Source organism: Loxodonta africana, chromosome 6 (genome assembly GCF_030014295.1).
Source record: "Loxodonta africana isolate mLoxAfr1 chromosome 6, mLoxAfr1.hap2, whole genome shotgun sequence".
Lineage (NCBI taxonomy): Eukaryota > Metazoa > Chordata > Mammalia > Proboscidea > Elephantidae > Loxodonta > Loxodonta africana.
Window position 1 is genome coordinate 83,439,510 of NC_087347.1, and position 72,089 is coordinate 83,511,598.

Consider the following 72,089-nt stretch of genomic DNA (forward strand, 5'->3'; position numbering starts at 1 on the left):
GTGACCCTGCTGGTATCTGAATACTGGTGGCATAGCTTCCAGCATCATGGCAACACGCAAGCCCCCACAGTATGACAAACTGACAGACATGTGGGGGATCATAGCACTAGGTATTATACATAATAGGTGTGCAGTATACATTTGTTTAAAGGAAATTTAAAGACTGGCAATTTTGCTTTAAGCTAATAAGGTTGATTTCTACTGACAATTTAGAGTAATTTTTACAACTTTTCCAGTGACCCCCTCATCAAACAATAACCGCAAACTTCCAAAATAGCTTCTTACCTTTTCATATGCTTTCATTGAAGATCTACACAGCCTCCTCAACTGTACCATCATTGATCTCAATTTTTCAAAGACAAAGTTACTAGATTCACTCTTCTGATTCCTTCATGGTCGCTGAGACTTTGTTTCTACACCTTAATGCGTCGGTGTGTAGATATGTCAGTCTTGGCAAAGACTGTCAGAAATGGTAATATTCAAGTCCTAAGAGATTAAGAAGTGTGATTTAGTGGCAGATCCCTGTCTCAAACATCTTGGAATCTTAGTAATTACAGTGTTTCTCAAGAACAAACAAAAAGTAGGAACTGGCCCCCTAAATTAAATAATAATATAAGAATCTACAGGTTATGTGTATTTTATGAAATTTTTGAAATAGTAGACATTTAAGAAAATCATTTGTCAGATTAAGCAGTCATAGTTTAAGCCTCTGTAGCAGTAGACCCTTAGGGGGCAGATGCCAAATGAAAGAAAATATTTTTACTCGATACAATATTCATTAGAAAATACCTCTGTAGGACAATTAGTATCTATACCTACATATATATAGTGTTAAACTGTTTAGTGTAAATTGATAACAAATAGTCTTATATGATATGTTTTGCTATATTCATCTAGTAGCATTAACACAGAATTGTGGAGTCCCTTGGTTGAGAATAAAAGTTGCTGCACAAGGTTATAGATTCTTTCCCACTGAGTTTTAAATGTATACACGTTGGAGAAATAAAATATGGATCATAGGCAACTTTATTCTTCTATATTTAGAAGCCAGGAAAGGAAATCTAAACATATTTCAAGTCTTGATCATCACAATTTCTGGAGATTGTGTTTCATTTGTAAGGATACATTAAAAATGCATGTTTAAAATATTTTTCTACAGTATTCAGATAAGTTTTTACCAATATGGTCAAAGGAATTCTCCTCCATAGCAGGTATTAATATTTTGGTTGTGAAATCTCCTTTATTAAGAGCTGTTATCACTATGGCAGAGTTAGTAAGACAGACAGAAAATGCAACAACATCTGTTCATAGGTAGTCAAGTGGCAAAGCAACCCAAAGAATGTTATTGGCTTCTATCAGTATAACTGTCATGTTTTTCACATGCTGTAAATAATTAGCTAAGACGTATGGCTTCTTTATACTTATAATTTATTATATCTATAATTCATTACACATAAATGACTATGATATTATGGAGATATTGTAAATGAGTCATAATTCTATTCTTCTCAATACTTTTTATCATTTTTAAAGTGAATTTAATGCTCGTGAGTAGGTGCTGAGCAGAGAGAACTGGAAACAATGGTTTATGTTAAGGTTACTAGCAGCCAGTCTTGATTCCATAAAACTTTTTTAAATCACTGATATTGTTGATATTATGCAAAGGTTATGCTTTCCAACGTAATTTCACTCAGGTCAGCAAAGCTGTTCGCATGTGAGTTACAGGTGTACAAAACGTCCTAAAAAAGAATACTAAAAACAAACAGGCGAAGTTATTAAGAGTCAGAAAGTCCATTTACAAGTAGAACAGAGAATAGTTAAAAATAGCCCAGGAGAGAAATGAAATTCTATAGGAGTGTGTTGAGATAGCTGCTGATAATTTGAAAAATATTAACAGGTACTATGAAAAAAAAAAAAAAAAGAATGCACAAAGTAGGTAAATTGCAGGAGATTTAGAATATTAGTACAGCCCATCAGCTCCAGCATTGCCAGGAAAGTTCTGGAAAGGCAAGTCTAACAACTCCTGGAATGCCAAGAATTGAAAAGAGCAGAGAGTAAAAGGACAAAATTTATTATCAATTTTCTGAGGAGAGTGAAGAAAGGGTTAATTCAGAGGTTTTTTTTTTTTTTTTTCCAGGTAAGGGGCACCAGGCTAGTAACCCTGATTTTATTATCAAATAGATCCAGTGTAAGAATGATAGAATAGGCTTCAACCCTAGAGACCTACTCTAGGAGTGGCACGATAGCTCTTTAGAGTGAAGGGAATAGCTGATGGGATGCAAATTATGATGGCTTTTTTGTGATATAAAAACTATCCTGGGATCACCAAATGGGATTTAAATCGAGCCAGTGCTTCTTAGAGTTCTTACTTTAATTTTTATTTTTTTTTTAAGATGTGAGGTATATGTTCCCTTTGATATATAAAGAAAAACATGTAAAATATATAAAAATGTTCAAAAAATAAATACCATGTATTTCTAGCCAATATGTTACAGGAGAACAATTTTGTTCTTAACTATTAAAGGACTGTGATCAAGCAATCTAAAATAGGTCTTTTTTCCCAATTCCTGAATTTGGCTTTTGTAACTTTTTTTCTCATGTTAACAAATGCATTTCATCCTGGCTGCTTTTATTCCTTTCTAAATAAAATATCTGTTTATATTAATGCTGACTAAATTACATCTTGTGAGAGAAACAATTTTACGTAACAAATAGTCTTTAGAAAGTCATTATATAAAGTTTAAGTTGATAATGCCTGGCAAAAAAGCATGACACAAGAACAACGATTGTCATTTTCACTTGTATTTCTGAGAAAGTATAAAGTCATTTAATATATTCTTAGGTATCAAATGACTCTTCTGTAAAAATCTCGTTTAAGAAGACAGCCTGAATGAGAACCAGGCTCTCATTTCTGTCCCATCCAGAAGAGCTGCTTCTTTATGTAGTCAACAGGTCTTTGTGTACCAGTGGCTAAGAGGAAGATGAATACTTGACTCACAGCTAACATGATCTTTTAACTAAGTAACAGAAACTGTAACGTCATTTTGACATTGGATGGCCAATGGCAAACATATTCACAATTTAATTCACAATGAAATAGTTATTAGGTCATTTATTAATGGCTTGCTATATCACTTCATCTTCACACTCTACAAAGCCTTCCATAGCACCATGAACAGATAGTTGTTAAATGATTTTTTGATGATGCGAATGATCTGTGCCCAACTGGCTTTTTACTTATTTATTATGTAACAGAATGGGCCTTGCATTAGATGTTTCCTCTTTCAGGTACACTCCATCCCCAGATATTCACATGGCTGACTCCTTTGCATCATTCAGGTTTCCATTCAAAACTTGCCTTCCTTCACCATCAATCTTAGTAGTCTCCCAGTTATTCTTTTATTTTCATCTTCGCACCTAGGAATACATCAAATTATATTTATATATATTTACTTGTTTACTATATTTCATTCCTCATTAAAACGTTGGCTCCATAAAAGACCTCAATTGTATTGTTCATTTCTGTGTTCCCAGAACTTAGATCATAGTCTGGGACATGGTAGGTACTCAGTATATATTTATTTAATGAACAAGCATATAAATGAATGAATGATAAAAGCATTCGATAATTGAATCCTTAAAACTTAGACTATTAGTACAGTATCAATAGATACTATACTAATAGTCTAAGTTTGAGATTCAAGAGTCATGAAAAGAAAACTTTTTTTTTTTTAATCTTAAGAATGCCCAGGAGATGTTATTTTCTGCACATAGCCAAGACGTTTAACTTTTAATGAAAAGATATCCTATGTTTACTGACTATATCTCAGTATAGAAAGCAATGCGAAACCTATGTCCTACCTTCTAGATAGATAATATGGGCAATATCTCAGGCTGCTCAAAAGGAAGGTTTGGGAAGGCTGGGGCAAAAAAAAAAAAAAAAAAAGGAGAATTTTTTTTTTTTACTAATACTGATTACTACCTCCATGGATTAAGAAAACTAATTCATGACTGTGATAAAAAAAAAAAAAAAATTTGTGATAGACACTACAAATTGCTTCCAAATATCTATTTTCTCAATCTTTTTTTATTAACTGGATCTCATGTTTTAGGTGAGTATACTGGTTGCCAACCTAAATGAATTTCCTAGCCTCATTTGCAGCTGTGTGGCCATTTGACTTAGCTCTTGCCAGCGAGATATGAGGAAACGTTTAATGATACTTCAGGTGGGTCTTAAAAAAGGAGGTGGGTTCAGCCATATTTCTTTTCTTTTTTCATCCTCTCCCCTGGAGCACGTTTGTGAAAAGGTAGATTCTAACAGCTACCTTGGACCATAAGAGTCAGGATGACATTCTAGGGATGGTGAAGTATTGAGTTGGTAGGAAGAAGTCTGTATCATTTATGACTTCATGGAGCTGTTAGAGCAGTGCTAGACTGTCTTAATCTTGAATTAATAAATGTGGGAGAGAAATAAACTTCTTTAAACTACTGTTATTTCTTGGCTTTCTGTTATTTTCACTAAAACAATAACCAGCAGCCTTTTCTATAATATTCATTAAAAGGCTGTATAATTTGCAACAGAGTAGCGTCTGGGGTCTTTGCTTGCCTTGGCTTGCCTGTAGGTGTTTACTTAAGGTCATCCCTTTAATGATTCCACTACAGTGTAGACCTTGCTAGCATTCCCAGGTATATCACACTATACAAAACTGCTTTAGTGTATCCTTAAAGGATTCAATTTTTCTTTATCCTTGAGGGTCCATTTATGCACTCCCACTGCATCATGAATTAGTCCTTATAGTATTACTTACAACAATGTATTATAATTGGTTGTTTACTGCTTTGCCTTCCTCATTTTACCATACACTTGAAGACTGGAATCTTGTTCACTGTTGTATCCCTAGCACTTTATGATTTCCTGGCCAACTATTAAAAGCTCATTTAATAACTAAATAGGCTTGGTGATGCTTTATCCATCTATTTATCTTTTTTCCTTACATATTTACCCCAGAGAGGTGGATTCAAGGCAAGTTTGTTACATTAGACTAACTGAACCAGACCCTGCTCATGCTGCAGTAGTATGATTTAATCTTTTTACTGAATTTGCAGTGCGCTAGCAGTGGTTCTCAAAGTGTAGTCTAATACCAACATCACAGCATCACAGCTCTAATGAGACTGCTTAAGATATAGATACAACGAGAAACAATGCTACCCCATCATGGAAAGGCAGGATGGCATGGTATTTAAGAATACAAGCTTTGAAAGGAGAAAGACCGGAGATCAAATACCAGCTTTACTCCTCATTACTTGTGTGAGCTAATAATTCTTGGTAGAGGTGTTACTAGGATTGAATGATTTAATAATTAAATCATAAATAAATGCATTATATTTTAGGAGTGTCATGTTCTTAATACAACATATGACACATAGCAAATGCTCAAATAATTATTAGCCATATTGAGTATAGTTAGTCACTAGGAATTTGGCATAGAACTTAATGTCAAATTTATTTCACCCTACTGTCTAGTGGAAACCCTGGTGGTGTAGTGGTTAAGTGCTATGGCTGCTAACCAAGAGGTCGGCAGTTCGAATCCACCGGGTGCTCCTTGGAAACTCTATGGGGCTGTTCTACCCTGTCCTATAGGGCCACTGTGAGTCGGTATTGACTCGATGGCAGTGTGTTTGGTTTTTCTGGTATTGTCTAGGAAACCTGCTGGCTTTCTTGATTTGTTCCTTTATCAAGCAGTTCATTACATGATGTACTGATTTAAATTTCAATGGTGAAATTTGGTGGCAGCCTAGACGTCTGAATTACTAGTGAAAATGAATGACTGATTGTAGGGTTTCAAATGAAAATGAATGACTGATTGTAGAAAACTACATTGACTTTGTAAAGTAAAATATGTTTGTTTTCAACTTCTATTCGCACAGAAAGGTACATGACAGGGAGGAAAAAAATTATGTTTCAGACTTATATTTTGGATGCACACTTATGTCCTAAAGCATATTTTGTATTTTTTTCTAAAAAGACTATTTTTCTGGAAATTATGCATTTATTTTCACTGTGAAAATGTAAATCATTCTTAATACATTCAAGTCTACTAAAGAATTTTCTCTTTCTATTCTTCAAAATCAAAGCTAAATACTGCCCCCCCCCCCAAAAAAAACCATTGCCATCAAGTGGATTCTGACTCATAGTGAACCTACAGTAGCATGATAAATCTCATCTCAAACATTGTAGTGGGTGGGTATCAGTCATTTAGTACTTACTTAATCTTTTTAATATAGTGCTCTCACTGAGACCAAAAATGGGGAACTAGACGAAAACTTCTAGGTTTATCATGGCATGTGAATAAATATGTTATATCTAATTTGACATTGCTTTTGAACATTCATCTTATACTATAATCCTGTATTTTGGGAATCCAATCACTGTAATGAAACAGCCAAAATTCATTTGAATGACTTTTCACTAATATTAGTAAACAGAAAGCAAAATAAAATGCTTTTTTCCCCCAAATTGTCATCATAATTACATGAGAATTAAATGTGTTAAAAAAAAGTAGATTGAACTTTTTTCTAATTGGTTTACATTTAAAGATTCTTTGATTTGCAATAACAGCAATATATATTAACATGTTGCATTTTAAAGTGACACTGCCTTTCATTAATCAAGTGTCTGTATGGTTGATTAATTTGTACAAGGTTTAAATTGCTATGAAAATTTATCATTCATAGCCATGATCTCCATTTACATATATGTTAATTATGGTAAATGTAATCTTTTTCTGAATCCTCTGGGCTGCATACTAAAAAGACAAAGTGATCAGTGCGACTACTTTTTCTATCACGAAGTGAACTCTTATTTTTATTCAGTAAAGTCTGATGTAGTTGTCAAAGCTAGGCTGAAAACATTATACTATTTTCTGCTTAAGTTCAAATTCTAAAGATAGCATTTTCTTTGCAATTGATTTCTTTATTCAGCAGCTACAAAGTTTACACAAACAGAATTACTTTGTCCATTTACCATAGTATTAGGTACTGTCTGAATGCTCCCGATTTTTCTCTTGCTTTCAAGCATTCTCTTGTATTAGCTCTGTTATTAATAAGCATAAGTTTTCAACATATCTGTACAGCAGAATGACTCAAAGAAGTTAGTTGGAAAAGTCTTTGTAACACAAATAAAATTAGTTCCTAGAAAGAGACACCTTTGAGGTTACAGCACTTTGAGACTACTTACAAAGATTCTGTACAAAGGCGGCAATACAGGAAAGTCACTGTAAGGCTAAGAGATTAGACTGATATTTGGCTTTTGCAGGAAAATGCTTAGTACTTGAGGCAACTGATTTGTTGATAGTTTGTTTTCATCATTTTTTATCTAAGTATTTTTTACAGTTAAACAGACAACATAAATGAAACGATACTATCTATGACACTAAATTCTTACCTCACTTTTTTTTTTTTTTTTTAATGGGGTTGATTCAAGAGTATTGTGTGAAGCTGGTTATGGAAACATATTTAGAAAGCATGGGTATGGTCTTACATAACCCCACTATTTTGGTCTTTTCCCTAAGAACCTTCTATATAGGCTTTTTCTAAATTCAGAGCATGCTAACCAAGAATTATTTTAAGTTTATTTATTTACTTATTTTTTGGAAATGTTTTTATTTATTCTCCAACAGTGATCTTCTCTCTTACCAATTACCTGATTTAGGAAAAATTCTAATATGAGTAAAAATGATATGGTGGCTAATGTTTTGGAGTGAACGTGATAGGCCTTGCTAGGTAACTGTTGGAAAATTTAATTATTCTTATTAAATGTCTATAATTTCACGCTTAAATTGTTAATATTTACATAATATATTCACTTCAAGATAAGCCTCATTTCTTAGTCACAACTTAATAGAATTAAAATATCCATCTTTGAAACCTTTGCAAGCATAGCACCTCTGACTACCTGACGAGGCTATTTTTAAAGGCACTTATTTGGTAATTTTCTTACAGTCAGCCTAATCACAGGAGAAACAAACTAATATGGCGCTTTTCATCCCCTGATCCCAGACCTTGCAAGACATTTTTCAAAGAAGCATCACTTTTCTCACCACAGAAATGCATCCACCTCTAAGCTAGAAACAGCAAACGTGTAGGGCAGAAGATGGAGAATATATTATCCAGCTAAAATTACAGGGAAATTTTAAGTAGGCAGAATATAATTGCCCAATTTGGAAATTAGCCAGGACACAGGGTTTAACATCATCTTTACTCTTTTGAAAAGTGCCATGGGATTTTTAATAACTGCTGGTGGTCAGGACCTTGGTTTTACCCTCATCCATTAGACGACACCTCCAGCAGTGCTGTGCCCCCTCATACCATGCTGGGGCATCAGTTCAGCACTGACTCAGTGAAAATTGTGCCACCTACTGAATCATCCACAGCTCATCCCAGAGTGCCCTGGCTTTTAGGTTTTCTCTGGAGAGTTGTTATAAAATATGGGACCAGGCTCAATGAAGCTTAATTTATGAGATCTCAAGGCTTTAAATGGTTAAGATCGCAGATTTCAGTTTTATTTTCAATTTTAACTAACAGGTTCTTCAGGATTTTTCCGTTCTTATAGTCCGTAATGATGATCTTGATGACTAACCTGTACGTTATATGCATCTTTCCTGGAGATGAGGGGATAAAGACAATAGACAGATACCTACACAGACACATGTTTATATACACTGAAGCAGTCAATGAAAAGCAGAGTCCCTCATTTGTAATATATTTGATTCTTTTAAAATGGAAAAAGTACCACCTTCTACACAAATAAATTCTTGTAAACTATATTCCACAAGGATTTTATTTTTATCTCCACGTTTTCAAGAGCCTAGGAACAAATACTTTAAAACAAATGCAAATCTCAGAAGGGGGTGGACTCTGTCAGCTAAATAAATAAAAGGATTTTTTTTTTCTCAAAGAAAACCTTCATCCCTGCTTTCCTAGAAACAACCTTGCTACGTACAAAAATAATCTCTAAACAGCTTGACTGTCCCAAGAATGACTGAAAGGGAGCCAAGATTTTTAGACAAAAATACAGGTGCATTCAAAGGTAAATGGTCAGATTAAATCACGGATGCTCCCTTTTATTAATTTTGTTTTTTCCATGTCAATGTGTATACACTGTATACAATTTTTTTTTTTTTAAACTGGTCCCTTGGATTTCAGAAATCATGATCTTTGAAATGGTTTTCAGAAATTATTTTTTGGCTGCTGAAAGTATTAAAAAAAAAAAACCAAGTTTATTAGTATCCTGGAATTGAGAAACTGTTTTTTTGAAAACGTTGCCTTCTTGAAGTGTTATTTCTGGAAATGACATTGGGTAAATACTGTTGGTGATGTGTGAGAGAGAGAGAGAGAGTTGGAATGGTTATTAAAGAATAGACTGAGACAACACAGCTAAAGCTGCAAAATAGATTCCAATACATCCCTGATTTTTCACTCACTCCTGTGGGTCCTAAACATTCTCAAGTCAACACACACATGTACACATGCTCTTCTATTTTCTATTTTTCTCTTCTGACCCATCAGTTTCCAACTTACTCTATCATCTATTTTTCCTTTTAGGAATAATCTATAATGTTCAATCCTTGCTAAATAAAAAGTCTCTCTTAACTCAAACAACCTATTGCCCGGAATTTCCTTGTTTTTCTGCTGTGACTTGATCATTCCTTGCTAGCAAATTAGTAACTCAAATATTAGAGGGCTGGAGATCAAGGAAGGGGAAATTAATCCAGGCAACTTAAGTCCAATTTGGTGAATTGCTACTGCTGTGCTCTAGCTAATATGCCTTCCTAAGTGCGTGGTTTGCTACCAGATGGGAAAAATCAACCACCTTGTTTCATTATCAATAGGAAGAACACAAGTGACAGACACTTGTCCATTGTTACAACCGAAAAACACAGAAACTCTCTGACTAGGTCAAATAGCTCTTAACTAATCCATGAAAAGTTTGTGTAAATTGTGGACTGCAATGGCTTTGATATGATGTTTAATGCTGGGATGACCATAATTTCCTTCAGGGTTGAGTTAGAAATCAAAAAAAAAAATTGTCCTTTAATATCCAATCAAATAAAAATGCATTATATTGCTTTTTTTTCCATTTAAATATTACTTTAGACACAGCTTTTTTTTTTTTCATATCTAATAGAGCTGTTTTGAATTCCGTTACATTTTTGTTTCCAATGTTAGGTTCTTTCTCTCTAATTAATCATTCATTAAACCACTGTTTTTCTCCTTGATCTTTTTTTTTCCCCTTCCTTATTCTAACTCCCAAATTCCAAGTATACTTCCTTTTTTCCTAAAGAGGATCATTTGGCTAAATGTGATCCCCCCCTCCTCAAAAAAAAAAAAAAAAAAAAAATGAGAGAGAGAGAAATGTAATCATCCTTGGAAGCCATCAACTCAGTCATAATCTGCCAAAATTTCAACTAAAAAATACTAGGCTCTATTTCTATCAATGATTACTGTACATGTATGTGATATAGATAGTTTTTTTTTTTTTTTTTTTTGCTTTTCTATTCTTTTATACATAGGGCCACTTCCTAGGTATAACCCAAAAACCCACTGCTGTCAAGTCAATTCTGACTCATAGCAACCCTATAGGACAGAGTAAAACTGCCCCATGAGTTTTCAAGGAGTGCCTGGTAGATTTGAACTGCCTACCTTTTGGTACCTTTTGGTTAGCAGCCATAGCTCTAGGTATAGGGAATAAAAATATACATGAAAGAGAGTCTTGGATGCTCAATTTGCTACATTTCCCCAATTATTGTTATCTGAAATTTGTACTCTTCCCTAGTGTGTTTTCCCCTATTAAAACATTAATTCATTGTTAGTGTACTTCAAACAAATGATTGTAACATGATATGGTTGATTTTGATAGACATTACCTCAGCTTCCTCTTACATTATGAAAATGAGCCTTTGTTACAGAGAAAAGGACATATATTTTCTTATATTCAATGTGAGCCAATATTTCCCTCAGTGAAATATCTTCTAATCCTGGAATCGGATTATCAGAATTTAATAGCAATTCCCAATCATAACGACTGACAGATTAAACATACTTTTAAAATTAAATGTTGAATATACACACCAGTTATTTAAGCTGCATTACAGGCATCACAAATGATTTGGTTTTGAAAACAAAAAAAATTGATAGCAAAACCATAAACATAAAAGCTATAAAATATCAGGTGTGAAAAACAATTTTGTATAATAGGTTAAGTGATGGCTCCAGAAAAATATGTCTATGTCAAATCCCTGGAACCTGTGTTTGTTACTTTATTTGGAAAAAGGGTCTTTCTACGTGTAATTAAGTTAAGGATTTTGAGATGAGGAGATCATCTCAGATTATCTGGGTGGGCTCAAAATCCAATGACAAGTATCCTTATAGGAGACACGGAGAGGGGAGACACACAGACAAAAAAGCAGGAGGCAATGTAAAGATAGAGGCAGAGATTGGAATGAAGTGTCTACAAGCTGAGTAAGGGAGGCGTGGAACAGGCTGTTCCACACAGCCTATGGGGGAGAGTTGCCAACACCTTGATTTCAGGCTTCTGGCCTCCAGAATAAATTTCTGTGTTTTAAGCCACCCAGTTTATGATAATTTGTAACAGCAGCCTCAGGAAAGTAAAACATTATACAATGTGTGTTGAGGTATAAAACTGTGTGGTAATGATGATAGCAGCCTAGGAAGAAAACCCAACAAATCCACTAAAAAAATTAAACATTAAGAGTAAAGTAGTCAACAGTTTTCTTCATGAATGCTTTTTGCAATGTTATTTGAGTCCAGTGGATTAAGTGATCTGTATCTCCCACTAGAAATAACATCCAACCACATATTCTAGTAACTTCTAATTTTCTCAAAGTATGGGAGTGAACCATACAATAAAACTTAACTTGGACCACAATTATTCCAAAGGCCCTGAGATGAAGAAGAAATGACATGTTCCAGCAACCGAAAGCAAATAAAAGAGGGGAATAGAGTGGCTAGAAAAGAGGCTATAGAAATGGACGGAAACCAAGCCATGATGGTCTAGGCATGTCATGACAAAATGTCTAAAATTTATTCTTAGCGCAAAGTGTATTGAAGGACCTACATTGTAAGATGATCACTTCAGCTATCTTGCTGAGAATCTCTTTGATGGGGACCAGAGTAGAAAATGCTGTAACAATCCAGAGAGAAATAACAGTGGCCAGTGTAAACAGTTTGTGCTTGACTACTGTTAAAACAAAAAATCATATTAAGCCAATAACAGAAACTGATTGAATTTTATTTAATATACAATTTGCAAATGGGCATTACATTTTGACTGGGGTGTAAAAATTTTTCCAAAGATGAAAGAACTTCCGAAAATTCTTATACCCCATCTTACTGACATGTTGTCATTGTCACGTGCTGTCGAGTCGATTCCGACTCAGAGCAACCCTATAGAGCAGAATAGAACTGCCCCATAGGGTTTCCAAGGAGCACTTGGTGGATCTAACTGCTGACTTTTGGTTAGTGGCCGTAGCTCTTAACCACTGAGCCGTCAGGGCCATGGAAAAAGGGCTGGAAAAGTTCACATAGTAACAATTTACTCTAAAACACAACTTGTACTCTGATCTTGGAGTTTCTATTTCTTGAAATTGATTGCACATAGATAATTCTTCAAAACAGCCCAATGCCTAAGGCAAAATAGCCTTAACTGAGCTACTTACTAAGCTATTGTTTGACTTAAAGGTGACTTTAGGAAACCAGTTTTCTTAAGGCCTAAGGTTCAAAAGATCTACAGCAATGGCCCGGGTGAGTCACCCCAACTCCATGTTCTCTAGAAACCCAGATTTCAGGAGAATTAACACTGTTTCTCACTACTAAAATAAAGGTTGGTGGTTTGAACCCACCCAATGGCACTGTGCAAGAAAGGCCTGGCGATCTGCTTCCATAAGGGTTACAGCCAAGAAAACCCTATGGAGCAGTTCTTTATAACGTATGGGATCGCCATGAGTCAGAAACAATTTGACAGCAATGTTTTTTTCTTCTTTTACTTATTTTGTTGTTGTTGAGAATACACACAGCAAAACATATACCACTTCAACAGTATCTATACGTACCATTCAGTGACACTGATCACATTCTTTGAGTTGTGCAACCATTCTCATCTTCCTTTCGGAGTTGTTCCTGAGTTGTTAACAACATAAACTCACTGCTCCCTAAGGTTCCTATTTAATCTTTCAAGTTGCTGTTGTTAATCTAATACCATAATGACAGTTCTTAAAAGAGCATAATGCTCAAGGCAAACCTTTTTTTATTAGTTAAGCAAAACTACTGTTCAGTTTTAAGGTGACTTCAGAGGATGTTTTTGGTTTAAGGTTTAAAGATAACCTCAGGGCAATAGTTTCAGGGGTTCATTCACCCTCTATGGTTCCAGAAAGTCTAGTCTATGAGGATTTGAAATCTGTTCTACATTTTTCCCCTTTTGATCAGGATTCACAGTTTTGTTTTTTTTTTTTTTAATACAAAGGTAGTGATGTAGATTGTGAACTGCCTTGGGACACAATCCTTATCTTATTGATTTTTATATTGGTGTTGGTTCTTTCCACTATATGGTAAGCTACTTAAGATTCTTTTACCATTGTATCTTAAAAACCAAACCCATTGCCATTGAGTTAATTCCAACTCAAAGCAACCCTATAGGATAGAGTAGAAATGCCCCATAGCATTTCCAAGGAGTGATTGGTGGATTTGAACTGCCTACCTTCTGGTTAGCAGCCAAGCTTTTAACCACTGCATCACAAGGGCGCTGAAAATGTTCAAAAAAGGATGTTAAACTAACAAATGAAAACACTCAATTATTTTTCAATGGAATATTAAGTGCTTCTTTTGTAGTAGGAGGAGCCCTGGTGGCACACTGGTTGAAATGCTCAGCTGCTAACCGAAAGGTTGGTGGTTTGATTGACCCGACCAGCTACTCTGTGGGAGAAGGTTGTGGCAGTCTGGTTCCATAAAGATTTATAACTTTGGAAACCCTATGGGGACAGCTCTACTCTGTCCTATAGGGTTGCTATGAGTCAGAATCGACTCAACAGCATTGGGTTTGGTTCTTAGCTTTCTTAGGTAGTAACTAAGTTGGGATCATGACCAAATGAGAGTGAGTGTTGAAATGTCTGAATTAACTGAAAAAAAAAAAAAATTTTTTTTTTTTAATATCACTGGGGGAGCCCTGGTGGCACAGTGGTTAAGAGCTCAACTGTTAACCAAAGACGTCGGCAGTTTGAATCTACCAGCTGCTCCCTGGAAACACTATGGGGTAGTTCTACTCTGTCCTATAGGGTCACTATGAATTGGAATCTACTCCATGGCAATGGGTTTGGTATATCACTACTGGTGCAGTGGTTAGATGCTCGGCTGCTAACCATAAGGTTGGTGGTTTAAACCCACCACCTGCTCCCTGGGAGAAAGATGTGGCAGCCCGCTTCCATAAAGATTACATCCTTAGAAACCATGTGGGGCAGGTCTACTTTGTCCTATAGGGTCGCTATGAGTCAGAATTGACTTGACGGCAATGGGTTTGGTTTTGTTTTTGGTGTATTGTATGGAACTGGAATAGTTAGTATTGGCCTCATTGATACAGCCTGCACGTCAACTATATCAAGTTCTTTATAAAGTGTCTATTGGTTATAAGGGCAGATTTTTCCTTGATCTGCTTCGCTTACCAAGCCTCATATTATATTTCCACCAAGTTTAGTGTATCTACTACCTCAATTCCCAGTTATGACACTAAAATTTCTTATAACTGAAAAACCAATTACTATTATAAACACTCCCTCAAGACATTTATTAGTCTAAATCTGGGAATTTGTTAGTTTAAATGGAGATTAATGAAAAAAAAATTTAATGTAGTATTTTATTTAGATTTTTTTTTTACCAATTAAAACTGTCTTTCAATTTCTTAAATATTTTATAATAATGCCATTATTACATGGAGATCAGAATTTCTAGAGCATAACCAGAATCTCTCCTTTTCTCTGTGAAAGAAATTCAGTTACTTACAATTATAATAGTTACAGAATTCAGAGAAAGAATTCTTATATCTGAAATTCAGTAATATTCAGACAACAAAATAATTTTTCATATTTGTATAAGTTGTTGGGGGCATTTCAATTGCAAACTGTTTCAGGCTTTTAAATTATAATCTCATTAGTTTAAAAATTAAAAAAAAGAAAAACATTATGTATAGAAAGAGATATGTCAATGTTTACGCAGACAAATGTATGTCTTAAATAGTTACAATACTATAGAACTTCAGTTTCTCAACATTATAGCATACAACAATCTTTTCCCAATCCCGAGAAAATTCTATTCTTTTGGGGACAAAAATATTTATTAGAATTAAAACTGTTCATAGAAGAATACAAGGTATTTATCTCTGTATGTCTCAAGAGTTATGCTCGAGTTTATTCCCAGTTTTTAAGGTAACAATAGCATAGGCTGTGGAGTGGAACAAAAGGAGGAAAAAACAAACAAAGTTCTAAGAGGTAGTTAGGAAAAAAAAAAAGAAAGAAGACAGAATAAAAGAAGGAAAGAATGAAGACTCAAGGATGGGTAAATCTCCTCTTAGCTTTCTCAAAAGGTTTGTGATAACCAGCTTTTGTGTAAAAGGATTTGATGGCTCTGGGCTGAAGGTGACTGACAGCTGAATCTAGACCCCCTGGGGAGTGTCACCCTGGGGACTGCCATTGTTGCAGAACTGTTTCTTCAGACTGACCCAGAAGAATTAGTATTTCAAGGAGACTTTAACAACAGCCACCTCCAAGTAGCCTGGGAGCTAAATGTAAGCAACTTAGTTTCTCTCTTTAGCAGTAATTACAGCAATAAAGCCAAGTGAGTTGAGCTTAAGACTCTCTCCAACTCCCAATTAAAAAAAAAGTTTTCAAGTATCCAAAGATTTTTTTTCCAAGCAAAAATGTCAGAGAGCCCCCTCAACCCTTGTTAGTTGGAAAATAAACAGACCTCTGGGTCCTCCTCAGGAAGTGCTTAACTGAAGAGGATATTGTAGGTAAAAGCTTCAGAGTCTTTCTTTTATATAGTAAAGTTAATGTGTTTACTTTGGGACTAATTCAGCCAAGTCCATTTACTACTAGAAGACATCTAAAATCTGGGCATATTGCTTTAATACCATATAAAACAAGTCCCTCCCTTACTGTACCCTCAAACTGACCAGTTAACAAAACATTTTACCCCTCTAGTCACAACAGTGTTCAGCCCCAGACCCTGGTTTTGTCATTTTCCAGGAATCTACCCTGTGGGCCTGACTCAGGCACCATCGTGAGGGGTGTGAAAGACAAGTGACTTCTCTTCCTCTAAAACGCCAAAACCACTGAACTACTACCTCAGGGTAGTAAAGATGTCACTATAACCAGGCTGTGCCTCTTGTTATCTGCTGGTGTTCATTCCGACTCATGGTGACCCCATGTGTGCAGAGCGCAATTGCTCCACAGGGTTTTCCAGGCTGTAACCTTCCAGAACTGGATCGCCAGACTAGTCTTCCCAGAGGCTTCTGGGCAACCACCAACCTTTCTGCTAGTAGTGGAGTGCTTAGCTCTCTGAGCCATCCAGGGACTCCACAACCAAATACTTATTTTTAAGAAGCCGGTAATCCTTTAAGAGGTTATAACTGCAATGCGGTCACTTTTAATCCCCGTACCTCACAAGCTCCCAACTGCAACCGTATTCGGTTTCACCTCTTCCGGCAGGGGACGGGACTTCCTGTCCAGAGTCTAAAACAGAGATCGGAAAGGAAGCCGCAGGATGTTTTCTAAAGACAGTTCTTGGGATTGTTTCTGTTCCCTGAATAGTGTTCTAATTAGATAAGACAGATAAAACAATGATTTTTGAAAATATCTTAATATACATTAATGGAAATGGGCAAGTTTTTAGTTGCCATGACTTAGAATAATTTGGAAAACCACTGTAAAACATAACATGCCAGAGCTTTCTTTGACTTACTCGGCTCCGCTTTTTCTACTGTGCATACTTGTGCAGGCATATGTGTTTAACTTTCCCCTGCTTTTTCTTTTTATTGCTCATATGTCTATTTTTCTACATCAAAATATCCTATAAAATAAGTTTCACAGGGCCAGAGTCTTAGCATAATGCCTGACATAGTAAGGGAGCAACATATATTTGCTAAAATTTGATTTGAAATGAATCGTTCTTAATTTCCTTGTTTCCATTTTTTTCTAGCAAAGTATTTATAAGATATTTAGTTTTAATTTTTTATTGTTTATGATTTTTATTGCTTTTTAAAAAATGTTTTTATTTACTTTTTTATTGTGCTTTAGGTGAAAGTTTATAGCTCAAGTTAATTTCTCATGTAAAAATTTATACACATATTGTTTTGTGACATTAGTTGCAATCCCCGCAATGTGACAGCACAGCACCGCTTTCCACCCTGGATTCTCTGTGCCCGTTCAACCAGTTCCTATTCTTTCCTGCCTTGGGACAGGAGCTGCCCATGTGGTCTTGTGTATCTGATTGAACTAAGAAGCACACTCCCCATTTGTATTATTTTTTGTTTTATATTCCTGTCTAATCATTGTCTGAAGAGCAGGCTTTAGGAACGGTTTCAGTTCTGGGCTAACAGTGCATCTGGGGCCTAGAGTTTTAGGGGTTCCTCCAGTCTCTGTCAGCCCGTTAAGTCTGGTTTTTATGTGAATTTGAATTCTGCTCCACACTTTTATCCTGCTTTGGCTGGGACTCTCTGCTGTGTTCCCTGTCAGGGTGGTCATTGGTGGTAGTGGGCACCATCTAGTTCTTCTGGTCTCAGGCTAGTGGAGTCCCTGGTTTATGTGGTTCCTTAGTCTCCACTTTTTTTTTTTTTGTTGTAAATTGCTCTTAGATTGCCTTGGGATGTCTTGGCCTTTGTAGGTTTTTCTTGTATGTGGCTGGTGGCAGAAATATATATATATATTTTTTAATTTTGGTAGTTGGAATTACTGAGGCAAGGTAGTGAAAGAGAAAAAGTTTTGGTCTGGGGACCAGAATCTGGACGTCACATTCTAACCTGGCAAGTTTCTTGTATCTAAACTTAAGTAGACTCACATATAATCATTTCTTCACAGGGTGGTTTGTAAGAATTTAAAGAGATAACATGAGATGGAGCCAAGATGGCGGAACAGACAGATGCATCCGTCAAGCCCTCTTTACAACAAATAAATATAAATTTATTTGAAAGGCCCCAAAAAACAAGTGAAACGAGTATATTTGTGACAAGCTGGGAGCCCTGAGCATCAAAGGCAAGCTTAGACAATGAACTGAGGAGTAGGTGAAGGAAGAGACTGTTTAGAAGTGGAGAGGAGTTACCGGACCTGAATCACGGGAAGCCCTCAGACACCATTCCTGGAGTGGCGGTGGCAGCAGCGGCGGGCTGGTGTTAGCGTTCGGCCACAGTTTCCTTAGGGAGAAGCAGCCAGCCACACAGCCCACTCACACCTCCAGAACCTGAGGAGAAGGGCGCTTTCAGCAAAAACTAAGTACTTGCGTATATTTTACTGCGCCCCCCTCCCCCACCCCCAAGCCAGCTTCAGTGGCTGAATCCCTGAGCCTGAGATAGACCCTGTTGAGCACCTGGAGCTGTCCTCCTGGCCTTGGGGAAGGAAAAATAGGACCTGTGTGGGCCTATTTCGGGAGAATAGGCTCTCATTGGCAAACTCCAACCATTTCAGCGGTGTGGTGGAGAGGTGGGTGTTTGATGTTTGACTGCTTTGCGTATTAAATAAGGTCCTCACCTACCCACAATGGGGACCTAAGGACTGGTGGCTCCACTTGGGTCGCTCAGCCACCTGCGACAGGGGTCCAGGGATAACTGGCACCTCCCAGTCCTTACAACAAAAACTTTGGGTACCCATGGTCCCTCTGCAGAGCCCACCCACCAGCACGCTCTAGGGAACAGAGACGCATTTTCCTCAGAGACACTTGGGGGTCGGTTCTCAGCCCCCTGCCTTGTTCAGAGCGTGACCCCCTGCTGCAGGCAGATACGGGTATATATGCCAATCACCCCTGCTTCTCTAAGACTGTAGGACAGAGCCTGTACCACACACTTGATATCAGCTACCTGGAAACCTGAGCTGACTTCATATAAGAAAACTGAATGGACTCCTAGACTGATATACCTGATAACAGCCCTAGCCAGCTGGGGACAGGACACCAGAGCTCCAAAGGCGAAAATAATCAAGCTAGTTCACTGAAGCAACCCATAGGGGTATACCAAAACAAAACGAAGCAAACAGCTACTACACAGTAAGCAAGCATAAATTAATACAATAACTTATAGATAGCTCAGAGACAACAGTCAATATCAAGTCACATAAAGAAACATGCCATGATCACCTCAACAGGCTCTCAAAACAAAGAATCCAGGGATCTTTTAGATGAAAGTGCATTCCTGGAATTACCAGATGCAGAATACAAAAGTTTAATATACAGAACCCTTCAAGACATGAGGAAGGAAAAGAGGCAATACGCAGAACAAGCCAAGGAACACACAGTTAAAGCAACTGAAGAAATCAGAAAGATTATTGAGAAACATAATGAAAAGTTTAATAAGCTGGAAAAATCCATAGACAGCAGCCAGAAATTCAGAAGATAAACAATAAAATTACAGAATTAGATAACTCGAGAAAGTTAGAGGAGCAGAACTGAGCAAGTAGAAGCTAGAATTTCTGAACTCGAAAATAAATCACTTGGCACTAATATATTCGAAGAGAAATCAGATAAAAGAATTAAAAAAAATGAAGAAACCTTAAGAATCATATGGGACTCTTTCAAGAGAAATAACCTATGAGTGATTGGAGTACCAGAACACGGAGGAATAACAGAAAATACAGAGAAAATTGTTGAAGATTTCTTGGCAGAAAACTTCCCTGATATTGTGAAAGATGAGAAGATACCTATCTAAGATGCTCATCGAACTCCGCATAAGGTAGATCTTAAAAGAAACTCACCAAGACATATTATAATCAAGCTTGCCAAAACCATAGATAAAGCGACAATTATAAGAGCAGCGAGGGGTAAAAAAAAAGTCACCTACAAGGCAGAGCCAAGAAGAATAAGCTCGGACTACTCGGCAGAAACCATGCAGGTGAGAAGGCAATGGGATGACGTATTTAAAAAATTGAAGGAAAAAAATTGCCTGCCAAGAATCATATATTCATCTAAACTGTCTCTTAAATGTGAAGGTGAAATTAAGACATTTCCAGATAAACACAAGTTGAGGGAATTCATAAAAACCAAACCAAAACCACAAGAAATACTAAGGGGAGTTCTTTGGTTAGAAAATCAATAATATCAGGTATTGACCCAAGAGTGGAACACTGGGCAGAGCAACCAGAAGTCAACTCAGACAGGGAAATCTAAAAAAAAAAAAAGAAAGATTGAAAAAAAAAGCCCAACACAGGGTAATGGCAATGTTATTTAATAAAAGAAGACATTAAAATAATAAAGAGGGACTAAGAAATGTAATCATACACCTCCCATATGGAGAGGAAGATATGGCGATACAAAGAAATAAAAGTTAGTTACAAATTTAGAGAAATAGGGGTAAATAATAAGGTAACCACAAAGGAAACAAACTATCCCACTCATCAAAATAAAACACAAGGGAAAGATACAGACTCAGCAGAAACAAAATAAACAACAACAAATATGAGGAAAAGACAATATATAAAGAAAGTCTACTCAGCACGTAAAATCAAGTGGGAAAAAGAAGCTGCCAATACACAAAAAAAGACATCAAAATGATAGCACCAAATTCATGCCTATCCATAATTACCCTGAATGTAAATGGACTAAATGCACCAATAAAGAGACAGAGAGTGGCAGAATGGATTAAAAAACACAATCCATCTATATGCTGCCTGCAAGAGACACACCTTAGACTTAAAGACACAAACTAAAACTCAAAGGATGGAAAAAAATAAGCAAACAACAATGAAAAACAGGAGTGTCAATATTAATTTCTGACAAAATAGCCTTTAAAGTTAAATCCATCAGAAAGGATAAGGAAGGACACTATAAAATGATTAAAGGGACAATACACCAAGAAGATATAACCATATTAAATATTTATGCACCCAATGACAGGGCTGCAAGATATATAAAACAAACTCTATCAGCATTGAAAACTGAAATAGACAGCTCCACAATAATAGTAGGAGACTGTTATTGTGAAGGACAGGACATCCAGAAAGAAACTCAATAAGGACACGGAAGATGTAAATGCCACAATCAACCAACTTGACCTCATAGATATATACAGAACACTCCACCCAACAGCAACCAACTATACTTTCTTTTCTAGTGCACATGGAACATTCTCTAGAATAGACCACAATTAGGACATAAAGGAAGCCTTAGCAGAATCCGAAATATTGAAATATTACAAAGCATCTTCTCTGACCATAAGGCCATTAAAGTGGAAATCAATGATGGAAAAAGAAATCAAACACTTGGAAACTGAATAATACTCTGCTCAAAAGGACTGGATTATAGAAGACATTAAGGATGGAATAAAGAAATTCATAGAATCCAATGAGAAAGAAAACACTTCCTATCAGAACCTTTGGGACACATCAAAAGCGGTGCTCAGATGCCAATTTATATCAATAAATGCACACATCCAAAAAGAAGAAAGGGCCAAAATCAACGAACTGTCCCTACAACTTGAACAAATAGAGAGCAACAGAAGAAACCCACAGGCACCAGAAGAAAAAAATAATAAAAATTAGAGCTGAACTAAATGAAATAGAAAACAGAAAAACAATTGAAAGAATTAACAAGACCAAAAGCTGGTTTTTTGAAAAACTCAACAAAATTGATAAATCATTGGCCAAACTGACAAAAGACAAACAGGAGAGGAAGCAAATAACCTGAAGAAGAAATGAGATGGGCGATATTACAACAGACCCAACTGAAATTAAAAGAATCATACCAGATTACTATGAAAAACTATACTCAAACAAATTTGAAAACCTAGAAGAAATGGATGAATTCCTAGAAAAACACTACCTACCTAAACTAACACAAACAGAGGTAGAACAACTAAATAGACCCATAACAAAAGAAGAGATTGAAAAGGTAATCAAAAAACTCCCAACAAAAAAAAGCCCAGGTCCGGACGGCTTCACTGCAGAGTTCTACCAAACTTTCCAAGCAGAGTTAACACCACTACTACTAAAGGTATTTCAGAGCATAGAAAAGGATGGACTATTACTAGCTCATTCTATGAAGCCACCGTATACATGATACCAAAACCAGGTAAAGACACCACAAGAAAAGAAAATTATAGACCTATATCCCTCATGAATGTAGATGCAAAAATCCTCAACAAAATTTTAGCCAATAGAATTCAACAACATATCCAAAAAATAATTCACCATGACCAAGTGGGATTCATACCAGGTATGCAGGGATGGTTCAACATTAGAAAAACAATTAATGTAATCCACCACATAAATAAAACAAAAGACAAGAATCACATGATTTTATCAATTGAGGCAGAAAAGGCATTTGACAAAGTCCAACACTCATTCATGATAAAAACTCTCAGCAAAATAGGAATAGAAGGAAAATCTCTCAATAAAGGGCATTTTATACAAAGCCAAGAGCCAACATCACCCTAAATGGAGAGAGATTGGGAACCTGGCAAGGATACCCTTTATCACCACTCTTATTCAACATTGTGCTGAAAGTCCTAGCCAGACCAATTAGGCTAGATAAAGAAATAAAGGGCATCCAGATTGGCAAGGAAGAAGTAAAAGTATCTCTATTTGCAGATGACATGATCTTATACACAGAAAACCCTAAGGAATCCCCCAGAAAACTACTGAAATTAATAGAAGAGTTCAGCAGAGTACCCGGATACAAGATAAACATACAAAAATCAGTTGGATTCCTCTACACCAGGAAAAAGAACATCGAAGAGGAAATCACCAAATCAATGCAATTTACAATAGCCCCCAAGAAGATAAAATACTCTTAGGAATAAATCTTACCAGAGATGTAAAAGACTTATACAAAGAAAACGACAGTACACTTCTACAAGAAACCAAAAGAGACTTACGTAAGTGGAAGAACATACCTTGCTCATGGATAGGAAGACTTAACATTATAAAAATGTCTGTTCTACTAAAAGCAATCTGTACATTTAATGCAATTCCGGTCCAAATCTCAAGGACATTCTTTAATGAGATGGAGAAACAAATCACCAATTTCATGTGGAAGAGAAAGAGGCCCGGATAAATAAGGCATTACTGAAAAAGAAGAACAAAGTGGGAGGCCTTACTTTACCTGATTTTAGAACCTATTATTCCGCCACAGTAGTCAAAACAGCCTCGTACTGGTACAACAACAGATACATAGACCAATGGAACAGTATTGAAAACCCAGACATAAATCCATCCACATATGAGCAGTTGATATTTGACAAAGGCCCCAAAACAGTTAAATGGGGAAAAGACAGTCTTTTGAACAGCTGGTGCTGGCATAACTGGATATCCATCTGCAAAAAAATGAGACCCATACCTCACTCCATGCACAAAAACTAATTCAAAATGGGTCAAAGACCTAAATATAAAATCTAAAACGATAAAGATCATGGAAGAAAAAATAGGGACAATGTTAGGAGCCCTAATACATGGCATAAACAGTATAGAAAACATTATAAAGAACGTAGAAGAAAAACTAGATAACTGGGAGCTCCTAAAAATCAAACACTTATGCTCATGCAAAGACTTCACCAAAAGAGTAAAAAGACTACCTACAGACTGGGAAAAAGTTTTTAGCTATGACATTTCTGATCAGCGCCTGGTCTCTAAAATCTACATAATACAGCAAAAACTCAACTGCAAAAAGAGAAATAACCCAATTAAAAAATGGGCAAAACATATGAATAGACACTTCACTAAAAAAGACATTCAGGTAGCTAACAGATATATGAGGAAATGTTCACGATCATTAGCCATTAGAGAAATGCAGATCAAAACTACAATGAGATTTCATCTCACTCCAACAAGGCTGGCATTAATCCAAAAAACACAAAAGAATAAATGTTGGAGAGGCTGTGAAGAGATTGGAACACTTCTACACTGCTGGTGGGAATGTCAAATGGTACAACCAATTTAGAAATCGATTTGACGCTTCCTTAAAAAGTTAGAAATAGAACTACTATATGATCCAGCAATTCCACTCCTTGGAGTATATCCTAGAGAAATAAGAGACTTTACATGAACAGATATGTGCACACCCATGTTTATTGCAGCACCGTTTACAACAGCAAAAAGATGGAAGCAACCAAGGCGCCCATCAATGGATGAGTGGATAAATGAATTATGGTATATTCACAGAATGGAATACTACACATTGATAAAGAACAGTGAGGAATCTGTGAAACATTTCATAACATGGAGGAACCTGGAAGGCATTATGCTGAGTGAAATTAGTCAGTTGCAAAAGAACAAATATTGTATAAGAGCACTATTATAAGAACTTGAGAAATAGTTTAAACTGAGAAGAAAACATTCTTTTGTGGTCATGGCAGGGGAGGGAGGGAGGGTGCGAGAGGGACATTCACTAATTAGGTAGTAGATAAGAACTACTTTTGGTGAAGGGAAAGACAGCACACAGTACAGGGGAGGTCAGCACAATTGGACTAAACCAAAAGCAAAGAAGTTTCCTGAATAAACTGAATGCTTTGAAGGCCAGCGTAGCAGGGGCAGGGGTCTGGGAAACATGGTTTCAGGGAACATCTAAGTCAATTGGCATAATAAAATCTATTAACAGAACATTCTGCATCCCACTTTGAAGAGTGGCATCTGGGGTCTTAAACGCTAGCAAGCAGCCATCTAAGATGCATCCATTGGCCTTAACCCACCTGGGTGAAAGGAGAATGAAGAACAGCAAGGACACAAGGTGATTATGAGCCCAAGAGACAGAAAGGGCCACATGAACCAGGGACTACATCATCCTGAGACCAGAAGAAGTAGATGGTGCCCAGCTACGATTGATGACTGCCCTGACAGGGAACACAACAGAGAACCCCTGAGGGAGCAGGACAGCAGTGGGATGCAGACCCCTAATTTTCATAAGACCAGACTTAATGGTCTGAGACAAGAAGGACGCCGGTGGTCATGGCCCCCAGACCTTCTGTTGCCCCAGGACAGGAACCATTCCCGAAGCCAACTCTTCAGACATGGATTGGACTGGAGAGGGTTGCTGGTGAGGAGTGAGCTTCTTGGATCAGGTGGACACTTGAGACTATGTTGGCACCTCCTGCCTGGAGGGGAGGTGAGAGGGTGGAGGGAGTTAGAAGCTGGCGAAAAGGACACGAAAAGAGAGAATGGAGGGAGAGAGCAGAGTGTCTCATTAGGGGGAGAGTAATTGGGAGTGTGCGTAGCAAGGTGTATATGGATTTTTGTGTGAGAGACTGACTTGATTTTTAAACGTTCACTTAAAGCACAATAAAAATTATTAAAAGAAAAAAAAAAGATGTGAAAGTCCCTGGCACATAGTAGGTACTAAGTAAGCAATGTCTTGAGCAAAAGAAAACATTTGTGGTAGTAAAATAATTTTCAGGTAACAAAGAAGCTTAAGAACCTAAGTGGAAAACAAAAATTCTCTGCTGCTCCAGTTTTAGCAGTACCAGTGATGTGGATATTCCAGGAATGTTACTTAACTACTATGTCTATGATCATTGTTTGTAAAATGGAATAAAAATTTTACCCACCTTGCGTGGGTCCTGTGTACATTAGATAAATATTGTAAAACACCGTGATGATAAAGACTATCGTGTCAACTATTATTATTCTGTTCTGCGTAATAGTATACTGTTTAAGAAACAGTAAAAGGAGTTGGTATATAAAACGTTATTGTGTTAATTAAACACTAAAAAAAAAAAAAAATGCCTTGCCATAGAGTGAATTCTGACTCCGAGCTACCCTATAGGACAGAGTAGAACTGCCCCATAGGGTTTCCAAGGAGCGTCTGGTGGATTCAAAATGACGACCTTTTGGTTAGCAGCCATAGCTCTTAAGTACTACACCACCAGGGTTTCCAATTTATGTTCAATCATTAGGTTAATTTTTCCTGAACATTCTGTAGTCCTGGTGCAATGGTTAAGAGCTTGGCAGCTAACCAGAAGGTCGGCAATTAGAATCCACTAGCAGTCTTTGGAAACCCTGAGCGACGGTTCTGCTCTGTGCTATAGGGTCGCTGTGAGTTGGAATTGACTCCACAGCAACGGTTTTGGTTTGAGGATAAGTAACACAGCTTGACAAATGCTTCCACCATTACTCCATTTGTGTATAGTGCTATTTTTGGTGAAGAGAAATTATTAGAAATACAGTGGTTAATAGAAATGGTATAGAGGAGCCAAAGTTCCAGTTTTTAACATAGTTCTTAGATAGGTCAGATTTGCTTGTGAATGTTTCACTGGAGCCTGAAAATAATGACTACTTTCAGGCCTTGATAAAGCAAAAAAATCTTGGCCAGGCAACCCCAAGAAGGTTGCAAATTCCAACCCAGTGGGACATTGACCTATTCTGCAGAAAAATAATACTTCTGTCGAAGTTCTGTTCCCCCACCAAATAATACACGTAACTAAACTGCAGATAACAGTTGAGGTATCAGTGTTGGAGGCTGAAAAGAAAGGAATAATTTATGGAAAAGGAAGACCATCTATTAACAATTCCCTACTGAAGAAATATAGTGTAGTGATTAAAATCAAATGTACTATAGATTGGCTATCATTGTTTAGCTGTTTTCTTGTCCTTGTGACCTAGAAAGCTATCCAACCCTGTTGCCTTTATTTACTTACCTGAGATAAGTATGATAAGAATACTTAAGCAAAAAATATTTATTTAAAAACTTATTTATTTAAATAAGACTTCATATGTGTAATATATAAAGAATTTAAATTCTTGACACCTCTGTCTTTCAGCTTACAATGTGTTCACCAAAGGAATGATAGAATGGGTTTGGGCAAAAAGGAGAAGAAAATTTAAGCAGAAATCACTGTCATCTTGAGATATTTTCTTTCCTGACTGATTCCTCCTCTCTTAGTCTCCCTCTCTCATTTTAATGTCTATCTATCTGCTTATTTGTTTCTATTGGGAGAGACAGTGTTAACAGAAAACTGATGAACCCTGTCTTCACTAAGGCACTTGCAAGGTAATATTTTAGAAGAGAATTCTTGAGGATAAATCAGAATGAGTAAAGGGGGCTCTTCTCTCTTGTCTTCATTCCTAGGGAAGAAGACAGCTAAGTATATAATTATAATTAGGTTTAAGTTCATGAGCAGTTTAAAATGGCGGATAGAGATAGGGACAGAGTGGTGTAGAGTAAAGGCCTCCGGATTTGGAATTAGCAGGCCTTGCTATTAGATTTGACCATATCACTTTACTAGCGTGTGACCCTCAGGCAATTCATTTCACATCTTCAAGCCCTTCAATTTCTTTATCTTTGTTGTTGTTGTTAGCTGCTCTGGAGTCAACCCCCACTCGTGGTGATTCCATGTGTAATGGAATGAAACTACTGCCCTATCCTGTGCCATTCCCAGGATTGGGCCATTGTAATTATAAGGTTTTCATTGGATGATTTTTGGAAGTAGATCATCAGGCCTTTCTTCCTACTTCATCTTAGTCTGAAAGCTTCTTTGAAACCTATTCAGCATCATAGCACCACATAGGCCTCCACTGATGGATGGGTGCATTGGCCAGGAATTGAACCCAGGTCTCGGGCATGGAAGGCAAGAATTCTATCACGGAACCCACAATGCCTTTTATCCTTATTGTGCAATAGTATCTCTTTCTTATACCGCACAAAGGTTTTTTTTAATAAAATAAGATCATATGTTTAGAAAAATATACACACATGCATACACACCACAAGATATATATGGAAAAACATAATATGGTCGTTTTCATAATGTCTCAATACAAGTCAAGGGGATCTCTGTAGGAGTCTCAGGAAGTCAACCCACAGTCAGATCTGTGTTTCCTCCTCCCTGTCCAGAGGAGCTCCATTTCTATCTCTTTTATATGTTGTTGATACATAAGATTCTATGTATTGATTTTAAAAGTTCTTCTAAGGACAGAGTTTGAAACATACAACAGATATGTTCACTCATTAATCACAATAATATCAACTGCAGTGTGCTTAACACTTTGCAGAAGGCTTTGCAAAAACCAAAGACATGGGTAAGGATAGTTTTGTGAGGTTGGGCAAGTGACCATATTTTAATACCTTTCAAAGTTTTTGGTCTCAGGACTTGTTTATACTGTTAAAGGTTATTAAAGAGCTTACCTAGAAAATTTCTGAAAACACAAGAATGTACAAGTGCACATTCCCTTAGCCTCCGGAGTGATGGTGTCATCACATGTCGTGTAGCCTCTTGAAAGTCCACTGAAAGCTCATGAGAGAATGAAAGTGAAAAAACAAAACAACTATGTTTTAATATTATGAAAATAAATTTGACCTTGTGAAGCCCCTGAGTCTTAGGTTTCCCAGGGGAACTGAGACCACACTTTGGGAACCACTGAGCTATTATTTTGATGGAAACAGAAAGGTACTGAATTGTACATTAATTCAGGTGTGTATTTTTTTTTTTTTCCATCTCTGCTTCAGGTTCAAAGGAAATTGGAATGATGTATGAGATTTCCTTCAAGGAGAATTCGTAAAATGCTTCTGGTAATATCTTCACTCTTTAAACCTGTATTTTAAAATACTCAAAACTGTTAAGTTGGGTTTCTTTCATTGAAGCATAGCGGACATCTTTCCTCCTGTGAAGCAAAATCGTCAACCACCAATTTCAATTACAATGGAATTTGGTCCTCTCATTTATCCATTGACAATTTTTTTTTTTTATGTTTGCTTTTTTTTTTTTTTTACTTTTTTTAAGTTGGGTCTGTTCTGGAAAATGAGTCTTCTTTCAGTCAATAAAGGGGCATTTCAGAGTGTTAGAGGCATGGGGTAGCACATGGATGTATATACCTTCTTCCTTTAACAAAGTGTTTCCATTTTAAATAATTCTATGAGCAAAGCATTGTAGTACATCATTTCTTTAAACAACTCATTGTAGTACATATTTAACATTCCAGTAGTAAATTTTAAATGGTCACAATTGGCTTCTTTTGTCTTTTTAAATTTTTAAGTTATCTGCCTGTTTTTAAGCAAAGTCAAAAGCTTGTCAGTTCCCAAATGTACTTTCTCTGCTTCTCTTTGAGGACATCTGTAGCCTGAATAGTTTTTAGTCCCTTCCAACAGGTCTCCTCTCAGCTGCTCTGTGTTTTTACATCTCTCAAGAGGGGTTAATTCTTTACAGCTGTATCCTGCCTTCCAAGAATCTCACATGTGCAAATTATTAATCTTTTTCTATTGCTACAGTAACTCCCCAGGCCATAAACACCCCCTACCCAAAACTGGCCCTTTTCCAAGAAAAACTTTGGTATTCTTTCCCTGAAAAGATAATTTGGTCTCCTTCAGTTTATATTGTTTTTTAGAACAATTGTTAAGCTAAAGAAACTTACTTCCATACAATTATTTAGAAATAAAAATTTAACCTGCAAATTTAAATCTCTATGCTCTGCTGTATAACGAGTCTAAATTTTACATTTCCTTTATTTAAAAAATCTGGCTGCTTATACTATTCAAGAGTATACAATAGTTTTTATTTTAGTAAATGCCATGTAAATTATATCAAATAGGATTTTTTTTTTAAGTAGAAGAAGCCTTTCCTTCAGTATAAGAAAATTTAATTTTTACAAATGTGATCTGCATACATTCATATACCCAATATATATTATGTATGTTTTTTTTTTATGTTTGGGTGTAAAACACATTAATATTCATTTGTAAGGAAGAAAACAAACTTAGAATATTATAAGGCCATTTACATGTATTGGCCAGTCATAGTCCAGCCTCTCAATTTTAATATAAAGTATATTCTAGGTGTTTATATCCTCCAGGACTCATTGAAAGATGGCCACTGCTTGACCATTTCTCTTTCCTTCCATTATCTACAATTCATTTCTTCTGTATTTTTTAACAATTTGGTTGCCTACTTTTATGATACCTCCAACCTTTAAAAAAAATCATTTATTTTAAAAGTTAGATATGTCATAATAAAGCATTAAGGAATTCCAGGAATTGCCCTTTTCAGTAACTATATGCCTCTAGTGGTGTTCGGCAGCACTGGGTTTTTTGGGTTTACCCAGTACCCAGTGCCGTCGAGTCGATTCCGACTCATAGCGACCCCATAGGACAGAGTTTAGTGCTGTTCAAAAGAGCCCTGGTGGCTCAGTGGCTAAGTACTTGGTTGCTAACCAAAAGGCTGGTGCCTCAAACCCACCAGCCGCATCTCGGGAGAAGGATATGGCAGTCTGCTTCTTAATGATTGACAGCTTTGGAAACCTTATGGTGCAGTTCTGTTCTATCCTATAGGGTCTCTATGAGGTGGAATTGACTCAATGACAATGGGTTTGGTTTTAGTTTTAATGGTGTTCAGAGGCACAAAGCAGAGGGGCCAGTGATTTTTACCACCTGACAAGTACAGTAATCCCCAAGAACTGCAAAGCCTGTATTGTATTTGTATTATGAAACTAAATTTATAAGTAAAAGTAAGGAAAACAGCCAGAGCCATGTGCTTCCTGGGCTTCACTGACAAATTGATATGACAGCCAATCAGAAATTTCTGTTTATGCTAAGATTTCCAAACCAATAATTTTAGCAATAAAGCCTACCTTAAGAAATACTAAAATATTTTGTTCCTAATATGTATTTAAACACAAAGGAAGTTTAAAGGTAGGTTCGTTATAATTCAGACATACAATGATCTTAATATATACAGAAAACCTCCCTGTAGACCAATTAAAAGGAGCTTCCAAACAATACTGACTCTTAATCCACATCATTTTATAACCCAAGCAAGTTACATTTCAACATTTTTAGAGAAGCTATATAAGATTAGAGAGAAAAAAAAAACAAGAATTAGGACAATAGTGAGATTTGAAATGCATTTTGTGTTATTTCAACTGCATTTTAACAGGCTTTATGACTGAAAAAGGGAATAAGAATACAGAAGGGACAAACTTGTGTAGATTATTTTTTCATTATATGCATTATTCCAGTTTAAAAATGTCAGTCGCTTGTCATGTTATCTAGAATGCATTCACTATTGTACATATCTAAAGCTGGAGTTAAACTGAGAATTTTGCAAAGGACAGATACACAGAAGTGATTTTTACTTTTCTCTGTATATAAAAATAGACCTTTCAGAAATGCCATGGCTGACACATTTAGCTGCTGGACATTGAAAATCCTCTTTCCGACTCACAACCTGTGACTGGAACTCTGTCAGTAATCAAGAGATGTTATACTGTAGAGCACAAACGGTAGGGGAGACTTTGGTATTTGGCCTTGTTTTTAAAGTAAAAGAGATTTAAATTTGGATCATAACATAAATAAAATGTTTCTCATACTCATCTTTAGATTGCAGAAGAAGAATTAATTGTGTAATGTATTTATGCAACTGATTATCTAATTTAATCAGTATTTTATGAGCATGTGGCCTACTGAAACAATTATTTTTTTCTGAGATTGTATTACAATTAGTGATGACTATGACAAAAGTGAATGGAATAGGTTGTTGTTGGGTGCCATTGAATTGATTCCAACTCATGGCAATTCTACCTGACCGAGTAAAACTGTCCCATAGGGTTTTCTTGGCTGTAATCTTTACTGAAGCAGATTGATGGGTTTTTGTCCTGCAGAGTGCTGATGAGTGGATTTGAACTGCCAACCTTTTAGTTAGCAGCTGAACGCTTAACTGTTGCGCCATCAGAGATCATGAATGTAATATAGTGAAACTTTAAAAAACACAGCCACACTTCAGTAATTAAAAGACAATTCTTAGATAACATTTGTCCCCCCTTTTTTTTTTAATAATTTTTATTGTGCTTTAAGTGAAAGTTTACAAATCAAGTCAGTCTCTCACACAAAAACCCATATACACCTTGCTACACATTCCCAATTACTCTCCCCTAATGAGACAGCCCACTCTCTCCCTCCACTCTCTCTTTTCGTGTCCATTTCTCCAGCTTCTAACCCCCTCCACCCTCTCATCTCCCCTCCAGCCAGGAGATGCCAACATAGTCTCAAGTGTCCACCTGATCCAAGAAGCTCACTCCTCACCAGCACCCCTCTCCAATCCATTGTCCAGTCCAATCCATGTCTGAAGAGTTGGCTTCGGGAATGGTTCCTGTCCTGGGGCAACAGAAGGTCTGGGGGCCATGACCACCGGCGTCCTTCTTGTCTCAGACCATTAAGTCTGGTCTTATGAGAATTTGGGGTCTGCATCCCACTGCTGTCCTGCTCCCTCAGGGGTTCTCTGTTGTGTTCCCTGTCAGGGCAGTCATCAGTTGTAGCCAGGCACCATCTAGTTCTTCTGGTCTTAGGATGATGTAGTCCCTGATTCATGTGGCCCTTTCTGTCTATTGGGCTCATAATCACCTTGTGTCCTTGCTGTTCTTCATTCTCCTTTGATCCAGGTGGGTTGAGACCAATTGATGCATCTTAGATGGCTGCTTGCTAGCGTTTAAGACCCCAGACACCACTCTTCAAAGTGGGATTCAGAATATTTTGTTAATAGATTTTATTATGCCAATTGACATTTGTCCCCTTTTGATCTCATATGTAATTAAAAAAAAAAAAAAAAAAACCTGTTGCCGTAGAGTCGATTCCAGAGTAGAACTGCCCATAGAGTTTTCAGGGAGCTCCTGGTGGATTGGAAGTGCCAACCTTTTGTTTAGCAGCCTTTGCTCTTAACCACTACCCCACCAGGGTTTCCCATGTGTAATTAGAGCTTCTCTTTTTTTCAAGCAAGCTAAGGGGAATCATGGTACACGTTATGTCTTCCAGTTCTCCACAAGAGTTCACAAAAGCTGAGTATTTAAGATTTTATTGTACGTGTGTGAGCATCTCAACCAGAAAAATTTTGCCATTATTGTCAATTTTATGAAAACAGAATTTGACTGTATGAACATTAACATGAACATCTATGTATAGGTGAAATCAGACTAGGTAAGTATTCACACAATTCTTCCTAGTATATTAAAATTACATAAGGTGTAGCTTCTTGAACATCTAAAAATGTCAAGGTGAATGAATGACTAAGGTATTTAGACCCATCAACAATTACTCTAAAGCAAAGATGAGAAGATAAGGGGACAGGAAAACTAGAGTACTGGAAATGGAACAACCAGAACACAAAGAATATTGACACATTGTGAAAAATGTAGCTAACGTTGCTGAGGAATTTATGTAGAAGCTGTCAAATGGGAACCTAATTTTCTATGTAAACTTTTACCAAAAACACATTAAAATATTAAAAAAAAAGATGTTTAGGCCCATTGATGTAAATAATTACAAGTATACTACTATACCTTATGGAAAGACATTTCAATTTCCCATTGGTAATTGATTTGGGGTCCAAATTTTGTATGTTTACACTTTTCAGAAAAGGCATCTCTTACAAACTAGCCATATTCACGCAGATACGTTCACATCTCTCAAGTCTAATTGACTATAGCCCAAACTGGAAAGCAAAAGTTTGTTTATTGATGTGGTTGGAAGAACCAGGGCTTTAGAGCTGGGTTCTAATTCTGCCTTGACTGTTACATATAACCTTGGACAAGTTACTCTTCCTGAGTTTAAATTTTCTCATCCTCATAATGAGAAAATACCTAGCAACTCAAACTGTGAGGGTTAACAGATCAAACAATGATGTGAAGAGGCTTGCACAGTGCCTGTTGTGAAATAGACACTTGGTGAAACTACTCTTTCCTTCTCCACCATTTAAAAATTTATCTTTTGCCCTTCCTTGTCCAGATTGTAAGTGTCTTATTTTATCTACGTTGAAATTTTCCAGGAATCTTATGCTTTATACTGTTAGTCCAAGATCACCCAAATGAGAAATACTCTACTATGCAATCTTCCCTAAATGTCCACTGCAGTATAACTGTTCTCTTATTCCTTCTCTCTGGTTTTAATCTCTTAAATACCAGTTTCCCGTTATAGGAACTAACAGATTAGTGCATTATTATACACTTAAAGAATCACAGAATTGTAGAACTTGAAGAGACCTATTAAATTAGAGCTCTCGAACCCAAATGCCTACAGGGACTAGATAGATAAAGCAAATGGGTGAGATGGGCTGGATGAGAGTATGTGTGCATATATTTTAAGAACAGAACTAAGACAAGCTGGGGAAGCTTGCATCTGTAGAGGGCAATCACTATGCAGCTGAGGCTGAGTGTTACCATGTGGAAGCTTTGGCCCTGTGTTAAGCCAGATTTGTGAGGTTTTCAAGAGAAAAAAAGAAATTCAGATTTTATATACTTCAGTTACTTTTTGTTTGTTTTAAAACAGTGGTCCAAACACAATATGTCTGCTGATCAGATCCAGACAACAGATTTCCATTTTAGAACCTCTGTTAGATCATTTGATACAAATAACCTCATGTTCAGATGACAGCAGTGAAGCCCAGAGAGTGAAGTGACTTTCCCAAGGTTAATTAGTGACCAAGAAGGAGTAGAACCCGGGGCTCCAGACTCACAGTTTAAGAATGCCTCTTCTGGTCACTTTTGCTGATTCATTACTCTTAACATACATATGATGTGATGGAAGGTTTTTTTTTTTTTTTCTTTAGATTACAGGTGTGATGTATAATTAACTAAAAATCATCTAATTCTCTAAGCATTTAACTCACCCAAGTGAAGTATGTATATAGAGGATTTGATCAAGAAATTATTACCATAATATTAAAAAAATATTAAAAAAAATATAGCTTCTTAAAATATATAAACTCATCTTTCTGCCAACCTTTACCACACTCTAGAGTTACTTGCAAGGAAACCCTGGTGGTGTAGTGGTCAGCAGTTCAAATCCACCAGGCGCTCTTTGGAAAGTGTATAGGGCGGTTCTAACCTATCCTATAGGGTTGCTGTGAGTCAGAATCGACTTGACAGCAATGGGTTTAGAGTTACTTGCACTCTGGAGACACTTGCTTTGAGTTTATTATTATGTTTCTAATGACATTAAAACACATTAGGACAATTTACCTTAATAATATTTGACAGTACTAAAGTCCACAGTTAACTTTCTTAAAGATTAACTTGAAATGTTTCAAGCTACCTTATGTATAATTCATTTAGTGAAGTTTAGTCTTTTTCAGAAATCAAAAATTAATATGTATGGACATACATCTTTGGGGGACATTACCCACTGCCATCGAGTCTATTTTGGGGGGCATTAGCATGTCATTTTTGTGTTCTAAAAAATGAAAATGAATACCTTTGTTGATTTGCTCATGGAGGTCTCTATATTCAGGGAATCCCTAGACTGTAAAATCTAAAAGCTGATTAGCAGTTTGTGAACAAAGTTGAGATTTTTTTTTGGCATTTTTACCTTAGAGTAAATCACAACCCACGTTAAAAATTCTAGTGGGCAGAGTTCTCTATATTATTATATATAGCTCAGCATCAGTCCTTAAAGCCGAATCTTCTTGAGCTTTCCTGCTTGAATATTTGAATTTTAATCTGGTACACCTACATTTTCAACAATAAATTCAGTCCACTCTGGGCACGTAATAATTGAACAGAACTGTCCATTCCAATTGTGGGTACTGGGGATTAGGGTGCTTACAAATGAAGTCCATCGATTAGGTCACATGGTATCATTTTAGGGCTGTGAAAAATTCTTACCTCTGGTTTTGACCTTCCCTTAGGGTGCTTACTCTTCTCTGTGACCCCAACTTCAAGATTTTTAAATTTGCTGGTAACTAAGGTGGATGCATTTCCTGACCTTACTGGTGGGAATAGAAGTCTCTCAAGTGCTGTAGGAACTAATTAATATGCATGTTATTTCAGGAAAGAATCATTATTTATGGATATCGCTGTGAGAGGGTATGGCTGCCACAATGGTTAATTGCTATTTTTTTTTTTTTTTGGACATACTTATCTTTAATAGAAAGATATGATTATTTAGATATGATGTTTTAGTTTTAAAACTTAAAATTTTTCTCATAAATTTGTGAATGTGTAAGTGTGAATATGTGAAGGTTTTATACCACTCTTAAATTGTCTTACTGTGTAGATTCTTGATAAGTAGTACATAAAAAATGAGCTTAAAAATTACAGAACTTTCTCAAGTCTTTTGGGAATTAAAAAATTTATATGGGATTAAGATGATAATTAAGGGAAGCAATTGTAGTCATTTTATTTATTTAATGCAACAAACACTTGTTACAGGCAAAGCAAGAAATACTGTGATAAATAAGGCATGGCTTCTACCTGGAACCTCCTACCTCTACTAGATCTTATGCACAAAAATTGGGAGCTCCGTTGCTGATTCCAAACCAGAAACTGATAGACATAACAGGGTAAACCCATTATCAGAAGAGGGTATTGATAACCAGTAGGTGGTTGTCCAGGCGAAACAGCTAGTGTCAGAGTGAACTAGGGTTCAATGTAAGATCAAATGTTCAGTTCAAGAACAGGATGGGGCCCAATCATGTAGCAGTATTTTGAGACAGGGAAACTGGTCTAAAGGAACAAGAATTAGATCGAGTTACTAGACCCGGGATGTAGAGTGGAAATCTCAACCAGAGATAAGACAAACGGTTGGTCCCTTGACTTGAAAACTGCCTCAGATTTGCTCCTCAGCATTTGCACAGGGTGGAAGCCTTCTTGGCTCAAAACATTTGTGCCAACTTCTGAGCAATCATCAGTAATGCTGATGACTACTAAGCTTACAGACACACACAGGGGTGACACATTGAAAACCAGGTTAAAAATTAAAATTAAATAAAAAATAAGTATAGACGCCAACAGCCACACACTGTAGGGGAAATAGATTCCACAGATTAATTCCAGGCAAGACACTAAAACAAAATAAAGAGAAACAGCCCTTAAGAAAAAAAAAAAAAATCATAATCTAGAATTGCTACACTATATGATCTAAAATATCTACTTTTCAGCAAAAATTTAAGAGCTATACAAAGTAACAGAAAAATGTTACCCACACTTAGGAACAAAAGGAAGTCAGTAGAAGCTATCTTTAGGGGGGCCCAGATCTTTGATTTACCAAAGACTTCAGAGCAGCAATTTAAAGTATTTCACGTAATTAAGGAAAATCATGTTTAAAAAATTGAAGAAAAATATGATGCCAGTGATTCATGATACAGGAAATCTCAACAAAGAAATAGAAACTGTTAAAAAAAGAACCAAATGGAAGTTTAAGACTTAAAAAGCACAATAACTGAAGTTAAAAATTCACTAGATTAAATCAATAGCAGACATGAGATAAGCAGATACAAGATAGCAGAATAATCAAGGAGCTTGAAGATAAAAAAAAAAATTTTTTTTTGAAGGTAGATCAATACAAATAATCCAATCTGAAGAAAAGATAGAAAAAGGACTAAAGAAAAATGAATGCAGTATCAGAGACTTGTGGGACAACACTAAGTGTACCAACATGTATAATGAGAGTCCTAGAAGGATAGGAAAGAAAGGGTTAGAAAGCTTATTTGAAAAGTAATGGCCAAGACCTTTGCAAATTTGGTATAAAGCTTTAATATATAGATCCGTGAAGCTCAATGAATTCCAAGTTAGATAAAGGCACAGATTCATGCCCAAACACATCATAGTCAAATATGAAAGCCAGAGGCAAAGCAAAAATCTTGAAAGCATCAAGAGAAAAATAACTCATTCATACAAGAGAATAACAGTAGGACTAATGACTGACTTCTCAGATAAAATGGAATCCAAAAGCAGTGTAATAATATAATCAAAATGTTGAAAGGAAAAAAAAGAAAAGTGAATTTGTTGCCAGCAAACCTGCCTTACAAGAAATACTAAAGGAAATTCTTTCAACTGTAAGGAATTGACACCAGACAGCAACTAGAATCCACAGGAAGAAATAAAGTATGTTGGAAAACATATGGGTAAATATAAAAGAGTATGTAAATATATATTTTCTCTTTACTCATTTTAATTTTTCTAAAAGATATAATTCTATAAAGCAATGATTATAACACTGTATTGTTTGGTTTATAACATAATTACCAAAACCTGTTGCCTTTGAGTTGCTTCTGACTCACAGCAACTCTAAAGGACTGAGTAGAACTACCGCATAGGGCTTCCAAGGAGCAGCTGGTGGATTTGAATTGCTGACCCTTTGGTTAGCAATCAAGCTCTTAACCACTATGCCACCAGTGTTTCCTAACATATATAAGTGTAATATAAAATATATATATATATAACAATAATAACCCAAAAGAGGTAAGAGGAAATGGAGCTAATTGGAATAAAGTTGCTTTGTTTAGCTGAAATTAAATCAGTGTTAGTCTAATATAGATTCTGATAATTGTATGCTCTAAAGCAACTACCAAGAAAATACCTTATTTAAAGTTAAAATGTCAACAGAGGAATTAAAATACTAAAATACATTTATTCAACACAAAGCAAAACCTGTTGCCATCTAGTCAATTTCGACTTATAGTGACCTTACAGGACAGAGTGGAACTGCCCCATAGGGTCTTCAAGGAACAGCTGGTGGATTCGAACTGCCGCCCCTTTGGTTAGCAGCTGTAGCTCTTAACCATTATGTCACCAGGGCTCCATTTACTGCAAAAGAAGGCAATAAATGAGGAAGAGATGAATAAAATGACATGACACATATAAAAATATTTCACATAGTAAAGTGACAAACATCAGTCTAATACAAGTAATTATACTAAATGAGCATGAATTAACTATTACAGTCAAAGCAAGAGATTGTCAAGCTGGATAATAATGCAAGATTCAACTGCATGTACTTTGTAAGAGACTCCGTTTAAATTTGAAGACATAAGTAGGTTGAAAGTAAAAGGACGAAAAAGATACAACATACAAACCATAATCATAAAAGAGTTGGAGTGGCTAAATTAATGTCAGACAGAATAGACTTTAAGTTAAGAAATATTATGAGAAACTAAGAAGTGCATTTTGTAATAATTAAAAGGTCAGTACATCAGGAAAATAAAACAATCATAAACATCAGTACACCTAACAAAGACCCAAAATACATTAAGAAAAAGCTGACAAAATTGAAGGAGAAATAGAAAATTTAAAAGTTTCAACTGGGTATTAATTTCTCTGACCACTCTCTATAAATAATAGAATAACTACACAGAAAATCAGCGAGGATAAGAAGACTCAAACATTCCATCCAGCAAACTGATCTAGCTGATAGTATTAGAACATTTCATCTAACAAGAGCAGGATACATATTCCTTGCATGTTGAATATTTTACAAGGTAGAATATATGCTGGGCTGTAAAAGAAATCTCAGTACATTTAAAAAGATAGGTTTCATTTGAATTGTGTTTTCTGATTACAATGGAATTGAACTAGAAATCAACAACAAAAAATTAGGAAATCCCAAAATGTTTTGATGTTAAACAACACATTTTTAAGTACACTGTGGATCAAAGAAGAAATCAGAAGGAAAATTAGAAAACTGAACCCATAGCAGTCAGAAGAAAGGAAATAATAAAAATCTAAGCGGAAAACAATGAAATAGAAAATAGAAAAACAATAGAGTATCAGTGAAAGCAAAAGTTGATTCTTTGAAAAGATAACAAAATTGGTAAATCATTAGACTGATACCCCCCAAAAGAGAGAAGGCAGAAATTAGCTGAATCAAGAAAGAAAGAGTGGATATAACTACCAAACATATAGATATCAAAAAGATTATAAGGTAATATCTTGAACAACTTTATGCCAGCTGACATTTTTTAGAAATTGACAGGACAATCCTAAAATTTATGAGGAAATGCAAAAGACCTACACAGTCAAAACAATTTTGAGGAAGAAGAACAAAGTTGGAAGCCTTACATTAACTGATTTCAAACTTTATTATAAAGCTATAGTAATCAAGACAGCATGATATGGTGTAAAATCAGTAAAACAATGAAACTGAATGAAGAGTTGAGAAATAAACCTTTGTACTGATTTTCAACAACTTGACAAGGCAATTCACCTTGATCCACAGTGTACTTGTTGTTTCAACAGTTGGTTCTAGGACAATTGTATATCTACATGCAAAATAAGTAAACACTAAAAAATTGCTTCATACTCTACATAAAAAAGACTCAAAATAGATCATAGGACTAAATGTAATAACAAAAACTGTAAGACTTCTAGAGTAACTCAGTGGAGAAAATCCCTGTGAGATTTGAGTAAAAATATTCTAGATAAGACACCAAAAGCAAGATCCATTAAAAAATAAAGTGGACTTCATCAAAATTTAAAACTATTACTCTTCAAACGACCATTAAGAAAATGTCAAGATGAGTCCAGACTAGGAAAAAAATATTACCAGTCACATACCTAATAAAGGTTTTATATTATGAATATATAAAAAATGTTTATAACTCAACAATAAGAAAAACAACCCAATTAAAATAGAGGGATGGTAGCTAACCTCCAAATGGCTTCTAATGATCCCTTTTGATAGTTCTTTGTGTGGTGCCTTCCCAGATTATATCACTATTAGACTGTGTGACCAAACGAATTTAGTAGAAGTGCTGGTATGTCACTTCTAAATCATTGTGGTTTGTGCCTTGCTCAGCCTTATGGATGAGCCATTTTGGAAATGAATGCTTCAGCTCCAGTCAAGCCTTCAGATGACTGATGTCTTAACCGCAGTCTCATGAGAGACCCTGAGCCAGAAAGACCCAGCTAAGCTGCTACTGAATTCCCGACTCTCAGAAATTGTGGTAATAAGTATTTTTTAAATTGCTAAGTTTGGAGTAATTTGTTATGAAGCAGTTAATAACTAAGACAGTGAACAAAAGATTTGAATAGACATTTCACCAAAAAAGGTCTTTGAATAAGTACATGAAAAGATCTTCAATATCATTAGTTGTTGTTGTTAGGTGCCATTGAGTTGGTTGAGTCATGATGACCCTGTGTACAACAGAATAAAACACTGCCAGGTCCTGCGCCATTGTCACAAATGTTGTAATGCTTGAGCCCATTGTTGCAGACACTGTGTCAATCCATCTCGTTGAAGGTCTTCCTCTTTTTTGCTGACCCTCTACTTTACCAAGCATAATGTCCTTCTCCAGGGTCTGTTCCCTCCTGATAACATGGTCAGAGTATGTCAGATATAGTCTCACCATCCTTGCTTCTAAGGAGCGTAGTGGCTATACTTCTTCCAAGACAGATTTGTTCATTCTTTTGGTAGTCCGTAGTATGATCAGTATTCTTTACCAATGCTGCAGTTGAAAGGTATCAATTCTTCTTCGGTCTTCCTTATACATTTTCCAGCTTTTGCATGCATATAAGGTGATTGAAAATACCATGGCTTGGGTGAGGTGTATCTTAGTTCTTTAAGTGACATCTATGCTTTTCAGCACTTTAAAGAGGGAAATGTAAATTATAAGTGAAATGGGATACCAGTACATTGGCTATAACAAAAATTACTGATATTACCACGTATTGGCAAAATTAGAACCCTCAAATATTGCTGGTGGGAATGTAAAACGTTCAAAATATTTTGGCCATTCCTTAAAAAAATTAATCATAAACTTACCGTACAGTGCAGCAATTTCATTCCTAGGTGTCTCTCCAGGATGAATGAAAACATATGCCCATACAAATACATGTGATTCTTTAAGCAGTGTTATTCATAATACCCTCAAACTGGAAACAATCCAAATTGTCTGTTGTCTGGAGAATGGATAAACAAAATTTGGTGTATTGATAAACAAAATATGGTATATCCATACAATAAAATTTTTCAGCAATAAAAAGAAACAAACTACTGGTACATGCTGCAACACGGATGAGTGAAAGAAGGTAAGTAAAAAAAACACGTATGACCTCATTTATATAAAATTTCCAGAAAATTCAAATCTGTAGAGACAGCAAATCAGCAGTTGCTTGGGGCTGGGTGTGGGAGTGGGAATTGGCTGCAACTGGACATGAAGGAAGTTTTTGGGGTGAAGGAAATGTTCAAAGACCTAAACGTGCTGTATTGAGAGCTCAGAATAGATCTGAGCTCTGTGGAAAAGATTGCCACATTGATTATTTATGTCTGGCGTGGTTATAGGAATATAATGAGACTGCGTGTGATCAGAGAATTTCCCAAACCTGTCATTGGCCCTTGTCTCGTTCAACAAATGTATGAATCACTTGGAGACATTAAGGCATGCTTTCCGCAGTTGTAGGTGAAGCAAAACTGGGAAGAATAACAAATTTGTTGGGCAACAATCACATCAGAATACATTACTCATTTTTTATTTATTCATTTATTTCTCTAACAAAAATAAATATAACTGGAATAATTGTAGACTCGTATACTTAGTTCAAAAAAATTTATTGTACAATTCCAGGATGTCAGAGATGTTGCTTTACACAATCCTGAAAAATACTTAAGAATTAGATTTGACAATAAACTGAATAGTAGCATGATGAGGCAATCAAACCCTCTAATTTAAAATTAGGATCATAAATAGAAACAGTGTCCTGACTAAGGGAGGTAATGGGTTCACTCTGGGTTGATGTGACCACACTGGGTTTTTTTGTTTTTGTTTTAATTTTGGCATTCACTTTAGAAGGAACTTTGACAGAAACATGAAACCATATTTTATGGGAAAAGTTGTATGAACTTGAGTGAAAAATGGGAGATTATCAAGTGGAAGATGGATTTGATTTACCCTAGATCTGAATTCTAGAACAACACTGCCACATGGATAGGAAAAACTGAAGGAGACTGAGATTTAATTCTAAGGATTAGGGGAGTCTGCAAATAGGATGGGCTGCTTTGAAATAATGCATCATTGGAGGTGCTAATTACAGACTAGAGAGATGCTTGCCAGGAATCCATTATATCCCTGTTTTCTCTCCAGAACTAGTACCACTGTCTGTATCTAGTTCTGGCTGATTGAGTTTTTTATGTGTACAATTATAGACCATTATTAAGATCAGATGCTGGAGACCTAGGCCTAATTTTGCCACTAACAGTGGCAAAATCTCAACAGTAGTGAGAGCGATCCTTTTAAATCTGTTTGATTATGTCATTTCTCTGCTTAAAACCCTCCAGTGACATACCATTTCATTTAGAGAAAAATCCAAACCCTTTTAATGTCTACAAGGCAGTGTACATTCTGGGCTCCATTATCTCCCTGATCTCATCTTCTACTTCTCCCTATGCCTCTTCCTCCTCCTCTCACATGGAACAGCCATGCTGATTTCTGGTCTATTCCTCATATATGCCAGACACTTTATCACAGAGCTGTGTTTAAACATATTTTATTGATAACATTTCAGGATGCAGAGATTTTTCTTAAAATTTCAGATTTATGGCTTCTATTGAAATACTAGATTTGTCAACAGTAGACTCAGATTTCTATGTAGTACCATCAGCCAAAGCTGAGCAGCAGCTTCTTCTTTTAAATGTTATCTGAGCTTCCCAGTTTACCACAGGTCCTAGCCAGGCTGAGTCACTCATTTATTACTGGTCTTTCCCCTGTAAGGAAACTCTATGGTGGCATAGTAGTTGAGAAGTCTGGCTGCTAACCAGAAAGTTGGCAGGTTGAATCCACCAGGTGTTTGTTCCTTGCAGACTCTATGGGGCACTTCTATTCTGTTCTATAGGGTTGCTACAAGTCAGAAGTGACTCAATGGCAATGGTTTTTTTCCTATAAGCATTTGCACTTGAGATCCTTATGTTATACACGGTACTGGTGCATAAACCAGGAACCCTGGTGGCTTAGTGGTTAAGAGCTATGGCTGCTAAGCAAAAGGTTGGCAGTTTGAATTTACCAGGTGCTCCTTGGAAGCTCTCTGGGGCAGTTCTACAGTGTCACTTAGGGTCGCTATGAGTTAGAATGGACTCGATGGCGACTTTTTTTTTTTTTAGTGCGTCAACAGTGCTTTGCAAATTTTAGCGTGCATGAGAATTATTTGGAGAACTTGTCAGAATCCAGATTTCCTGTTCAACTCCAGATATTCTGGTTAAGTAGGTTTTGATTGAGGCCCAAAAATTTGCATGTTGATGCTGTGGTCTGAGGACCAAATTTGTGGTGGCACTATATTACATTTTTATTTGTAGTAGTCTTGTCTTTATGGAAATATTTAAAATTGATCATCAGAAACTTGTATTTTCTTTTTTTTAATAAAATTAAATCCTGGACATTATTGAACCTTTTTATATATAAATCGTAGTAATTAAGGTGCTTAGCCCCCTTACACCTCCTGACCAAGATTTTTTGTCCCTCCCTCTCTTGCCCAGGGTGTTTCAGCTGCCTTCTGAATTTAACCTGAGTTACAGTGTTATGAATTGGTCCTCCAGAGTGAACTAAGCAGTCATTAGCATTTCAATAGCAATTTCCATCCAAGTTATTTTGGAAAATGCCATCTGGCACCAGATATTAATAATGTCATAGTAACAGAAAAACCAAGACTCATGGCTGGGAGGTGACGATGATCATCAAATAGTACTTACCCAGCACATGAGGCCCATCTTTTAGACAAAGCTGGAACTAGCCTCAAGCCTTTGTATAAACAAGAAGCAGAGCTGATGACACAACTATGCTGCAGAGGGGGTTGGATAACTTGACCAAGATCACACAGCTGCCGGACATCTGATTACTTTTCCAGCAATCCTACCCTGCTTTCCACTGAAAACCATTAATCATTTAATTAAAAAAAAAAAAAAAAAAAGTCTAAGAAGTGGATTAGAGGTAAAAAAAACTACCTCTAATTCAGTGCAAATGGAATAGTTTCTTCTATTACAGGTTTTGTACCACTTGCAATGGGGCCTGACCCACAGCAGGGAAGCCTCTGGGGTTGTTCACTGCCTCTGGGATCCTCATAGGCAGCTGTGGAGAATCTAGTAGAGATGCTGGGGAGGCAAGCATCTTCAGGAGCCATGTACTAAAATGGTGATAGCTGCTTCTCTGAGTGAACCTGAAGTGAGTGAAAGGTCTAAGCAGTTCCCCATATCTGTAGGACTGTTGAGTGTAATCTCTTAGATTTTACCCACAGATTTCGGGATTCGGGGAATTAACAGAGCATTCAGGAACAGTGGCCGCTGCTCTAGGCAGCAATCCTAGGAACTCATTAGAAATCTGTAGTGGAACTGGATATGGCTAAAAAATTAAGGCTATTTCTTCTGGGAAGAACTCTTTCTCCATCAAATAGTGACAAGGTATAACTCTATCAAACTCTTTACGAATAACTCATCGAATTGACTCTCAGGGGCTAGTACTTCTTAGGAATTATTATTGATATTAAGCAATCACTGACTGTTACTCCATTTGCTCTAGTTGTAAGAGACAGCTCTCACCTTTGATCCTTGTGGAGGGACTCAAAGTACACATTCTTTACTTGAAGTAAGGGGAGGTAACACTTTGTTTGGCCTGGGATTCCTTCTTCAACAATTTCTCTGAATTGGAGTTTGATGTCTTTATTTTTCTGGAATCCGTCAAAGAGTCAGTAAACAATTATCTGCTGAATGCCTGCCACGTTCATGTGTCAAGCATTGTTCTAGGCACAGGAGATTCAGCAGTGAACAACATAGTCAAGACCTTGCTAACATGAAATATGCATTTTAATAGAAAAGATGGGGAAGATAGACAATAAACATGTAAATGAATAATTAAGCTAAATACATTAAACTAAATGAATAATTTGCAATTTAGCTCCAGAATTCCACAATAGTAGCAGTAAGTGCTTTAAAATAAATAGAATAATCTGGTGGGGAGTGACAAGTGGGGTGTGCTTTACCTAGGGTAGTCAGGGAAGATTTCTTTCAGGAGGGCAAATACTTCAAGTGAAAAAATAGCTTGTGAAAGCCCCTGAATGGAATAAGTTTGTAGTTTTTAAGAGAAAGAGAAGGTGGAAACTGTAGGCAGATCAGGTAAGAGAAGTATGTGGTGTCTAGATCATTTGGGACCTCGTAAACAGTGTGCTAGGCTTTCATTTTATTGTATGCAATGGGAGGTTGTTGGAGGGTTTTAAGCAAGGGGGTAGCATAATCTGATTTTTATTTTAGAAAGTACTGTGTGGGGAATGAATTATACTGGACAAAGGTTGGGCTAGAGAGACCCATTAGGAACTGTTCCTATAGTTCAGGCAAGTGATAATGTTGGCTAGGAACTGAACCCTAGGAGTATAAGTATAAAAAAAAAAAAATGACAGGTACCACATAACACATTGATGGATTTGATACGAGATGTTTAAGGAAAGAGAAATCAAGAATGACTTCTAGATTTTTGACTTGAGCAACTGGGTTGAGAGTACTACCATTCATTAAGCCAGGGAAGGGCTGGAAAGGGCTAGAAAATGGATTTGGATAGGGGCTTGGTATGAAATCAGGAGTTCTATTTTGGCCGTATTATGTTGAGATGCCTAGTGCATGTCCAAGTGGAGATACTGTGGAGGAAGTTGATACACAAATCTGGAACTCCAGGGAAAGGTCTGGAAGTTGAAAGAGACATTTGGGAGTTATCAGCATATAGACGCCATTTGAAGGGACACAAGTGTAATTTGTAATTTCATCACTGGATGAAAGAACCCTGATGAAAATAAGATAAATTTAGAGAGACCCAGGATTCAGAAGCTAAGGTGAAGGAACAGATACTGCATAACTGATTCCTAAAATTCCAGGAAACTAGGGGATTGCTTTTTTTTTTTTTTTAAGGCATTTGGATTACTGGTCATGCCTATGCAGTCTGAAGTGATGAACTTTCTTTGACAAAAAAGTGGTGCATGTGTGGATGTACGGAAAGAGTTAAATTTTCTTGGGCAACTCTACTAAAAATGATGTAGAGTAAGTCCATAGAAATATTAGACTCACCCTAAATGGGGCAAATCTCTGCTACTGTTAAACTTCTAGACTTCCACAGATTTTGAAATAAAGATGGTATTGTAATACACTTAGGGCTTGCTGCAGTGGTGAAAACCTAGCAAAAGAGACTGAGAGACTCAGGTTCAAATTCCCATTTTCCCACTTGCTAGCTAGGGCAAGTAATTTAGCCAGTTTTCTCATTTTGTTTCTGGTAAGATTAAAAATAAAGTATATTAACTGGTACTTAGAAGCCTCCCAATAACTACCTTACTGATAGTTTTTATTTTTTTGAATGGGATGTGGACATTAGAGCTTGATACTCATTTATCGGAATGGTGGATCTTATTTTAGAGAGACTGCTTGGATTAACCAATAACTGACATAATACATGAACTTTTTTCTTTTTTCTATTTTTTAGCTGATTCTCTGATATCTGTCATCTACTACTCAATACCTATTTTGCAGCCTGAATCAGACAACCAAAGAAATGAGCACAGGTAATATAGCCAGAAAAACTCACATATAGCAGAGTCAATTATGTGTCCTTGGCCCAGTGACTTAATTTCTCTGTTCTGCAGTTTCTTCATCTTTAAAATGGTGATGGTGATAGCTTTTTGATAAAATTTCTAAAGCAGCTTACACCTAGTGAAAAATAAAAAGTTTCTCCTCCCTCCTTTCCTCTGCATTTCAGCAGTTTGAATCTATGGACAACACCTGTTCATGATAAATTAGGGATCACTTCAGCTTCCCACATCAGCCCTACACCATGAACTGCAGCAGGTACTTCGCTGGCATTTGGTTCTATGGAGGGGAAAAAAAGACAGAAAGACGGCTGGTGTGGGCTCCTTCCCTTGCTGAGATTTTCACTTGCTTGGCTGAACCTTTCCTGTTTTCCTCAAGCAGCCAAGAACCACATGAATAATTAAACTCTTGAGCCGAGTAACTGATCTTCAGCAAGCAAATTTCTCCTGTGAATTGTGAGAGAATTTAGTTGAAGTGGGTATTGCATGCAAATCCATTATTTTATGGAGCCTAGAGGTTTCTACAAACCCTATAAATATTCCTTTTTGAGTGAACCGTATATTCTAGTATGTAGAAGGTTACCTTAATAGCCTAAGAAGTGTGACTTCCAGACTGGTTTCAGGGGCCCACTCAACCTCAAAGCCCCTAAGCTCAGGAGGGGTTCCTTGGACAACAGCTATACTTCTAGATATAAAATGGACATTGACTGCTTCCAGGTAGGCTCTGACATAAAGGTAAAAGAGGATGACAGTTTCCTACATAGTCTGATTTTTTTTGAAGACTGCTGCAAAGAGCTCTGCTTGCAAGTATCATTTCAACTGCAATGTGTGCAATTTCCCAATTAAAATTTATTTCTTTTGATTTTAAATCATTGCTTTTTCAGAAATGCCCTGTTAAAATTGAGATTCCCCCCAGGAACTAACACATTAATTTGCCATCAGTCATTAACACCTTAGAGGAACTGATACATGAAGGAATAAGGTGGAAAATAAATTTATTTCACTAGGCAGAGGATCCAGACTATGGTGGGTGGGAAAAGCCTCGTTATCATGTTATGAGGGAACAAGCATAAGGGATGCCGTGATGATGCCAACACAGGTTCTCCTATGTTATGGTTTGGCCTCCAGGTAGCTGTGGTGCAGAGTGGCAATAGCGTCCTGACTGAGCCAGAGTGTAGAGAAAAGAATAGAGTACCTTAGTTTGTGTCGGAGGACCCCAAATCCTGTGAGAAAAACAGGCAGATTGTTCAATAAATTTGAGATGTGATCAATGACCTGTCTGCCTATAGTTGAGAGGTAAATAGTGATGGCTTATGCAGGGTTTACGTTATTATTGCCTTTAAAAGGGACCACATAGATGTTGTAGGGATAAAGTAGCTATTAAGTGTGATGAGCACACGATGTGAGTTATTAAGTAGTTATTCTCTGGTCATATTAATGCATATGAATAGGAAAAGTCAAATGATGGTTCTTATAGAAAGGTAGGTATGTGTGTACATGAGATTATTTTAGATGCCAGGTACCACTAATCTAAGCCTGAATGTTGACTTATAATATGGAACAGAAATATTACGATTTCATTGCCATCCTCAGTTTTCACTCTGATAAGATACTCTGATAAAATACACTTAAATGTAGCCTACTTGCTCTTGGAAAAATACTTAAACTGGATCTTATTTTCCAGAATTTTCTGGATACTTCCTAATTCTATAATTTTATCTTCTATTATTTCCCAGACTGTTAGTAGGTCAGTCTCTGCACTGGTGTTATTACACTACATTTATTACTGATCCCAGCATTTTTCATGCATTCCCCATGTCTAAAAAAAAACCAAAGCAGTTGCTGTTAAGTCGATTCCAAGCCACAGTGACCCTGTAGGACAGAGGAGAACTGTCCCATAGAGTTTTCAAGGCTGTAAATCTTTACAGAAGCAGACTGTCACATCTTCCGCTCGAGATGTTGCTGGTAGGTTCGAACCACTAATCTTTTGGTTAGCAGCTAAGTGCTTAACCACTACGCTACCAGGGTTTCCTCTCCCCATGTGTAGGACGCCTTTAATCTTAATTTGCCTAAATCCTGTTTATCATTGGAGATACAACCCAACTTCTACTTCCTCCATAAATCCTCCTCTACATCAATTCATACAATTATTTGCCTTAATTATATACACAAAATCCTCCATTTACAAAATTTTCAGCTTAGGAAATTTCCTATATATGACACTACTACTAGAGTAAATAGCAGTGTCATACATAGGAAAATTCGTAAATTAGAATAAACCCCCCACGTGTCTGTCAGTTTGTGGGGGCTTGCATGTTGCTGTGATGCTGAAAGTTATGCCATCAGTATTCAAACACCAGCAGGGTCACCCATGGTAGACTGGTTTTAGCTAAGTTTCCAGGCTAAGACATATAGGAAGAAAGATTTGGCAGTCTACTTCTGAAAAGAATTAGCCAGTAAAAACCTTATGAATAGCAGTGGAGCATTGTCTGATATAGTGCCAAAAAATGAGCCCATCAGGTTGGAAGACATTCAAAAGACAACTCGGGAGGAGCTGCCTCCCCAAAGTGGAGTTGACCTTAATGCCATGGATGGAGTCAAGCTTTCCCGACCTTCATTTGCTGATGTGGCACGACTCAAAATGAGAGGAAACAGCTGCAAACATCTATTAGTAATCGGAACATGAAATGTATGAAGTATGGATCTAGGAAAACTGGAAATCTTCAAAAGTGAAATGGATCCCATAAACGTCGATATCCTAGGCATTAAAAAATTAGTGAGCTGAAATTCACTGGGATTAGCCATTTTGAATTAGACTTTTTTTTTTTTTATGGTCTACTGTGCTGGGAATGACAACTTGAAAAAGAATTGTGTTGCATTTATCGTCAAAAAGAACATTTCAAGATCTTTCCTGAAGTACAGTGTTCTCAGTGATAGGATAACATCCATACACCTACAAGGAAACCCAGTTAATATGACTTTTATTCAAATTTACCCACCAACCACTAAGGGCAAAGATGAAGAAATTAAAGACTTTTTGCCAGCTTCTGCAGTGTGAAATTGATTGAACTTGAAATCCGGACTCATTGATAATTACTGGTGATTGGAATGCAGAAGTTGGAAACAAAGAAGAAGGATGGGTAGTTGGAAAATATGGCCTTGGTGATAGAACCAACACATGATAGAATCTTATAAGACCAACGACTTCTTCACTGGGAATACCCTTTTTTCACCAATGTAAACAGCAAATATACATGTGGACCTTGCCAGATGGAATACACAGGAATGAAATTGACTACATCTGTGAAAAGAGACGATGGAAAAGCTCAATATCATCAGTTAGAACAAAGCCAGGGGGGCCAACTGCAGATCATACCATCAATTGTCCATATGCAAATTCAAGTTGAAACTGACAGAAATTAGAACAAGGCCATAAGAGCCAAAGTATGACCTTCAGTATATCCCACCTGAATTTACAGACCATCTCAAGAATAGGTTTGATGCATTGAACACTAATGACTGAAGACCAGATGAGTTGTGGAATGACATCAAGGCCATCATACATGAAGAAAGCAAGAGATCATTAAAAAGACAGGAAAGAAAGAAAAGACCAAAATGGATGTCAAAAGAGACTCTGAAATTTGCTCTTGAACATCAAGTAGCTAAACCAAAAGGAAGAAATGATGACATAAAACAGCTAAATATAATATTTCAAAGGGCAACCCGAGAAGACAAAGTATCGTAATGACATGTGTGAAGACCTGGAGATAGAAAACCAAAAGGGAAGAACATGATTGGCATTTCTCAAGTTGCAAAAACTGAAGAAAAAATTCAAGGTTTGAGTTGCAATACTGAAGGATTCTACAAAGAAAATATTAAATGACACAGGAAGATTCAAAAGAAGATGCAAGGAATATACAGTTACTGTACCAAAAAGTCACTGTCGACATTCAGTCATTTTAGGAGATAGCATATGATCAGGAACCAGTGGTACTGAAGGAGGAAGTCCAAGCTGCACTGAAGACATTGGCGAAAAACAAGGCTCCAGGAATTGACGGAATACCAACTGAGATATTTTAACAAACGGATGCAGTGCTAGATGTGCTCCCTCATCTGTGCCAAGAAATTTGGAAGACAGCTACCTGACCAACCAAAGATGAGAGATACATATATATGCCTATTCCCAAGAAAAGTGATCCAACCAAATATGGAAATTACTGGACAATATCATTAATAGCACATGGAAGTAAAATTTTGCCGAAGATCATTCAAAAGCAGCTGCAGCAGTACGTTGACAGAGAACTGCCAGATATTCAGGCCAGTTTCAGAAGAGGATGTGGAACCAGGGATATCATTGCTGATGTCAGATGGATCCTGGCTGAAAACAGAGAATACTAGAAGAATGTTTACCTGTTTTATCCACTATGCAAAGGCATTTGACCATGTGGATCAGAGCAAATTATGGACAACACTGTGAAGAATGGGAATTCCAGAATGCGTCATTGTACTCTTGAGGAACCTGTGCATAGATCAAGCGGCAGTTGTTCAGACAGAACAAGGGGATACTGTGTAAAGTTAGGAAAAGTGTGTGTCAGGGTTGGATCCTTTCACCGTACTTATTCAATCTGTATGTTGAACAAATAATCTGAGAAACTGGACCATATAACTTGGCATCAGGATTGGAGGAAGACTCATTAACAACCTGTGTTATGCAGATGACACAGCCTTGCTTGCTGAAAGTGAAGAGGACTTGAGGCGCATATTGATGAAGATCAAAGACCACAGCCTTCAGTATGGATTACATCTCAACATAAAGAAAACAAAAATCCTCACAACTGAACCATCAATCAACATCATGATAAATGGAGTAAAGACTGAAGTTGTCAAGGATTTCATTTTACTTGGATCCACAGCCAATACCCATGGAAGCAGCAGTCAGGAAATCAAAAGACACATTGCATTCAGCAGATGTGCTGCAAAAGACCTCTTTAAAGTGTTGAAAAGCAAAGATGTCACCTTGAGACTAAGGTGCGCCTGACCCAAGCCATGGTGTTTTCAATCACCTCATATGCATATGAAAGTTGGACAATGAATAAGGAAGACCAAAGAAGAATTAATGTCTTCGAATTTTGGCGTTGGCGAAGAATATTGAATATACCATGGAACGCCAAAAGAACGAACAAATCTGTCTTGGACGAAGTACAACCAGAAAGTTCCTTAGAAACAGGGATGATGAGACTACATCTCACATACTTTGGCCATGCTATGAGGAGGGATCAGTCCCTGGAGAAAGACATCATGCTTGGTACAGTAGAGGGTGAGTGAAAAAGAGGGAGACCCTCAACGAAACAGATTGACACAGTGGCTGCAACAATGGGGTCAAGTATAACAAGGATTGTGAGGGTGGTACAGGATCAGGCAGTATTTTGTTCTGTTGTACATAGGGTTGCAATGAGTCAGAATTAACTGGACAGCACCTAGCAACAATTAGAGTAAAAAGGTATGAACCCCAGTTATCATGAACAGATGGCATAAATGGTGATAATTCTCCTTGTGTCATCATGTTTTTGGTTTATTGCCTCAAACCATTTGGAACTGATTCAGTCATGGCCAACAAAATGAAACTGGAACAGTCCTGAATTTTTATAATTTAAGTGATCTGGAACAGGAAAAATTATAGGTCAAAGCCCTGGAATGAGAAACTTGGAAGAGGCTTAGTGAGCCCTTTCAGGATCCTAATGCGTGAGACTAGATTATTGACAGAACTGGGGAGAGAGACACACATTCAAGGCAGTAGGGTCAGTTGTCATCTTTAAATGAGACACTGCTGTTCCTGACTTTGCTCAAAATCTTATGGGCAAGAGATTTGGTCGCTGTGCTGTGCATAAGCTGTCCTTATTTTAGAACAGAGAAATTAAGTTTCTAATGGGCTTCGACCCGTTATTTTTCCTATTGTGGTTACTGTTCTGGTTCACTCAACTTCTAAAATGTTGGGTCTGTTCCATTTCACTTCCTCGGCCATGACTGAACCAGGAAGAACCTGTTGGAAGCCCTGGTTTATGGAGCAAGCGCCTTTGTGAGAACTGTGTCAACCATCCTGAAAGGATTAACTTCTAGTACTATTCCCCTGGAGTCTCTGGGTAATGCAAACAGTTAATGTACTCAGCTACTAACTGAAAGGTTGGAGGTTTGAGTCCACCCAGGGGTATCTTGGAAGTCTGGCAACCTGCTTCTGAAAAATCAGCCATAAAACCCTATGCACTACAGTACTACCTGGCACACATGGGGTCACCATTAGTTGGAGTTGACTTGAGAGAAGTTTTTTTTTTTCTCCCTGTTTTCTTACTGATTTTCTGTCTACTTGTTCTATCTATCAGTTACTGAGAGTGTGAACTCTTCAAATATAATTGTGGATTTGCTTGTTTTTCAATTATACCAGCTTTTGTTCATGTATTTTGAAACTTGTTAAGTACATACACATTTAAGATGGTGATGACTTCTTGGTGAATTGGTCCCTTTGTCATTATCAAAAGTATTTATCCCTGGTAGTATTTCTTGTTCTGAAGTCTACTTTGCCTGATTTTAATATAGTCACTACAGCTTTCTTTTGAGTAGTGTTTGCATAGTATATCCTTCTACTTTTACCTTATCTATATATTTCAACTGGGTATTTTTATAGATAGCATATAGTTGGATCTCTCTCTCTCTTTTTGTTATCCAAACTGACAGTCTCTGTCTTTTAATTGGTGTATTTAGATTATTTACATCTATTGTAATTACTGATTTGGTTCGATTAAAATCAGCCTTTTGATAACTTTTTTCTATTCCTTTTGTTTTTTGTTTCTCTTTGCCTTCCTTTGGATTAATTGAATATTTTTAATGATTCCATTTTATCTTCACTGCATGCTTATTATTTATGTCACTTAAAAAACTATTTTTAGTGATTTCCTTAGGATTTACAATATACAGATATAGAGTTTACTTAGTATCTTTACCTCACAGAAACATTTTTCCCTAGCACCTTACCCTTTATAAACTGTCTGCTCTTCCTTGGCTCATTTACATTTTCTCATACTTCATCTCTCAGTCACTGTGTAAACATAAATACACATCCTACTGGGGTAAAGGTCTTCCACAATGAAGAAGGAGTTCAGCTTCATTCCAGCCTCATCATTCACCTCTTCGTAGGCATAGTCTTTTCCATCTCTACCTCCCCTAAAGTTTTGGACCTTTTAATGTAGACAAGGAATTATTGCCTACGCTGGAGAGTGACTCTAAGGAGGTTGGCTCCTGTGCTCCACACTTTTAGACGCCACTTGCAAACTTAGTACCTGTTTTCTGTCCTCCTTTCCCTGTACACTATCCTATTGAGCTTTGTATGTTTCATCTCTCACGTAGTAATATAATACATACCATACTCCTTATCAGCTCTTGAAAGGAAAAGTGAGGAGATAGACCATTTGGGGCCATTTCCCTTTCTTAAGGTAAATTATTACAGGCCACTGGTTACATCTAAATATTATCTAAATTCCTCTCAATGAGAAATTCAACCTGTGGGGGCTATTCCAGTTATCTATTTCTGCTTAACAAACCACACCAAAACTTAGTGGCTTAAAACAATACCATGAATCTACTGTTTGGCAGGGCTCAGCAGGAATAGCTAGGGCAGCTCACTTGGTGCTAGACATCTGCTTCAGAGATGGTTCATTTACATGGCTGGCAAGTTGGTGCTGGCTGTTGGTTCCTCTGTGTGCCGGCCTCTCTGTGAGACCCTTGGACTTCCTTACATCATGGAGGCTGGGTTCATAAGGGCAGGTGTTCCAAGTGAACCAAGAAGTGGGAAGCTACCAGTTTCTTTTCTTTTATTTATGTTGTGCTTTAGACGAAGGTTCACAGAGCAAATTAGTTTCTCATTAAACAATTAATACATGTATCATCTTGTGACATTGATTGCCAATCCCACAATGTGTCAACATTCTCCACTTCTCCACCTTGGGTTCCCCATTACCAGCTTTACTGTCCTCTCCTGCCTTCTCGTCCTAGCCCCCTTGGCTGGTGTGCCTATTTAGTTTTGCTTTGTTTTATGGGGCTGTCTAATCTTTGACTGAAGGGTGAACCTCAGGAGTGACTTCAGTACTGAGTTAAAAAGGTGTCCGGGGGCCATACTCTAGAAATTTCTTCAGTATCTGTCAGATGTGTAAGTCTGGTTTTTTTTTTTGTGAATTAGAATTTTGTTATGCATTTTCCTCCAGCTCTGTCCAGGACCCTCTATTGTGATCCCTAGCACATCACTCGGTGATGGTAGCTGGGCACCGTCTAATTGGGCTGGACTCAGTCTGGTGGAGGTTGTGGTAGTTGTGGTCCATTAGTCCTTTGGGCTGACCTTTTCCTTGTGTCTCTGGTTTTCTTCATTCTCCCTTGTTCCAGAAGTGTTGGGATCAATGGAGTATCTTAGATGGACACTCACAAGCTTTTAAGACTTCAGATGCTATTCACCAAAGTAGGATAAAGAACATTTTCTTTATAAACTCTGTTATGCCAATTGAGCTAGATGTCCCTTGAGACCATGGTCTCCAGCCCTCAGCCCAGCAATTTGGTTCCTTAGGAAGTTCGGATGTGTCTATGAAGCTTCCATGACATTGTCTTGGTCAGGTTGTGCCAACTTTCCCAGTATTGTGTACTCTTACCCTCCACCAAAGTTATTCTATTGTCTAGTTAGTGTTTTTCCCTTCTTATCCCTCCCCTTCCTCATAACCATCAAAGATTGTTTCTGTGTGTAAACCTTTTCATGAGTTTTTATAATAGTGGTCTCATACAGTATTTGTCCTTTTGTGATTGACTTATTTCACTCAGCATGATGCCCTCCAGATTCATCCATGTGTTGAGATGTTTCCCAGATTCATCGTTGTTCTTTATGTTTTGTAGTATTCCATTGCGTGTATGTACCATAGTTTGTTTATCCATTCACCTGTTGATGGGCACTTAGGTTGTTTCCATCTTTTTTTCTATTGTGAATAATGCTGCCATGAACATGGGTGTGCATATGTGTATTCCTGTGATGGCTCTTATTTCCATAGAATATATTCCTAGGAGTGGGATAGCTGAGTCCTATGGTATTTCTATTTCTAGCTTTTTAAAGAAGCACCATATAGGTTCCAAAATGGTTGTGCCATTTTTCATTCCCATCAGTGGTGCATAAGAGTTCCAATCTCCCTGCAACCACTCCAACATTTATTATTTTCTGTTTTTTTGATTCATGCCAGTAATGTCAGGGTAGGTGGTATCTCATTGTAGTTTTGATTTGCATTTCTCTAATGTGGCTAGCAATTGCAAGCATTTCCTCATGTGTCTGTTAGCCGCACGAATGTCTTCATTGGTGAAGTGTTTGTTCATGTCCTTTGCTCATTTTTTAATTATTTGTCTTTCTATTGTAGAGGTGTTGGATTTTCCTATAGATTTTAGATATTAGATCTTTGTCGAATTTGTCATAGCCAAATTTTTTTTCCCAGTCTATAGGTTCTCTTTTTACTCTTTTGGTGATTTTTTTGATGAGCATACGTGTTTAATTTTTAGAAGATACTAGTTATCTAGCTTATTCTCTGGTGTTCATGTATTGTTAGTTAGGGTTTGTAACCTATTTGTGCCATGTCTAGTATTGACCCTATTTGTTCTTCTATGATCTTTATAGTTTTTGGTTTTATATTTAGGTCTTTGATCCATTTTGAATTAGTCTTTGTATATGGTGTGACATATAGGTCCTGTTTCTTTTTTTTTTTTTTAAGAGACGGACATCCAATTTTCCTAGCACCATTGGTTGAAAAGACTGTCTTTTTCCCGTTTGATGGTCTTTGGGCCTTTGTCGAAGATCAGGTGACCATAGGTGGATGGATTTACATCTGGGTTCTTGATTCTGTTTCATTGGTCCATGTGTTTGTCATTGTACCAGTACCAGGCTGTTTTGACTACCATAGCTGTATAGTAGAGTAAAAAAAAAAAAAAAAGTAGAGTAAGTCCTCTTTTTCAATAGAGCTTTACTTACCCAGGGCCCTTTCCTTTCCGTATAAAATTAATGATTAGTTTTTCCATCTCATTAAAGAATCCTGTTAGTATTTGGATTGGTGTGGCACAGCCTCTCAAGAAGGGGTAGGAACAGCACATGGTACTAGCTGGTGGGAGAAAGGAAAGGAAGGAAGGGAGAGAAAGAGAAGAAACTGAAAAAAAAAAATAATGGTGCTGAAGGAGCCTGCCCGTGGGGGTGGTGCAGAACCATGGAGGCCATGTGCTAGTGGCCCTCTAGTTGAGCAGTGTGGCACAGCCTATCATGATGGAGCGGCAACGGCACATGGGGCTAGCTGGACAGAAGAAAGGAATGGAAGGAAGGGAGAGAGAGGAAAAAAAAAAAAGAAAAAAAATGGCACTGAGGGAGCCGGCCAGTGGGGTGGTGTGGACCCCGGGAGGCCTATGCAGGTAACTCCCTAGTCAAGCAGTGTGGCACAGCCTGTCGGGAAGGGATGGGGATGGCACACGGGGCTAGCTGGGTGGGAGAAAGGAAAGGAAGGAAGGGAGAGAGAGAAGAAATAAACAAAGCCAAAAAAAATTTTAATAAAAAAATGGTGCTAAAAGAGCAGGCTGGTGGGTGAGGGATGAACCCTCATGGCAGTGAGCTGGCATCTCTCTGGCCAAGTGACTGTGTTCCATTGGGAAGCAGCAGAGGCCTTGTAGAGGGAAGGGTGGGTAGTGGGAAAGTGTGTATCCCAGGTACCTAGTGCTCTGTCTTCTTTTGGGAGCTCTGTGAAGTTCCCTTCCTGTTCACCCTGTTCTTGGTGCTGTAGTCCAAGACGGTGAATCTGTGCCATTTTAGCTGGTAGAGGACCTCCCTTCTGCAGCTCTCCTCATTTTCTGCTCTCTGTCAGTTTTTTTATTTCATTTGGTGCTTGATCAAGTTCTTTATCCCTTCATCTGATGCTTAGGGTTCCAGGATTGATGTTTGTATCTGTTTTACTTAGTTTTTCAGTTCTTTGCTGTAGAGAGACAGCATGGTGCTTCCGTCTATAGCACTGTGTTGGTTCTGCCTCTCCTGCCAGTTTCATAAGATCTGTGCCTGAAAACTGAAGTGTTACTTACACTCTGCTCTATTGATCAAATAGTTACAGAGCCCACAGGTGGGTAACAATATAGTCTCCATTTATCAATAGATGGAGTGTAAAAGAATTTGGGGACCATATTTTAAACTGCCACATTGTAAGAAACAGATATCAAAATAGGAAATAGAGTTAGAAATTTGATAGCCAAGGCGGTGGTACAAGATTTATTAAAGAGATATCTGAGGTAGTTATTTTCAGTTTGTCTTGACATGCAAAGAAGAAGATGGATTCATGCACAGTTTTCTGTATGCATGACACATCCATTTGTTTAGTAATAATTTAAAGAAATACATATGAATTTTCTAGTAATCTATGAAGACCCTTGAACATTGGATGCATCCAAGAAAAACATTTCCAATTTCAGGCTTTTGGTTGAATGAATTGAACAACACCCAATTTTAGGCTTGTAGTTTTAAAGGGACTTTCCTTTTTATATGCCTAGTATTCACAGCTGCAAAATTGTGCTGCAACAATAAGGCTGATTGCACAGTCAAAATGACCAGGAGCTGTAAAATAAATAAATAAATAAGCTCCTGTTTTAAAATGCCTTTAAATGCTTCCAAGTTGCTAAATAACTCAAATTTGCTTAGTCTACACACAGAGTAAAATACAGACAATTAAGTTTTTCTAGTCATATTTCTGATATTGGAGTGGTTTATAAAAATTGTAAAATGTCTTCAGGAATAGAACTGACTGTGATTGATTCTGAAGTTTGTTTGATCTTCAATTCACATTACCAGGAGAAAGGAAGGACAAAGTAGGGAATTGTCTTTCCCTGAGTGCTTCCCAAGGAGTGGTGCAGTGGTTAAGTGCTTAGCTGCTAACCAAAAGATTGGTGGTTCAACCCACCCACCACTCTGCAGAAGAAAGATGTGGCATTCCGCTTCTGTAAAAATTACAGCCTTGGAAACCGTGTGGAGCAGTTCTACTCAGTCCTGTAGGGTTGCTATGAGTCAGAGTTGACTCGAAAGCAACGGGTTTTTTTGGGTTTGATTGCTTTCCATGTGCTGGGCACTGGACTGGCTGCTTTTGGCTTATTATTTCATTTATCTCTCAAACAACCCTCTTTGGTAGGTATTATCAATCCTACTTTTAAAGCTGAAGAAACTGAGACTCAGGGAGACTATGTAACTTGCCCAAAGTGATATAAAGTAATTTTCATGGATGCAATTTGAACCTCTGGTTGTTTGCCTGCAAATCCTTTGCTCTTTCCAAATACTGCCACCAGGATCAGAAGGCTGTCCATAGTCAGAAGTTGAAGATCCAATATTGTAGAACATTTGGTGGTATTCCGTTTGATATTAAAGGAAGCATTTGAAGTGTTAAAAATGTTGTCCATTAAAGCTAGTATATGATTTTGTTATATGCACTTTAGGATCATGAGCACTTCATACTTCTACAAAAACAGTATATGAGTTGACATAATTAACATTTTTACATTATCTCTGAGATAAGCACAAAATCATGCTTTGAGTAGGCATGCTTTAGGTGCACTGGGCTTGATCATCAGGTATGTTGGAATTTCAGCTGCGAAGACAGGCCAGTGAAGAAGAAAACGAAGTTAGGAGAGGAAGCTGGATAAAATGACCCAATTTTAGTGCCAGTCTTTGGAAGAGGAAGCCAACAGTCCATTGCTATCTTCACAGAAACTGTCATGGATTGAATTACGTCCCCCCAAAAATATGTGTATCAACTTGGCGGGGTCATGATTCCTGATATTGTGTGATTTTCCTGTATGTTGTAAATCCTGCCTCTATGATGTTAATGAGGGAGGATGGGTGGCAGTTGCGTTAGTGAAAACCAAACCAAACTCATTGCCTGTGAGTTCATTCTGACTTATAGCAACCTTATACAACAGAGTAGAACTACCCCATAGAGTTTCCAAGGAGCGCCTGGTGGATTTGAACTGCCAACCTTTAGGTTAGCTGCCGTAGCTCTTAACCACTACACCACCAGGGTTTCCTGTGTAAATGAGGCAGGACTCAGTCTAGAAGATTGGATTGTGTCCTGAGGCAATCTCTTGAGGTATACAAGAGAGAAGCAAGCAGAAAGACAGGGGGACCTCATACTGCCAAGAAAGCAGTGCCAGGAGCAGAGCATGTCCTTTGGACCTGGTGTTCCTGCGTGAAGAACCTCCTAGTCCAGGGGAAGATTGATGAGAAGACCAAGAGACAGAGAAAACCTTCCCCTGAATTTGGACTTTTAGCCTACTTTACTGTGAGGAAATAAACTTCTCTTTGTTAAACCCGGAAACCTTGGTGGCATAGTGGTTAAGTGCTACAGCTGTTAACCAAAAGGTTGGCAGTTCAAATCCACCAGGCACTCCTTGGAAACTCTATGGGGCAGTTCTGCTCTGTCCTATAGGATCGCTATGTGTCAGAATTGACTCGATGGCAACAGGTTTGGTTTGTTTTTTTGTTGAAGTCATCCACTTGCGGTATTTCTGTTATAGCAGCACTAAATGACTAAGACAGAAGCCTGGTGAACCTGAGAATGATGCAAGTTGGTGTTATCCATTGTCTAGATGGAAAGAAATCAAGGTAATAGCCATGTTCAGGCAAACCGGGGGCAGCATTATGTTTTGGTGTGGTCAGTCATTGGGAGAAGGAACGTAGTCATTAGATCGGGGTCAAGGGACAGAGTCCAGCCTTTCCTACTCTGATAAAAAGGTAGGCAGGAAACCAAAGCCTCAAATAAATGGGCTGAAGTTTATGGCTGATCTCTGATCTTAGAGGGAAACTGGAGTGCTGAATAGGAAACTAAGATGGTAGCTTAGGCATATACACTGGAGAATATGGCAGCCCCAGGAAAAGGCTATATATAAAATGATAGATATATGACTGCCTAATGCTCCATGCAGTTTTAACAGATACTATAAAATTAATTCCTGACTCCAGTGATTGGTAAGTCTGAGCTGAAGAATACGCTGCCTCTGTCAGTCTGGATTAAGACATAAGATCCCGTAGTGTACCTGGGGCTGAAAAAAGTTCTAACTGAATGGGCAGAGCAATAATTATTAACCTTAATTTTATCATTCCTTCATTCATCATTCATTAAACAAATGTTTATTGAGGGCTTTTGTGTGTATAGGCAGTGAATATCATTATTATATAACATTTTAAAATTTATGCTAGCAAATACTACAAATATTATTGCCCACCTAAACCATGCATGAATACTTTATTTGATCTGTTTCTTGTTTCTTATTAATTAGCAAGCATACAATCAGTAAGTGCCTATTATGTGTCAATCCCTTTACCTGATCACTAACTCCTGCCCTTTCCGACAACTTTCTCTATCAATCTTCAACTCTCCTGTATTTTTAGGTTTTCTGTTAAAACTCTTTTCCCTCCCTCAGCATAAAAAAGATGATGTCTTTGAAACAAAAGAAGAGCCCTCCTTTGACCCTTATCACACATTAAAATAGTGCTTAGTACCTGCTGGACACAGTTCTAAATGATTTGTGTATATTAACTGATAGCAGTCTTATGAATCAGTAATATTATATCCACATTTTTTGCACGAGGACACTGAGACACAGAAGGCTTGAAAGAATTGTTCAAGATCACACAGCTAGTAAGAAGTTGAGCAGGGACCTAAACCCAAGCAGTCTAGCTCCAGAGTCTGAATCTTAGAGCCATGGTGTCATATCCCTCTCCTAATGTCCTCTTTGCCTGTTACATTCTTCCCTTCTCAGCCACATGAAAAAATTGTCCACACTCTCATATTCCACTTCTGACCTAATTTGGATAGAACTCAATTTATACAGCTCCCAGGTTTGCTTGGTCACTGTTACCTCCTAGGTCCTGGGCTGCTTGATCAATGGAGAGCCTTCACAGCCACTGCTGTTGCCTTACCTTCTGGCTATCTTGGATTCTGCCAGAATGAGGGCTAGGCCCCGGCATGAACCGGTCATGCTTGCCAAGTCACAGCTGTTCCACTGTTAAGACTGTGGCTCCTTCTGCCACCGTAGACTCAAATGCAGAGCTGTGTGGTAGTGGTTGCCTTGAAGGGTTGTGTGGCACATCTTGGGAATCAGAGGGAGTTAACACCCTGAAGGTGAACTTTGATCAATGAGAGACAGGAGATGGAGGGTTGGGCAGGTGGAGGTCCAGCATATAAATTCTTCTTTATTTTTCCCTCTGTTGTACTATACCACAGTGTGGGAGGTTCTGTATATCCTGTCCAGATATCAAGCAGCTGGCTGTATTTTTTCATGAATCTAGCTGGCTGTATTACTCATAATACAGCTCTTTGTATTTGCTTTCCTTTGCAACTGCTTTACTTTTTCCCTCACTCTGTCTGCCTTGGAACTGTACCTTCCAATAAAGCATTAGCCTCAGGTTCTGTTTTCTGGGGAACACTAAGACTAATTTTTTTTTTTTTCATTTTTGAACCTATTGCAATAGGCTTTTATTCCCACTTCTCCACTTAAACTGTTTTCACTGAGATTACCAGTGATCTCCTCATTGCTCAATTAAATGAATATTTTTCAGTTCTTATTTTTTTTGAGCTCTCTACTGCTTTTAATACTTTTGACTGTTTTGCCCCAGTACTTCATGCTAACGTGTTCTCCTGCTTCTCTTCTCAACTAGTCTATACTACCTTTTATATCATTTATGCACTCTGTTTCCTTAGCCACTCTTTAATGTTGGAGTTGCCCAGGATTCTTCCCTTGGCCGTTTTTTTCACCCCTCATTACTCATTTCATTTATATTAATGGTTTCAAGTAACTGTAGTTTTATAGAGTTCAGATCCATTTGTTTAGCATAGAACTTTCTCCTGAACTTCAGACCTTGTGTTTTTATCTCCATCTGAACATACTGTAAACATATGGCATTTGTCTTGTCCAAAAACTAAACTCGTATTCCCAAATCTGTATCTGTGTTGGATATCTTTCATTTTTGCCTAAAAAAATCTTTTTTCAACTTTTAACCACCCCGCTTTGTGGTCTGGGAGACAGGCCGATATGGACCACCACAATGGGTTTTCTTGTTCTCCAGCTTCTGGTTGAGTCTAGCCATTTGGCAAGCCCCACTGGGAAATAAGAGGGAGGAAAGAAACTAAGGTCTGGCTACTTACTTCCGCAGCTCCTTCTTTGAGGAGTCACCATAAACTGATTGCACCCCTTAACATAGGTCACAACTCTTACCAGGTAGCCCTTTCTGCACAAGTATTTTTGTCTGCTTTTTTTAGCTGTTATCCTCTCTCCTTACTCCTTCAGGTCTTGGGGTGAAATCACAGACAGATTTAGTTTCTTTTGTGCTGTTTTGGATTCTTTTCATCAATGCGCTATAAATTTTGCTTTATAGCATTATTTGAAACTGTTCCATGAAACTTGTTGTGGACAGGGATCTCGTCGTATTCATTTCTCTAACCCTGGTGGCATAGTGTTTAAGAGCTATGGCTTCTAATCAAAAGGTCAGCAGTTCCAATCCACCAGGCGCTCCTTGGAAACTCTATGAGGCAGTTATACTCTGACCTATAGGGTTGCTAAGAGTCAGAATCCACTCATTGGCAACGGGTTTGGGTTTGGTTTTTTTAATGCCTATAATAGTCCCATACAAATAATAGCATATGATCAACAAATGTTTGTTGATTAAATATGCGCTCAAATTTATGCCCAAAGGGTCAAGGGACAGAGAAGAGTAAGATCTTGCCCTACACACCCTCAAATAATTGTTCATTTAGGCAGCTAACATTAACATGTGCAAAACAGTTAATTATTAGGAATTAATAAAAAGCCAGCTTCTTTAAGACACGAGTTCAGGAAAATGACCACTCAGGAACGTAGAGCCTTCCACACTATCAGGGATCAGTAGGATTTTATAAATGAAGAAAAAAAGTCCTAGCTATTGGTGACTTAGCCTCTAAATCAACTTCCAAATAAACCACATACAAACAAAACTCAAAACAAAGATCTCCAAAAAAGGAACAGCAACAACAGCAAACAATACAAAACAAAACAATGTCAACTTTTTCTCTTTCTAGTGCCTGCATTGTTATTAAAAAATAAGTGAAATGGACATGCTTTGGTATTCTTTATAAGCAAGGAGATGACTGGCTATTTCCAAGGTTGACTTAAATGCCACTCAGAGTTCTCTTTGCAAGTATTGAACTAGCTGACCTACAGCTTTGGTTTAAAAGATTATGGAAATTGAGGGGGTGTGAGGTTGTGTGTGTGTATGTGTAGAGGTGTGAACAGAGAAAAGCTGCAGACTCTGTTCTAGAACTATCAGAATTAAAAGTAGAAATCCAACCATGGCAGATAGTTTTTGTGTTTTAGTGTATAGGAATTATCTTGTCATTTAAAAGTTTGTGAACGTTAACCCTGTGCCACAGCTTTAGTGCATACTGTTTTCTTCAAAGTACCAAAGAATTGTTCTGTTGATATAGTTGGAGAGTGCTGATTTGATGAAACAATAACTCCTTCACAAAACTGTCACTGATACATTCATTAGGATAAATATGTCATGTAATATCTTTCTATTTTAATTGTACAGTTCTATGCCTCTAAGGAAACCCTGGTGGCGTAGTGGTTAAGTGCTACGGCTGCTGACCAAAGGGTCAGCAGTTAGAATCCGCCAGGTGCTCCTTGGAGACTCTATGGGGCAGTTCTACTCTGTCCTATAGGGTCGCTATGAGTCGGAATCAACTCGATGGCACTGGGTTTTTTGGGTTATGCCTCTAAAGCCACCAGGATTTCTTATTGAGAGCTGCTGTTTTTGATAGCCCATCAGTGAGGTAAAAGATGTGAACACACTGGAAATAAGTGAGGTGACACTTACTTTATTAATTTTTGGTGCATGATAGAATATAATGTGAACAAACATCAATGAAGGGGAAAATGAGAATTTTTATCTTATAACACTTGCACTAGTATCTCTGAACTGTAAGCTGTATTCTTTTTATGTGTGTGTGCATGTGTGTGTCTGTGCTTTAGTTGAAAATTTACAGAGCAAATTAGTTTCACATTCAATAGTTTATATACAAATTGTTCCATGACATTTTTTGCAGTCCCTGCAATGGGGCAGTACTCTTCCCATTACCACCTTGAGTTCCTTATTACCATTCATTCAGTTTTCCGGCCCCTTTTTTTCCTACCTTCCCATCTTTGATTTTGGGCAGATTTGGCCTTGTGTTCTCTTATAGATGATTGTTCTAAGGAGCACTTTCTTCATGGGTGTTATTGTTTTTTTGTATAAGCCTCTTTATAGTTTGGCTAAAAGGTGATCTCTGGGAATGGCTTCAGTTCCAAGTTAGAAGGGTGTGTAAGAGCCATAGTCTTGGGGGTTCCTCCAGTTTCTCTTGGATCAGTAAATCTGGTCTTTTTAATGAATTCAAATTTGAATTTTGTTCTAGATTTTTTTTTTTTTCCTCACTCTAACTAGGACCTTCTATTGTTGATCCTGTTCAAAGTGGTTGGTAGTGATAGCCAGTCACCGCCTAGTTCTTCCAGTCTCAGGCTATTGGAAGCTGTGGTTCCTGTGATCCATTAGTCCTTTGGACTAGTTGTTTCCTTGAGTCTTTGGTTTTCTTCACTCTCCTTTGCTCTGACGGAAAGAGACCACTAGTTGTACCTTAGATGGCCATTCGCAAGCTTTTAAGACCTCAGATGCTACTCACTAAAGTAGGATGTAGAATGCAGTCTTTATGAAACAAATTTTGCCAGTTGACATACATATCCCTCAAGACTATTGTCCTTAGCCTACAAGCCCAGTAACTCAGTCCACGAGGTGTTTCATTGTATCTAAAAAGTTTCCGTGACTGTGCCCCCTGGGTGCTCTATTATACAGATGAATATACACACAGCACATACAAATATGTATGTAAAAATATCCAGAACCAAACCTATATATTCACATGGGTGTACTCCCATATGCCCTTCTACACCTATTCAGCATACATATTTACCTATGTATTCACTCATAAATTATTGTTTATTATTACTGTTGTTACAGGATTGTATATGTCACAGCATTTACTGTCATTGCCTTTTATTTTTTCATACCTCTCAGTGTCTTCCCTTGCCTAGGTCATGTTGTGCTGACTTCCCCCGCATTGTGTAGAGCCTTTTCCTGCACCAAAGTTAATATGAATTTAATCTGCATTTAGAGATTTTTCCCTCCCTTCCCTTCCCATCCCTGGTAACCACCAAAAAAAAAAATTTTTTTTTTTTTTTTCTGCGTGTAAACTTGTTCTTCACTGTTTATGATAGTGGTCTCATGAAATATTTGTCTTTTTGTGACTGCCTTACTTTGCTCAGCATAATGCCCTGCAGATTCATTCATGTTGTGAGATGTTTCGTGAATTCATTATTCTTTGCCGTTGCATAGTATTTGTGTATGTACCACAGTTTCTTTAACCATTCATCTGTTGATGGGCACTTAGGTTGCTTCCATCTTTTTGCTGTTGTGAATAGTGTGTTGATGAAAATAAGAGCCCTATTCATGTCAGGGCTCTTATTTTTCTAGGATTTGTAACTAAGAGTGGGATTTCTAGATCATGTGGTATTTCTATTTCTAGCTTTTTAAGGAAGCACTATACCATTTTCCATAGTCGTTGTACCATTTTAAAATCCCACCTGCAGTGTATAAGAGTTCCAATCTCCCCACAACCTCACCAGCATTTGTTGTTTTCTGTTTTTTTGGTCAGTGCCGTTATTGCTAGGATGAGGTGGTACCTCATGGTAGTTTTGACTTTCATCTTTCTAATAGCTAACGATTGCTAGCATTTCTTCATGTGTTTTCTAGCTGCCTGAATATCATCTTTGGCGAAGTGTCTATTCATATCCTTTGCCCACTTTTTAATTGGCTTGTTTGTCCTTTTGTTGTTGGGGTGTTGAAGTTTTCTATAAATATTAGAGATTAGTCCCTTGTCAGCTACGTCATTTTGTCAAAAATTTTGTTCCAGTCTGTAGATTCTCTTTTATTCTTTTGGAGAAATTTTTTGATGCATGTAAGTGTTTAATTTTTAGGAAGTCACAGAAGTCTAGCTTATCTTCTGCTGTTTGTGCCTTTTTACTTATGTTCGATAGTCTATTTATACCATAAATTAGGGCCCATAAGTTTGCCCCTATTTTTTCTTCCATGATCTTTAAAGTTTTAGATTTTACAATTAGGTCTTTGAACCATCTTAAGTTAGTGTTTGTATATGGTATGAAGTATGGATCCTGTTTCATTTTTCCGCAAATGGATAACCAGTTTTGCCAGCACCATTTGTTAAAGATGCTCTCTCTTCCCCATTTAATGGATTTACTTCTGGGTTCTCAATTTCTACATACTTTTCTATGCTGAGTTCTTTTGTTTATAGATTTTTTTTTTCATTTCCTTTGTCACCGTTGATTTTTTGTTTACTGAGAATTTACGATTTTCTTCTTTTTTATTTTGGTGAGAAGACATATTAACTTTCTTTGTGGTTACCCTGAAATTTACTTTTACCTTCCTAAGCTTAAAACAACCTGTTCTGTCTTGATATTGCCTTGACTTCCTCTGCACCATGTTCTGTAACTACACTATTCCCTTCTTTTTGTTCTGAAGTTGTCATCATTTACAGATTGTCATCTCTGGCTCTCTATTTTCAGTCTTGTAGCTTTATTTTATTTTTTTGAAAATTGTTTATCTGGGTTGGTTTCTGGGTGATGTTGTTATGTATCTTAATCTCAGGTTGTTGTCTGACATTGTTGGTTCTCTGTCCAAAGGACTCCCTTTAGTATTTCTTGTAATGTTGGTCTGTTTTTTTACAAATTCCCTTAATTTACATTTATCTGGAAATGCCCTAATTTCACCATTGTATTTGGGGGACAATTTTCATGGATATATAGTTCTTGGTTGGCATTTTTTTTTCTTTCAGGATTTTATCTATGTCATCACCTTTTTGCCTGAATGGTTTTTGCTGAGAAATCACAGCTTAGTCTTGTTGGTTCCCCTTTGTAGGTGACATTACATTTTTCTCAGGCTGTTCTCAGGATTCCTTCTTTGTCTTTGGTTTTGGAAAGTTTGATTATGATAATGTTTTGGTGTTCTATCCTGTTTGATTTTTGTTGAGCTTCCTGGATGGATATCTCCTCCCCTTTCGTGATATTAGGGAGGTTTTCTGCCAGGAAATGTTTGAAAATTTTCACTCTGTGCTTGTTTTTGCTTCTTCCTGTATTGGAATTCCAATCATGTGTAAATTAATCCTTTTGATAGTGCCCCATATAACTCTTAGACTTTCTCCATTTTTCTTTGTTCTTTTTTTCTGATTGCTCCCCTAACAGATTGCTATAAAGTGATTTGTCTTCTATTTTGCTGATTCTCTCTTCCATCAATTTGATTCGACTCCTTTGTCCTTTCAATGCGTTATCTATTTCTGAAATTCTCGTGTTAATCTTCTGGATTTTCAGTTGCTATTTTTGTATGGTTTCTAATTGTCAGTTTATTTTGTCATTTTGTTCTTACATGTTTTCCTGTATTATCCTAGAGTTTTGTCTGTGTTTTCCTTGATTTTATGTATGTTTTTCTTGATCTCTTGGAGTGCCCTCTATAAAAGTCTTTTGAATCCCTTATCAGGTAGTTCCATCACCTTTTCTTCCTTAGGGATGTTTTCTGGTTCTTATTTAGGTCACTTGCTGAAGCCATCTTATCCTGCTCCTTTAGGTGGTATGATATTGTTTCTGAGGCATTAAGGTGTTGTTATATTTATTTATTAATTGTATGTTTCTTTCCTGTGTCCTGATTTTCTATTATGTTTTGTTTTAATGTATCCAGGCAGGTGGGATAAGAGTCCTCTTCTGGTCACTGGTTGCACTGGAGTGCCTGCCACCTGACTCCAGGTGAGTTGGGGATAGTGGCTGGGTGTGTGAGCACAAATCTCTGTTCGTTGGTCTTGTGGGGTGACTGAGGGCCAGTTGGGTGGGTGTTGGCTGCCATCTGTCATTGGTCCAGTGGCTCAGGAATGGGATGTAGTGCTTGCCAAATAGGTGGGGCAACAAGTGTGGCTGGTGTGGCTGGCTAGTGCGGGTGCAGTGGGGGTGTCTGCCACCTGATGGGGGAAGTATGGGCCAGGTGGGTGTGCACATGGTTGCACTGCTGCTACCTCTCACATGGTGGGGGGTGTGAGTGGTGGGCTGGTGTGAATGCAGTCTTGTACTCGCCACCCCTTGCCAAGCTTGGGGGGAAGGGTGAGTGGTGGGCAGAGGGAGAGAGAGAGAATTGCAGAAGAGTATGCGTGGGGTTGTGCTGCTGCTGCTTCTCCCTGGATGGGGAAAGTGGGGAGGAAGCAGCGGTTGAATGTGTATGTGAGCCTGCTGTCACTGCCCCTTACCAGGCTGGATGGGGCACAGGCTATGGGTGGCCACAAGTACGTGCATGTGGTTGACATCCCTTGCTGAGTGAGGGGGATGATGGGTGAGCATTGGGTGAGTGTGCACATGGTTGCTCCACTTCCACCTCTCATCGTTTGGGGGAAGGAGGGAGGGAGCTTGACTTGGTTGGCAGGTGGGAGGGGCAGGGTGAGTGGCAAGGGCCGTGCTCAAGTGGTCTGCTGCCCTGGAGGTTGTTGGGGGGGGTGCAGACGGGGCGGGGTGAGTGGTTGGCATTTAGGACTGGGGGGCAGAAAATGGGGGCTTGTACCTAGGTCCCCTGCAGTAGGTTCTGCAGGGATGGGAGGGTTTGTGCTGCTAATCACCAGAAGGGTGGGAGGAGGGGGAGCATGCTTCTCTGGTTACTGGTTGAAGATGCCTGGGCTCTTCCCATTGGCTTCAGCTAGCAATTGGTACCTTATTTCACTCTGGGTATGTCTGTGCAGTTACTTTGTGTCCTGCTGGGAATTCAGTGAAGTTGTCTTCTTTGCTTCTCACCTGGAATTCTTGCTGACTTTGGCTCAAGATTCCCATGCTGCGCTGGGCCAGCTGGCTGGACCGGGCCAGCTGGCTGGGCCCTTCTGCTCTTTCTCTTCTCATTTGCTGTATTCAGGCAGTTTCTGCTTCCAGTCAGTGTTCAGTCAGGTTCTTCATCCTTTCATTTGATGCTGGGGGTCCCAAGATTATTATCTGTATCTGTTTCAGTTGGTTTCTTGGGCTTTTGTTGTAGAGGGATGGTGTGGTTTCTTGGGCCTTTGCTGTAGAGGGACTAAACTGCTATTTTGGCTGAAAGTCTGGCACTATTTGTTAAAGAGAGTTCCTCTTCCCCATTTAATTAATTTTGACCATTTGTTGAAGATCTGTCAGCTGTATCCTTGTTTGCCTTAGACTTCTGCCAACTTTTCCAGCCATAAAAAAAAAAAAAAAAAAAATTTTTTTTTTAAATCTGCTCATGACTTACTAGAATTAATTTTATATACTTGTGTATATACCCTGAGCTCTGACTATACGACCAGAGCACATACACATCACCTTTTGACTACACGATACCACAAACGTAATTTCCAAAAGACCTGAGATTCCCACTTTGACCTTATGATATAATGACTGATTGAGAGAGGCCATTTGTACAAATTGTGGCCTCATGGATTTTATGATCACCTTAGGATTAAAGGCAGTGGGACTGAGATGGGGGTAATTATTAGCACTTGGGGCATAGTAAAGAAGTATAGCCCCCAGACGCCCCGCTAACTCAGAACTGAAGCCACTCCTGAAGTTCACCTTTCAGCCAAAGATTAGACAGAACTATAAAACAAACAATAACACATGTGAGGAATATGTTTCTTAGTTTCATTAAGTGTATGAGACCAAATGGGTAACACCTGCCCAAAAGTAAAGACGATAAAGCTGGAAGGGACGGGAAAACTGGATAAATGGACATGGAGAGCCCAGGGTCGAAAGGGAAAGTGGGAAAGTGCTGACACATTGTGGGGATTGCAACCAATGTCCAAAAAATTTTGTGAATACATTTTTGAATGAAAAACTAATTTCCACTGTAAACTTTCACCTAAAACAAAGTAAAATTAAAACAAAACAAAACAAAACACTTCATTAGGTATTGTCTAAAAAATAAGAAAGCAGTATACAGGTGTGAATATGCTTTTAAGATGATTTTAAACTTGAGTAATTTAAAGAATAGTGTCTGGATGTATAATTAGGTGGTTCAGATAGGATGCTAATCTATGCAATCCAAAACACTTTTTGGATTTAGAGAGGAACATGTATTGAAGAGCATTTATGGTAGGAGTTACTGCGGTGCGAGTGATTACTTTTGTGTGGCCTTTCTAACCATGGTCTTGCAACTCCCACCCAGGTGATTGGGTGGGACTGTGTGATATTTTGGGGCCACCAAGGGATTGGTCAGTTTTGCCTTAATAGAGAGACAATTCCAGAACAGAAAGGAGGATCCTACCACCACCAAGGAAGAACAGCCAGGAGCAGAGAGAGTGTGTCCTTTAGACCTGGGATTCCTGCACTGAGAAGCTCCTGGAAGCAGGAGACAGAGAAAGAGAGAAAGAGAGAGGGGAAGCTGTAATCCTGGAGCTGGTGAGAAGTGGT